Raw genomic sequence first — 71,032 nt, forward strand, 5'->3', positions numbered from 1 at the left:
CCTGGTGAGCTAGAGCCCATGGGGTCACAAGAATTGGAAACGTCTGAGCAACTAAACCACAACCCAACCACCCCTGCTGGGCTATTCTGTCCCATTCAAGGCCCACTGCAGCGCACGGATGGGACAAAGCCATGCCAAGACCTTGAGCCGGAACTGGCTTATAGGGCTGGAAAAGTGTTAACAGCACAGGCTTTGGAGTGAGGCCACCGTGTGAGACCTGGCTTTGTCACTGACCTGCCCTTCTCCTTCTGTATTCAGGTTCCTCATCTGTACAACAGGATAAAAAATTCAGTCCCCACCTTATAAACTCACGGTATGGAGTAAATACGGTACAAGCAGAGAAAGCTCCTCACGTGTTCCTGACCTGGCCTCCTGGTCACTAGTCTAGGCCAAGGCCATGGCGAAGGTCCCACCCCACCCCGTCACACACACACACACACACACACACACACACACATTCATTCACACACTGTTCATTTCTGAAGCACTCTCAACCTCTTTCCTCCCCCTGACTGACCGGCCAAAGTCCTGGTCACCCACAGAGTCCATCAACACAAGCAAGTGTTTTCTTTACACATTGGGGCTTTTACTTCAATTTGAAGCAGATGGTTGAGCACAGATGTGAACAGCTTTGGCCTTGTGAGCACAAGGAAAGAACAGGCCTTGGCTTTGAACATGCCTTCCTCCCCACGTTACTGGCCCATTCCCCTGGTCCCTTCCTCTCCTCTGCCCCCCTGCACAACCGTCACAGACCACTGGCCTCCAGGCAGGGCACTCTCTCATGTGTCCTGTCAGGAGGGCGGGCCCCTGGCAAGGAGTGGCTGGCCAGGCCAGCTGGGGGCAGGTCACCTCGAGGCAAGTCCCGGGGGTGGGGTATGGGTGCTGCTCCCCCTACATACTCACTTCTCATGATGCTGAGGGCCCAAGAAGGAGCCTGGGCCCAGGGAACATGGAAAATCAAGGTCAGAGGCCTGGGCAGCCAGTGGGAGGGAGAGAGGGGCTGGGATCTCAGATCCCACTCCCCACAGGCACCCTCAGCCTCCCTCTCACAGCCCCTAGAAGATGTATCTTGGGTCCAGCCAGCTCAGGGCCAAGTGGAGAAAGACAGTTCCGGATCATGTCTGAAGTCACCAAACATCCATCTCTTCCATGAGTTCCTAGTGGAAATGTTGACTTGTCTTTGGCCTGAGATGGGACCCGGGCAACACGAGGAGCAAAGGTCACAGAGCCACAGTGTGGCTTTTCACCATGGGGTCCTCTCACCCCCAGTTTGTTCAGTGTCCCTGTTGAATCTTTGGCAATGAATTTCTGCAGCCAGAAGGACGGTGGGCCTCAGGCCCGGGCAAGGCGAAGACTTTGCTCTCCCCACCCCACCGGGCAGACAGCAAAGTGCAAAGTCACCGTAGAGTGGCTGGGGGTGGGGGTGTGGGAGAGGGTGAGAGGGAGGCAGGCTAGCTCTTGTCCTGAGAGGAGGTGGTCTGAGCATCCGGTGGCATCTTAGAGAGGAAGACGAGGCTGGACTTGGCAAGCTCACCTTCTCCTCAAGCTTGACTTGGAAAGAGGGCCCACAGCAGCATCCTCAGGCGAGCCCATGGCTGGTCACTCCTGAAGGAATCAGCCAATGGGAGAAAAGGGATAAATTAGGAGGATAGGATTAACATATATGCACCATATATAAAACAGATAATCAACAAGGACCTACTGTATAGCACAGGGAACTCTACTCAGTACTCTGTAATAACCTATATGGAAAATGAATCTGAAAAAGAATAGGTATATGTATATGTATAATTAATCACTTTGCTGCACACCTGAAACTAACACAGGAGGCAGTCTCTTGCACTGCAGGCAGATTCTTCACCAGCTGAGCCACCAGGGAAGCCCCCAAATCAAACACACTCCAATACAAAAAAAAAAAGCTAAGAAACAAACAAAAAATAAAATAGCTAAGCTAAAAGGATATATTGTATGGTGCAGGAAATATAGCCAATATTTTTTAATAACTTTAAATGGAATATAATCTATAAAATTTTTGATTCACTATATTATACAACTGAAAATAATATAGTATTTTAAATCAACTATACCTCAACAAACAAAAAGAAACAACCAACGGGGATGTCCTGGTGGTCCAGTGGCTGAGACTCCTTGCTCCCAGTGCAAGGGGCCCAGGTTCCATCCCTGATCAGGGAACTGGATACCACATGCCACAACTAAAGGTCCCACGTGCTGCAACCGAGACCTGGCACAGCCAAATAAACAAACTTTTAAAAAAAGAAAAGAAGCAACCAATGGTCAGAAGCACCCCCCACACACACACTGGTCCTAACTCCAGAAGGCCAGCCTGCACCGGGTGCCAGCGCCCGCGGCACCTGCTCTTACTTACCCTCACGGCTGCTCCAGGAAGGACCCATATGGCTCAGGCAGGGGCTGCATCTTGAAGGGTTCAGTAAGGGATGGAGCCACCACTTGGACCCAGGACTGGCTGCCACCAGAGCCCACAGTGTCCCCTTACTCCCCACCCCACCCCCACTGCATTTTAGAAACACTGCTGATTGAGCTGGGCTTCCCAGGTGGCGCCAGTGGTAAAGAACCCACCTGCCAATGCAGGAGACACAGGAGACATAGGTTTGATCCCTGGGTCGGGAAGATCCCCTGGAGGAGGGCATGGCAACCCACTCCAGTATTCTTGCCTAGAGAATGCCATGGACAGAGGAGCTTGGTGGGCTACAGTCCATGGGGTCACAGAGCGTAAGACAAGATTGAATTGACTCAGCACACATGCTGATTTAGTAGGTTTGGGGGATGGGAGGGGGTGTAGCAGGTAGAAGGAGCTCAGGGACCCCTGGTCCTGATACCCAGGTGTGACCTACAATCCCCAGGTCACACCTCCAAGGAATGTTAGAGTCAGCCCTGCCCCTGCCCACAGGAACGGCATCCTCACCTCCTTCTCCCCACATCCTTCAGACAAGATACTACACCAGCAGCCAGGAGGCCAACTCTAGGTGCAGCCCATCCCCCCACCAGCTAGGCCTCAGTGTTCTTATCTATAAAATGACAGTGTCTTCATCTAGTGGAAATAAGTGAATTCTGACCTTGAAATTCTAATGTAGAAAACAGATGAGCATGGTTCTGGTCTATTTGAATCAGGAGAGGGTGCGGGACACAGAGAGAAGGGGACCCAGAGTCTACAGTATTGCTTCCAACGTGGAGCCTGGTGAAGACTCTGAGAACTCGGGTGCTTCGGGGCAAATTGGAAAACCCTTAACTTAGACCATCTTTCAGTCCCTTGCAATCCTGACCTTCAGAAACTTCTCTCTGGCCACTGAACTTGCTGTTGCTCATGAGAAAACTGACCAAAGGGTAGGATTTGCTATAGGAAGGGATAGGAGATGGGGAGAGGTCATAGGGGCTGCCAGGGCTTTAGCTTTGGAGGGAGATCAGAGCTGATGGGGAGGCTCTTCGGGGCTCCAAGTCCACCTAAGAACACTCAGGAGAACAACCATCCCTTAACTGGGCACGCAAACCCCTAGCAAAGCAGTGCCAAATACCTCTCTCTTGCTTCTTGCAACAACCCTGAACAAACAGCTAAGCACTTATTTTTGGAACAGAACAGCTGTCAGGCACCTCCGACGTGCCAGGGAACCTTCTCACATCCCCCATCTCAGAGGTAAGTGCTACCTACGAGTTGGCGGCACCAGCATTTGAACCCTGATCAGTGCTGTTTATCCTAACACACGAAGGCAACTCCTGCTGAAAGGGAGGCTTGGGGAGCCAGGCTGGAGCCAAACCACGAGGCTGGAGGGGCTGCTAACCACAGGCCCCGGTGAGCCTCAGGCCTGGGCGGCCGATGGGCAGGCGGCCAAGGTAGAGGCTGGGGCAAGGCTGGAAGCGGGGTCCAGGGAGGGCGAGGGACCTCCGCCAGGAGGAGGGAGTATCCTCCGGCTAATACAGGCTAAGACAGGGGTAAAAGGAAAAGTGAGAGGAGGGAGCATCTTGATGTGGTGAGTTCGGGCTCACATTCTCCGAGCCCATGGTGTGTGCTGGCCCCAGCAGGAATCTGCTTTTTGTTACTGAGTCTGAAGAGGAGGATTAAGAAGCGGAAAGGAAACCCGTGGGGATGGCACTGGGTCTGTGGTCCACGTGGTGATTTACAGCCGCGTCATCCCGGCGCTGGCTGCCTGGGCGGGCCGGCCGAGGACTGGCCCCAAGTTCCTCCCTTGCTCAGTCCGCCTGCGGTCAGAAAAGGCGCGCGAGGCTGGGGCAGCTGGAGCCGGCCCACTGGCTGCTCTGTCAAGGCACGGCTGCCCAGCCGGGCTCTGCCCCAAGCCATCAGTAGGGCTCTCAGACTCCACGGAAGCCATGGCTACCACCAGCCCAAGGCCTGACCTTCAGTTCTCAACCCCACCCTTTCCCTCGCGTCTATACTGAACCTGCCTTCCACCACCCACCTTGGACCAGGAATCCCACACATCATAACATCATCCATCCAAGGAAGCCTTATGTCAACTGGGGCGTGGCGGGAGAAACAATGGGAAGTCTTAGGTGCCAAGACCTTTTCTGCAAATAACCAGCTGTGTGACCTTGGGAAGCTGACGCTCCCTGTCTAAGATTTAATTCCTTCACCTGTATGGCAAGTACAAGTCCATGCATGTGGATAAGCACTCCCCAAAGGGTTGTTCTGCAGAGAATGAGCCAGGTGAGGCATATCCCATGAGTCTTGGAAACATCACAGACCTTGGCCCCATCTTGGAAGTCACTGTATGGGCTTCCCTGGTGTCTCAGCTGATAAAGAGTCTGCCTGCAATGCAGGAGACCCAGGTTCGATCCCTGGGTCAGGAAGATCCCCTGGAGAAAGTCACAGTATATATGGACATATTAAAAGCTCTGAAAAATCCTGCAGTCAAGAAATGTGTATGGTTTTATTTACCCAGCATTTTCTTTTGATTGTGTGATTGTGACTGCATTGAGAGGAGAAGAAACTCATTCCAATCTTTCCATTATTCAAGGCTACCCAAGGGGCTTCCCTGTGGTTCAGTGGTAAAGAATCTGCCCACCAATGCAGGAGACATGAGTTTGATACTTGGGTTGGGAAGATCCCCTGGAGGAGGAAATGGCAACCCACTCTAGTATTCTTGCCTGGGAAATCCCATGGAAGAATCCCATGGAGAAGTCTGATGGGCTAAAGTCCATTGGGTCCCAAAGAGTCTGACATGACTTAGCGGCTAAACAACAATGAAAGGGCATTTCAGGGAGGCTGGAGGAAAGTCTCAGGAAAGCTTGCAAACCTCAAGGGGCAATCTATGCCCCTTCCCTCCAGGTGCCCTGCCAACCACATCATTCGGCCACATCCAGGCCCTGCTTCTTTACTGCCTGTCTCACCATCGACCCAGTCTCTCAACATCCCCACCCCAAATGCCCAGTGAAGGCAGGCAATTGGTCCAGCCTCAGTCAGATTTCTTACCATGGACCCATCAGCTGTGGCTGAAAGATAGAAGACAAATCTACCTATGCCATCCCTTCAGAAGAGGCAAGGTGTGTGTATAGGTGTGTGTACACATGTACACATGCAAGCATAATTGCAAATACATAGGAGAGGGTTGGGCTTACTCTCCACTGTGACAACCACACCACAGACTCCTTCTTACGTAACCCCTGGCCACATCCTGCTCCAGGTGAGAAATACAGCTTGCATCCCATCCAGCTCTGGACTTTTTGTGAGTGGTTGTTTCCACTGCAGCCAAGGCTCTGGGTGTGGCTGGGTAAGGGTTTCGTGGTCCTGAGGAGCCCCCTACATGGTCCCTCAACAAGGAAGATGCCCTTTAAATACAGGTTCTGCCTCTCACTAACATTGTTGTTCAGTTGCTCAGTCATGTTTGACTCTTTGCAACTCTGGTCTGCAGCACGCCAGGCCTCCCTGTCTTTCACTGTCTCCTGGAGTTTGTTCAAACTCATGTCCATTGAGTCGATGGTACCATCCAACTATCTCATCCTCTGTCACTCCTTCTCTTGCCCTCAATCTTGCCCAGCATCAAGGTCTTTTCCAATGAGTTGGCTCTTCACATCAGGTGGCCAAAGTATTGGAGCTTCAGCATCAGTCCTTTCAATGAATATTCAGGGTTTATGTCCTTTAGGATTGACTGGTTTGACCTCCTGGCTATCCAAGGGACTCTGAAGAGTCTTCTCCAACACTACAGTTCAAAAGCATCAAAAAGTCTTACTATCGTAAACTTTAAAAATGACTAGACAAGATCCCTCCCAGGTCCCTTTCAGCAGGTCTGATGTGTGGAGTCCGATTGAGGTGATTTGGTCAGTGTGACAAAGTGGCTGTGTTTATCACATTCAGGAATCACCTTTTTTTTTTTTTTTTTTTGGCCACACCACACAGCTTGTAGGATCTTAGTTCTCCAAGCAAGGATAGAACCTGCAACCTCAGAGGTGAAAGTGCAGAGTCCTAACCACTGGACTGCCAGGGAAGTTCCAGAAGTCATCTTTTGATTGTTCACTCATTTGTGGTCGGAACATCAGCTCCACAGGGCCAGGGATGTGGTCTGTTTTGTTGGCGGTTGTAGCCTCAGGGCCTAAAACAGTCTGGACACACAGTAGCATCTCAATAAATATTTGCTATTTGTTGACCACGTGAGTAACTATTTCCAATCACTGCCTTTTTATTTAATGTAGCGATTATGTGCCACAGGTAGGTTTCCTATTTCAAATGTGTCACTGGACATTTTGGCTAACTGTGCCTATAACCGTTGTGAATTCAGGAACTGTATTGCATCTTTCTGCTTTTGTTCACTTCCAATTTTTAAATTTCTAATTATACTCCTCTGCTTACTAAGTTTGTCTCTGGCTTTAAGTGGATTGGTTTCCTCAGAGTAATTTTATCACTGTAGGCCATTTAAAAAAATTATTATTTCTGCCTGTAAGTTGCTTTACCTTTCAAGTTCATTTTCAGTCACTTTACTTACTTAACCATGTTTCACTGTTTTCAAATTACACAATTTTTCTATAGATAAGCAATTTGGATACAGCCTTTTATAAGCAGAAAAAGGCATCAAATGGTAATGAAATCCTGAGGTTTTTTTTTTTTTTTTATGGTTTGTCCTTAAAGGAGCAGTCAGATTGCAAGTGTTATTTTAACACTAAAATATGAAAGACAGGGACTTCCCTGACAGTCCATGCTTCTAACGCAGGGGGAGTGGGTTCAATCCCTGGTTGGGGGACTAAGATCCCACAGGCTGCATGGTGCAGCCAAAACATGAAAAAAAAAAAAGAAGAATGAGGCTTCCCTGGTGACTCAGTGGTAAAGAATCCACCTCCCAATGTCCCAATGTAGGAGACATGGGTTCCATCACTGCTCTGGGAAGATTGCATATGCTGTGGAGCAACTAAGCCCATGAAGCACAACTCTCAAGCCTGTGCTCTAGAGCCACGCTCTGCAACAGCGGAAGGCACTGCAGTGAGAAGCCTGGGCACGGAGACTAGAGAGTGGCCCCCACTTGCCACAACTAGAAAAAGCCCAAACACAGCCACAAAGACCCAGGGCAAGCAAAAACTTTTCAAATTTATTAACTAATTTTTAAAAAATACTAAAAAATATTGAGACAAACGAGGGGCATCAGAGATGTATTTTGCAAGACCCACACTATCAGGCATTATTTTACTTTCATCTTTTTTTGGTGGGGGTGGGGGGTGCCAGGGAAAGCTGAGCTACACAGCTTGTGGGATCTTAGTTCTCTGACCAGGGATTGAACCCAGCCCTTGGCAGTGAAAGTGCCAAGTCCTAACCACTGGACTGCCAGGAAATTCCCTATCTTTCACTTTTATGTAAACCAATATGTAGGCTAAAAGCGGATTTTGTGTTTGGTTCTAAATGCTGAATGCTAGGTTTCGTCTTGGCCTTAAAGTCAGTGGGGCTCTGGGGCCATGGGCAGGCTGGTTGATCTCTCAAAGTCTCAGTTTACCCATCTTTAAAATGGGCACAGTAATAGTACCCACCTTTAGGTCAGTTGCAAAGAATCAATGGGACAAGGGAGCCACATGTGCCCAACAGGGTCTGACCCACAACTGAAGCACCAGTTCCCTACAAAGAGCTGGGTCCTTGGGGTGACTCACTGGTGTTTGAAAACATAAAACGGTATCATAGGCTGAAAAGTCTCAAAACAAGTAACCAGAAATAGTCACAAGGAACCAACTGCCATCTTGGCCAGAAACATCCAGAACAGGAAGCAATAAATCCATGCGTGCATGCTTAGACGCTTCAGTCAAGTCCAACTCTGCAACCCTATGGACTACAGCCTGCCAGGCTCCTCTGTCCATGGGATTCTCCAGGCAAGAATTCTGGAGTGGGTTGCCATTCCATTCTCCACAGTATCTTCCTGATTCAGGGATCAAACCCACGTCTCTTATGTCTCCTGCATTGGTAGGTGGGTTCTTTACTTACTAGCACCACCCAGGAATCCCAAGATGGTGTGTGTGCTAAGTTGCTTCAATAAGCACAATTTTTAAATTACCGAGATCACATTCACAATGAATAAACAAGTGAAATGTGGTATATTCATACAAAAGAATATTACTCAGCCATAAAAAGGCAGGAAGTACTGACACGTGACAGAACGTGGGTAAACCTTGAAAACAGTACACTAGGTGAAAGGATCCAGACACAGATGTTCAAGTATTATATGATTCCATGCACACGAAATGTCCATAACAGGGAAATCTATAGATCTGTGGTTGCCCAGAACTGGGAAGGAGACAGGGACCGCCAAAGCTTATGGGGTCTCTTCTGGAGCTGATAAAAATGGTCTAAATTGGGGGTTTCCATGCAGATGTGAGAGTTGGACTGTGAAGAAGGCTGAGTGCCAAAGAATTGATGCTTTTGAACTGTGGTGTTGGAGAAGACTCTTGAGAGTCCCTTGGACTGCAAGAAGATCCAACCAGTCCATTCTGAAGGAGATCAGCCCTGGGAGTTCTTTGGAAGGAATGATGCTAAAGCTGAAACTCCAGTACTTTGGCCACCTCATGCGAAGAGTTGACTCATTGGAAAAGACTCTGCTGCTGGGAGGGATTGGGGGCAGGAGGAGAAGGGGACGACAGAGGATGAGATGGCTGGATGGCATCACTGACTCGATGGACGTGAGTCTGAGTGAACTCTGGGAGTTGGTGATGGACAGGGAGGCCTGGCGTGCTGCGATTCATGGGGTCACAAAGAGTCGGACACGACTGAGCGACTGATCTGATCTGATCTGATCTGATGGTGGTCCAGTGGTTAAGACTCCACACTGCCAACGCAGGGGGCCCTGGGAGTTCTACTCCTGGTCAGGGAACTAGATCCCACATGCCACAACTAAAGATGCTGAAAGTGAAAAAGTGAAGTTGCTCAGTCGTGTCCGACTCTTTGAGACCCCGTGGACTGTAACCCACCAGGCTCCTCCGTCCATGGGAAAAGATGCTGAGGCCGCACTAAAAAGAAAAAAGATCCCACATGCTGCAAAGCACATGGTAATAAATATCCAGCGGGCTGCAACGAAGAGCCAGTGCAACCAAATATTAAAAGAAAAAAGGGGGCAAGAAAGAAAATGCTCTGAATCGGTTGTGTTGATGGCCACATTTTAGTGAATATCCTAGAATCTATTGGATTGTAAGCTTTAAATGGGTAAAGTATAATCTCAATAAAACCATTAAAACTTCCGTACATGCATAGATAGTACAGGTTAATTGTAGAAAACTTAAAAAACACAGGCAACTAAACAGAAGAAAACCACTGAAGTCACCTCCCCCTCTCCACCCAGAGAAACCATGCTAGCTATAGGTGATTGCTCTTTCACACGCTTTTCCTTTTCTTTTCCTGGCTTTTTTTTTTTCTTACTATTTCCATTTAAATTTTATTTATTTCTTTTATTTTTGTCTACCCTGGATCTTCGTTGCTGCATGGGCTACTCTCTGGTTGTGCTGCATGGGCTTCCCTTTATGGTCGCTTCTCTTGTTGTGGGGCACAAGCTTTAGGGTTGTGACACCCAGGCTTAGCCACCCTGAGGCAGGTGGAATCTTCCCAGACCAGGAATAGAATCTATATCCCCTGCATCGCAAGGTGGATTCTGAACCACGGGACAACCAGGGAAGTCTTAAGGTGGCTCAGTGGTAAAGAATCCGCCTGCCAAGCAGGAGACACAAGTTCGATTCATGGATCAGGAAATCCCCTGGAGGAGGAAATGGCAACCCACTCCAGTATTCCCGCCTGGGAAATCCTATGGACAGAGGCGCCTGGCAGGCTACAGTCCGTGGGGTTGCAAAGAGTTGGTCACGACTTAGTGACTAAACCACCACCACCACAGTTGATTTACAATGTTGTATTAATTTCAGGTATACAGCAAAGTGATTCATATATATATATATATATATATATATATATACACATATATATTCTTTTTCAGATTCTTTTCCATTGTAGATTATTACAAGATATTGAATATAGTTCTCTGTGCTATATGTCCTTACTATTTATTGCATACAGCAGTGTGTATATGTTAATTCCAAACTCCCAATTTATCCCTTCCCATTGTTTTCCCTGTTAGTGGCCATAAGCTTGCTTTCTATGTCTGTGAGTCTGTTTCTGTTTTGTAAATAACTTCGCTTGTATCACTTTTGGATTCCACCTATAAGTGATATTATATGATATTTGTCTTTCCCTGTCTAACTTACTTCACTCAGTATGATACTCTCTAGGTCCACACATCCACACACTTTTCCTGTGCTTAGGCAGACCTGTATCAGATTTCTTGGGAGTGAAATCAGCTTGCACAAGCTGTACCGCAAGCGGGTGTTTGTGTTTTCTCGAACATTCCAGCCCATTCATCTTTGCATTTGGCAGACCTGCTTCCACATCTCCAAGGGGCCTGGCTCTGCTGAGGTTATTCTGGGCACATGCAGAGGCCTGGGCTTCTGGCCTCCAAATTTCCCAGGGAACTGGAAGCAGGTATGGCTCAGCCCACCCCTAGCGCCTCCTGCCTCGCCTGGCCTGGGCGCCACGGGTGACAGGCAGGAAATTTATGAGCAGTTGGAGCTGGCTGCTGTTTGCTGAGGGCGGGAACATGGTGTGAATCAAGGATCACACTGTGTCCTGGCTGGGAGGACTCTCAAGGTCTTAGAGCTGCAAAGTGATGGCCAGAGCCCCTTGTGAGCCGGAGGACTCCACCTAGGGACCGTGAACTGGGGGAGGAAATCCACTTACTCAACAAAGATTTATTGAGTTCCTTCTGAGTGTCAGCTCTGTGACAGGCACTGGAGTTAGAGGCCCTGCCCTGGGGCAGCTTATAATCTAACCCCAGGGCAAAGCTGAAACCACCTCTGGTTTAGTCGCTAAGTCATGTTCGACTCTTGGAGACCCCGTAAACTGTAGCCTGCCAGGCTTCTCTGTCTGTGGGATTTTCCAGGCAAGAATACTGGAATGGGTTGCCATGTCCTTCTCCAGGGGAATCTTCCCCACCCAGGGATCAAACCTAGGTCTCCGGCGTTGCAGGTGGATTCTTTACCAACTGAGCTATCAGGGAAGCCCACTTGAAACCACTGTTGCTGGTAAATGCTGTCTAGGCACCTTTCCCCTGTCCCACCAAGCTGCTCACCAGAGGAGTGAACTCAATTGTCAGGGGCCCTGGGCTGTAGGATGCTGTGACTGCCTGTGATACAAGGAGGCCAGGTCCGGAGCATGGCTCGGTCCAGAAGTCCAAACTCCTTGCTGCTGGGACTTTTCCTGGTGGTCCAGTGGCTAAGACACAGTGCTCCCATGCAGAGGCCCTGGGTTCAATCCCCGGTCAGGGAATTGGATTCCATATGTCGCAACTGAAAGTTCACATGTCACAACTAAAGGTCCTGCCTGCTGCGATGAAGATAAAAGATCCTGGTGCCTCAACTAAGACCCAGCACAGCCAAATAAATAGATACATATTTAAAAAAATAAATAAGCCTCTTCGGATTGAGGCTAATGGATGTGTTCAGACCTCAGGGTCAGTCAAGCACATACGGAAGAACTTTCCTAGTGGTAAGAAACAACAAGGGTTACTGTGCTAAGTACAGAGGATCCCTCCTGGGCTAAGATGCTAGAGGTGGAACTGGGACGCAGGTACCAGGACCAGCTCTGAGACATCCCCATGCAGTCCCCCGGTCCCCTGTTCTGGTTACAGCCTAGCTTCCAGTTATTCCTGCCCACAGAAACAGAGACTCCAGGAAGGTGGGGTTCTGCTGGTCGCTGTGTCCCCAGTTCAGACAATGCGGGCTCCAGATCCACCTCACTGCAGGCTGGGGACATGTGTTTCCCTTTGAAGCCTCCAAGAGCTTCATGCCGACTTCTTCTCTCTCCTCTGTGCTCAACTTATGGTTGGCGCAACTGCCATCGCCTGCCCACTCACCCCACACAGTGCCACCATGAGCTCCTGAAAGAGGGGGCCAGGTCGTCCTCGGCTCCCTGTCCCCTCAGAGCTAGGGACAGAAGTCAGTGAATCCATTGACAGAGGCCTCGTCTGGAGCCCACTACACTCCTTTGCTGTTGTACGGCCCTTGGGAGGTGGCTGTTGTTGTTCCCATTTTGCAGATAGGAAAATGGAGGCCCTAGGTCACACGCTAGGATGCAGCAGAGCAAAGCAGAGCCCTAAGCCCCTACAAGGTTCAGCTTCTTCACCAGCAAAAAGGACTAGAAAGTCCCCAAGCCATCCACCCAGCTGCTACCTCCCTGGTTCTAAGGAAATCTCAGCCTTCATTTACTGGGGCCTAAGTGAAGGTGGCTGACCGTGGGAGGCCTGGCACTCCCAGAGTCAGGCCAGTGCTAGGAGGGAGCCCATGGTCCTTCAGGGAACCGGCAGGGAGACCAGGCCCCACCATGCCAATCCCTTCTTGTGCTGCAGACCACTCTCTCTGGTGACCAGGCTCTGCCTCTGTCTCCATACTCGGCCTGTGTGTCTCTGTGCCAACTCTCTCTTGACCGCCCCTCTGTCTCTCTCTCCAAGTCCCTCAGCCTGTCTGTCTTTCTTGGCCCCCATCCCACCCCACCCCACAGTACAGGGCGAGGGTCAAGCTGGCCTGGGTGAGGCCTGAGCCCCAGCTGCTGCAGCCTCCCATCTGCTTCCCATCCTGGGAGAGTGTCCAGCCAACTCCACTTGGCTGCACACTGCTCTTCCAGACCCCAGAAGCACAAGGAGCCCCTGACCTTGCCCCACAGACAGGCTGGAGGGGAGCAGACAGCTGGGCAGACAGGTGGCCCAGCCAGGTGAGGAAGGTCCTGCTCCCTGGAAGCTTCCCATGGGCCCTGACTCATGACTCCCACACAATCCACCATCAACACTACACTCACACACACACACACACACACACACACACACACATATACACACACACACACATACATCCCCAACCACAGTGTCAGGGATCCCCAGGGCTTAAGATCGCTCCCCACCACCCTTCTGCACATCTCCGGTCTCCCCTCCCCAATCCTTATAGCAAATTGACAGCAGGAGTGATAGGGCACCAGCCAGACAAGCCAATGCATGCCAAAGTGCCAGCCTGCAAACCTTTGCAAAGCCCACAGCCTGCAAGCCTTTGCAAAGCCCACAGCATGTCTTCAGGAGACCCTCGGTAAGAGTCTAGCTGTTTCAGGATGCGTGAAGGCAATAATGGGGTGGCTGGGAGAAGCCATGAGGCCCCGGACAACCCAAATAACCAAATGATTTCTGTAAAAACAGTGTCCAAACCCATCCTCTGGCCTTTCCCATTGTCCCTAAGCCCCTTATATCTAGACTCTGAAGCTACCATGGGATCCAGGGAGTGTTGGGGCAGCTCTGATCAGGGCCCTTTACTCACCACCACCTTGACTATCAGTGACACCACAGAGGTTCCAGGAAGAAAAATGAATGTTTCACCCACACATGTACACACACACACTTAAATGCACACAGCGACACTCCCGAACGCACACCCACCCCCATTGAGAGGCAAGGCAGCACGGCGGTTAAATGTTCCGGCTATGGCATCAGACGGACCCTGTGTGAAGCCTTACTTCCCCATTCTACCAGCTGTGTGAATCTGAGCAGTTACTTAACCTCTCTGTGCCTCTGTTTCTCCACCTATAAAAGGGTAATAATAGTAGTCTACAGTCTGAGGTTGAAGAGAGGATTAAAGAACACAATGGCTGGACTTCCTTGGTGATCCAGCAGTTAAGAATCTGCCTCCCAGTGCAGGGCACACAGGTTCAATCCCTGGTCCAGGAAGATCCCATGTGCCTTGGGGCAACTAAGCCCATGCGGCACAATTACTGAAGCCCGTGTGCCTAGAGCCTGTGCTCCGAAACAAGAGAAGCCACTGCAGTGAGAAGCCCGTGGACCACGGCAAAGAGTAGCCCCGCTTGCTGCAGCTAGAGAAAGCCAGTGTGCAGCAATGAAGACTCACCCAGCACAGCCAAAAATTAATTACTTTTAAAAAAAGAACACAATGGCTGGGAAGCCAAGCCCTTAGCGCCAGGCAGCCACGTGTCAGTGCGCACATGTGTGTATGCATGTGTCTCCCCCATTTGCACGCCAGTTGACCACAACAGGAACTGTGTCTCCCCATCAGGTGACCAGGGCTCCACTGGGGGCACCAAGGAGATGCCCATGGGACATCGTGGAGGACTGCTGGAAACAGCTCACTTGCTTGGACTTCCACACTTCTATTCATTTGGGGAACACTTATTGAGTGTTCAGACCATGCCAGGCTCCATTCAGAGCACGTGAGTGTCCCGCAGTGAGCAAAACAGACAAGGACCACCCCCCTCACCCACCCAGGAGAAGCAGCCCCCGAGCTGAAGTGAGTTTCCCTAGAGAAAGGAAGCGCGTGTTTTCTGTGCCCGAATGGCTTGGACAGGTCCCAGTTCTTGATAATTGATGCACTTCCCTGCATTCTCCGTCCGATGCTACTGGATGTACTTTGGCTTCCTCTTGACAACTCAAGGTCAAGCCCGGGGAACATCAGCCTACAGAAGACCCTCCAGGTCCCGGAGGCTTCTGGGCTCTTTACCCTGACACTGAATGGCTCCATGCCTCCTGGCTCTTCTGAGCCTCTGGTGTTGCTCTTTTTGTTCTTCTGTTTCTTCCCACGCCATCAGACCACTGGCTGTGGTTCTGGGGGCTCTCACTGCACCTGCTCCAGAGCTGGCCTCCCAGCCGTTTCTGCCCAGCTGCTCTGACCTGGGACACCAGGGAGTCATGCTTATAAGAGCTGTGCGCAGACAGCACAGTGGGCTTAGAAGCAGGGCTCCCCTGTGAACTTTCCTGTCTGGCCTCTGTGTCACTTACCCCGAGCTCCAAAGGGTGGGGTCTTTGTCAGTTTTGTCCCCCAAAGTAACCCAGTACCTAGGACAATTCCTAGCACATAGTAGGAATTCATTTGTTCTTGAAGGAGAAAGAGGGATGATTTGAAAGAATAGCATTGAAACATATAAGTACCATATGCAAAATAGATGACCAGTGTGAGTTTGATGTATGAAGCAGGGCACCCAAAGCCAGTGCTCTGGGACAACCTAGAGGGATGGGGTGGGGAGGGAGGCGGGAGGGGTGTTCAGGATTGGGGGGACACATGCATATCTGTAGTCAATTCAAGTTAATGTATGGCAAAAACCATCACAATATCGTGAAGTAATTATCTTCCAATTTAAATAAATAAAATTTTAAAAACTATTTATTTTTAAATGAATGTAAAGGGTCCTTCAAGCTTGCTTCATCTTTTTGTCCCCATATACAGATACAATAAATGACGAACCACAAATGGACACCACAAATGTATGTGTATAGCTGAGTCCCTTCTCTGTTGACCACAAACTCTCACAATGCTGTTAATGGGCTATACCCCAATACAAAATAAAAAGGTTAAAGTTTGAAGAAAAATAAAAGAACTACTGCATGTAGTGGGTTGGCCAAAAAGTTTGCTCAGGTTTTTCTCCACGATCTTACAGGAAAACTGCTGAACTTTTTGGTCAACCCAATGATTGCAGAGGAGGAGGGTTCTGCCCCTGGGTGCACAGGGCTAAACCTTTGCAAATAAGCACACTGGCTGCCACCCACAGCCTCTGTGTGTGTGGTGTGGTGTGGTGCTGGTGGGGAAGGATGTCAGGAATGCCTCGCTGTCCTGAGGGCGGAAGCAGAGTAGTTCTCAGTAACACCTTGTCAGTGCTCCCCGGGCTGTGGGTGGGGTCACTGGGCTGCCCCTGTGCGCCCAGCTGCCTGGCTCTACCCTGCCTGCTACAATGGAACCCCCTCTAAGGCTCCTGATCCCTCGGGAAAAGGGGGAGATTTGAAACCTATAAGTTCCAGGCATCTCCCCAGTGCCGGAACTCAGCCTACCACGTGTGAGGCCCTCCATCTGATTCTGGCAGATAGTGACTACTTATGCCCAGCAAACCTGTGCATGTGTGCACACACAGCAGAGGGGCAGACCTGGTGTCCACTGCCTAGCAACCCAGGGTAAGTCACCGGATGGGGAGGGGACATGTGGGCTCCCTCTGCCCACCTCTGTAATGGACAGCAGTGACCTCTAGGAACACCAGTGACTAACAAGCTCATCCAGCTGAGAGGCCCTCTCATGGCCATCATTACCTTGAACCCTCCTCACCCGTGGACATCTCTAGCCATGTCTTACAAAGAAAGCGAAGCTTGGAGAGCCCGAGGCGACAGAGCTCCCAAGTGGCTGGGCTGAGACTCAGACCCCAGCCCCCCAGCATGGGGCCCTGCACTGCCAGACCTCTCACCTTGGGAGAATAGGGGCCACTGATGGTCTAGACTCAGGAGTGCCTGTTTCACAGAAGTGGATGAGCCTTCCTAAGTCTTGCCCGGCCACCCAGCTGGATAGCCCTTGGTGACTTCACCCCCCTAAGTCCCAGCCTCCTCATCTAGCTCCGTTAGAAATGTGGGTTTCAGGAGGTCACCGCAGGACTAAAGAGGAAAAGGAGTGTGAGAGGCTCTGCACAATGAAAAGCACTTGCAGACTGATGAGGCCACCAGTGGCCTGGCCCAGCCACCTGGGCTCTCTGGGCCTCAGTGCTGCGCAGTGGAAATGGGGCTGCTTCCATGCTCAGTCGCTTCAGTCATGCCCAGCTCTTTGCGACCCCATGCAGTGTAGCCAGCCAGGCTCCTCTGTCCACAGTATTCTCCAGACAAGAATACTGGAATGGGTTGCCATTTCCTTCTCCAGGGGATCTTCCCGGTCCAGGGATTGAACCTGCATCTCCTGCATTGGCAGGCAGGTTCTTTACCACTAGCACCACCTGGGCTACCGACCCTCAATTTGGGGAGCTGCAGTGAGGAATGGTAAATTCATAGAGATGAGGTTCTGGTACTGTGGTTAAGGTTATGACACTGTTTAGCCTCACTGGGAAGAAAATCACTCTGTCAGAACTCCAGGATCAACTTTTGAGAAATTAGCCACTGGCTGTTGACCTGGCTGCCCTCCCAACTGAGAGGACCTGATGTCCTCCTCTGTTTCAGGGAGAGCACTCCCTGTTTCAGCCTGGGTAAGGGATGTCCGGGAAGGATTGACTGAACTGGTGAGGAGGCAAAAGCTCTTACTGGCAAGGTCCTGCCCTGCCTTGGATGTAGTGTGTGGATGAAGTACTCAGTGCTGTGGCAGCCATTGTGTAGCCATGAGGTACAGACCAAAAATGAAGCCTGAAGTCTTAGCATCACTGGATCCTGGGATCCAGGGAATAGTTACATCCCTTCACCTTTCCTAAGTGTGAGAAATAGGAACCCTGTTAGTTTAAACTGCTGCTTGAGGAGTTTTTGTGATCTAAAATACAAAGCTTTTCTTACTGATTCAAGCCAACAAGAGCCAGAATTCTCCAAACAGGAGCCTGGGAGGAGCCCAGGGGCACTTCTGTGTCTGTGTCTTGAAACCCCTAGTTCATTCTTCCTAGAGTCTTAGCCTTCAGCCCAGGAACATTCAGGCCCAGATGTGTGGATTTTCATGGAAGGAATGCTGTGCATTATTTAGTGGCTTCCTATGGGGCTTCCCTGGTGGCTCAGATGTTAAAGAACCTGCCTTTAATATGGGAAATCTGGGTTTGATTCCTGGGTTGGGAAGATCTCCTGGAGAAGGGAATGGCAACCCACCCCATATTCTTGCATGGAGAATTCCATGGACAGAGGAGCTTAGCAGGCTACAGTCCATGGGGTTGCAAAAAATCAGACATGACTGAGCGACTAACACACACACACATATGTGCCAGGAGCTGGGACACAAAGATGAAAGGGCTCACAGTCTAGCTAGAGAGGTACATTAAACATACACTGTGTAATGTAATGTAGTACAGAGTTTTTGTTTTTTTTTTTTTAATTGGGGTAAAATCGCTTTACAATGTTGTGTCAGTTTCTGCTATACAATGAAGTGAGCCAGCTATATGTATACATATATCCTCTCCCTCTTGAACTTCCCTTCCACACCACCCCTATCCCACCCCTCTAGGTCGTCACGGAGTACCGAGCTGAGCTCCCTGTTATATAGCAGCTTCCCATTAGCTGTCTACTTTACACATGGTAGTGTCTATATGTCAATCCACAGTATAGAGCTTTAATATCACATAATTTATCAGGTAACAAATTATGTAAAATACAATATAATGACAAAAAATGAGCTCTAAAATATTACATAATAGAGGATCACATAATATAATATGTTCTATCATAACTTCATAGTGTATCACAGGATGCTTGCCTGAATTAGACTCTACTCACCCCTATGTAAGGGCATGGAAGTGGCCGTGCTGCTTTGGGGCCCTGAGGAGGCTGCGGTGGGGGTCAGAGAGGGCTTCCAGGAGGAGCTGAGCCTTCCAGCACGAGCAGGAGGTAGCCAGACAGACAGCAGAGAAGGGCATTCCAGGCAGAAGGGACAGTATGAGCACAGAGGCCAAAAATAGCCCCTCTGGGTGAGGAGTTCCATGTGGCTAGAGTGTAAATTGGGATACCCAGAGTGACCGGCTGGAGCCAGGTCACTTGGGGGGAGGGGCAGGTGCCTGTGGGAAGCCCCCGAAGGGTCTCAAGTGGAACAGGGAGGCTCTCTCCCAAGCGGAACACACCTGGCTCTCAGCAGAGCTGCAGGGAGGGGCTCAGGTGGGAATGAATCGAGCCAGGGAGGAGCTGGGCAGTGGGGCCCCAGGTAGCCGTGAAGTCTGGGCAGAGAATGAACACCTTGAAGGTGTGAGAGGCTCCCTACTTCACCCTCTAGAAACATTTACACCAGGAGGTCAAGGAAGGCAGCGATCTATACTTTGCCCTAGAACAGGTCTGCCTCCGGTCTGTGGGGGCAGGAAGAAAAAGAATGACCAGCTTGAGGACAGGTGGGGAACCAGGGCCTGCTGGCACTCCCTGTGCCTGGCTGTCCATCATATCAGGGGCAGGGGCTCAAGGCTGGGCAGTGGGCAGGACAGGCCTGGTCACTCCAGTGGGAGGGCAGTCTTGCCCCCCTGCCCCCTGCCTGTCCCTGGTCCTCTCGAAGCCCCTGGGCTAGAAAGCAGGCTCTGGTCACTGGACAGACCCCACATCATCACCAGAGGCCTGGGGCCAATGGCCACCAGTCCTTCCCTCGTCCCTCCTCAACTTCGGCCCCACAAAGACCAGGAGACACAGGAGGAAAGGCAGAGTTCACAAAATAATTTCACATCCTTTGTGCCACTGATCCCTGGAAAGATAGGGAGGCAGGCTGGCATCTCCCGGATAAGACAATGGAGCTAAGCCACCAGTCGCACAGCCCCCAGCGCAAAGCTGAGACCAGCCTCAGCGTCCAGACCACACACCTCAGGCCTCAGCAGAGATGGGGGAAATCAGCCCACACCTAGCCCTTCGGATCAGGAGATCAACTGCCCTGACATTGTGATAAATCTCAGTATTTTGTTCTGCAGAGCTGCCATCTCTCCAAGTGAAAATGGGCAGAGAGGAGAAAGGTGTGAAGTACCGACCTGAGGAAAGTGCAGATGAGAGAAAAGTGAAAGTGTGGTCACTCGGTCGGGTCCGACTCTTTGCTACCCCATAGACTGTAGCCTGCCAGGCTTTGCTGTCCATGGGATTCTCCACCAAGAATCCTGGAGTGAGGAACCATTCCCTTCTCCAGATCTTCCTGAGCCAGAGATTGAACCTGTGTCTCCTGCATTGGCAGGCGGGTTCTTTTACTGTCTTAGCCCAAGTGCAGATGAAATGCCCTCCAGAGCCAGAGCCTCAGCTGTTGTAGGAAGAGCCGACAACCCATAACAGTATGGAAGACAGGTTTTTTCCACTGCTGGGGTGAGGGGTGGCTGAGTTTCTGGGTCTCGCGGAATAGGGTGGGGGGCAGGCAAGGAATAAAGGTTGGTAGGACTTGAGAGAGGAAAGAGGAAGCCCCCAGTTCCCTGCCCCTGACCTGTGACACCCCCATGCCATCACCAGCATCTGACACCTGGGGAGGGGTCCCTGTCCCCACCTCCACCTGGAACCCTGGGCCTGACTCTCAGCTACTCCTCAAGGGTCCAGAGGGGTCTGAGGGAGGCAGACAGGCCTTGCCCTCTCCTCTCCTCCCCAGTGCTGGCCTCCCAGTGGCCAGTACTCCCCCAGCACCCCAAGGGCCCCTGATGACCCTCCCAGGAGGTGCCCAAATTCCAGGCAGACATCTCCCAGAAGTTTCTGGCAGCGGCAGCAGTTCTTAAAAAAGGCTTCATGTCATACTGCAATCAGCCAAGGAGCCCAGCACTGGGCGTTTCATTAACGCCACGCTTCTCCCTAAGCGTCTCCTTCTGATGAGCTGGTGGGGGTCTCTGCACCCTCTCTGCCCTCCACCCTTCCTCCAGTTTACGATTTTCTCCTGCACCATGCCCTCCAGGGCACCTTCTTCCTGCCCTGTCTCCTCCAGCCAAGGTTTTACAAAAACAGTCACTTCTAACCATCCCTAATTTTAACAGCTTAGAGAACAGGGAAAAAAAAAAACAAAACAGTCGGGCATCGTCCAGGAGACTTAATGAGGTGGCCTTCAGGCACCTCCGAGGAGCAAGAAAAGTCACAACTGGTGCAAGAAGAGGAAGAAACAACATTAAAAGCAAACAAGGGGAAACGAAATAAAAAGCAGAGATAAAGAGTCGGGAGAAAACAGCGGCGCCTGAGAAACAGGGATTCCAGCCGCCAACTTTTACGGCGTCCAGCCCTGTTATTCATAAGCGAGTTTCCTCTCTCACAAAGGACCTTTTGCACGGTTTTCCCTGCTGCCTCCAAACCAGCTGCTCGCGCTGTTGTATCGTGAGTGATGATGAGGCTCTGAAAGGGTTTTTTGGGAACAGATGGCCAGGGGAGAGCTGGGGAATGTGCCAGCAGAGGGCTGGGCGGGCTGCCAAGCCCTGCGGTGACTGAGTGCTTGGGCTTCCAGCTCGCGTGCTTTCCCTGCCCTCTGCCCTCCGTGGCGCCAGCAGGCCTTCCCAGCGAGCGCTCGGAACATCTGGAGTCTGGGGCTGCCAGGAGGGGGGGCCGCGGCGGCCGGGCGGGGGACCCTGTGTTCCAGCGGAGCTCCCAGGGCTTCGCCACCAGGCCTGCCTCGCGGAACAGCTAATCAAAACCACAGCGCTCGAATGGGAACCAGGCGCGCTCCCAGCTGCAGCCAGAGGCCGCCGGGCGACTTAACCCGGTGTCAGGCCTCGCTGGCGGCGGCGGCGCTGGGGGGCGCGGGGAGGGTGGGGGTGGATCGGGGCTGCTGACACCCCCACCCCCAGACCAACCCACCCCCCTTCACCCCCAGCGGCGGAGGGCTATTGGCTCCCTGAGGCTAAATGGAGTTTACACGCGCTGCAGTTGCAGCCGGGCTGCTTACATAAGAGCTGTTGCTCCCCTCACCCACACCACAAGGTCCTGTACCCCCATTTGCTGGGGGTCTCCCGGGGCATGGGCCACCCTGCTGGGCAGTACGTGGACTTTAGGGCCCTGCTGTCCGCAGGAGCTGAATGAAACCCTAGGAGATTGGAATCAAAGAAACAAAGCGGCTCCACTGCTTCTAGCGCAAGACCTTGGGCAAGTTACCGCACTTCTAGGGGCCTCAGTTTCCCCTCCGTGCAACGGGGGAAGTGGTGCCAAAGTGCAAGGTTAGCAAAAGGGGTAGAGATAAAGTATGGGAGGTACTTGGCACCCAATGGGAACTCTCCACGAAGTCAGTGTGGTCTTTGGTATTGATGGTGGTGTTGTTCAGTCACTCAGTCATGTCCAACTCTTTTGTGACCCCCATATTCTGTAGCCCACCAGGCCCCTCTGTCCGTGGAAATTCCCAGACAAGAATACTGGAGTGGGTTGCCATTTCCTTCTCCAGGGGATCTTCCCGACTCAGGGATCGAACCTACATCTCCTGCTTGGCAGGCGGGTACTTTTACTGCTGAGCCACCAGAGTGAGTCTGTTTAATAGCATTGCTGCTGCTAAGTTGCTTCAGTCATGTCCGACTCTGTGAGACTCCATAGACAGCAGCCCACCAGGCTCCTCTGTCCATGGGATTCTCCAGGCAAGAACACTGGAGTGGGTTGCCATTTCCTCCTCCAATGCATGAAAGTGAAAAGTGAAAGTGAAGTCGCTCAGTCGTGTCCAACTCTTAGCGACCCCATGGACTGCAGCCTACCAGGCTCCTCCATCCATGGGATTTTCCAGGCAAGAGTACTGGAGTGGGGTGCCATTGCCTTCTCCATTATTGCTTGTTCTTTGGTATGAACCCATGAACTTTGAAAGCCCATGAGTTTCTGGGCTGGTGAGATGCTCACCCCTTTTAAGGACGCAGGGCCAGAGCTCTGCCCTGAGCGCTGGACAAACAGGAATCCCCCATTTAAAACGATTTGCCCTCGGCTACCTTGGGCTGGTCATTCATCCATTCTCGGCACTGCCTGTTCCTGAGATGATCCTTCCTGGGGTTCCATATGAAGCTGTTACCTTGGAGCTGTAAATTCATGAGATTTCCTTCCTGGCACTGAGAAAAGGCCAGCCCTTTCTCCTATGGGATGTTGTTGAAGCCTTCCAGCAAGGCGGCAAGGAAGGTATGGAAGCTCTCTCTTTACACATGTGAGAACGGGGGCTCAGAGAAGTTAGGTAACACACCCAAGGTCACACAGGCAGAAAGTACCAGCGCCAGGACTCGAACCCAGGTCTGCAGAGCCAAAGCCTACTCTTCGCCTACTTCGTGGTCTTGCCAAGGATCTCCCTGTTGTATGTGCCTTAAGGTTAATGACAGCAGCACAGAAACTTAAAAGAACTGTAGGGTTCTCTCAACTGAACCCCCACCTATAGCATCCTGAACGGGGGACCACCAAGTCTTTCAAGGGGTTTCCAGGGTGTACCCTGGATCAAAGCGGTGCTCCAGGGGCTTCTCTGAGAGGTAGTGGCTTAAGCATCAGAGGGGACTTTCCGCGGTCTCTGTGATTTTCTGAGTGGGAGACTTTGCTTCTTTCTCACCGTCAGAGACCCTGAGTTTTCATTCGCACACAGTGTAGTGGGGAGGAGGGTGGGGGTCTGTGAGTGAGGGGAGAGGAGGGGAGGAAGTGAAGGGAGTGTGAAAGGAGAGGGGAAAGCAGCGCCCCAGCCTCTCCCCTACCTCGGGACCACCCAGGGAACATCAGACGGCCACGTCCTGCGTTCCAGGGCAGCCAGCTCCAGCCTAACCTGGGAGGCTCCCTGCCCAAACGAGCCCTCCAGCCCAGTGCCTGCCAGCCCTGTAGACTCACGGTGTCAAATGTGAGAGGGGAAACAGCAGCTGAGAGAATGCTCCACGTTAGAACAAACAGCTGGCGACAAACGTCTATGTAATTGGAATGCCAGAAAAAATAAATTGCATCCATTTTTATGACAAGAAGGGAATTTGATGGTGGTTTCCCACCCACCCCCCTTCTTTCTCAGCAGAGAGGGGCTCCATGGACTTTCAAAGCACATGGTATTTAACTCAGTAACATGGCCCAGAGGATGTAGAAATAGAACCTCCTCTCACCACCCCATTTCCATGCAGGGGGCAGGACAGGGAAGGGGCAGGGGGCCCCCCCGGGCACCTCTTACTGGCCAGTTCCTTAGGCCTCTGAGCCTCGGATTCATTGTTCCTGGGACAACACCAGGCTTCCCAGATAGCACTAATGGTAAAGAACCTGACTGCCGATGCAGGAGACATAAGAGATGTGGGTTCGATCCCTGGGCTGGGAAGATGCCTTGGAGGAGGGCATGGCAACCCATTCCAATATTCTTGCCTGGAGAATCCCATAGACAGAGGAGCCTGGTGGGCTACAGTCCACAGGGTTGCAAAGAGTTGGACATGACTGAAGCGACAGCATTCACGCGCAGGGGACAACACCAGTCTCCACCTTGAAGGGATGGGGGGAGGGAGGAGTCAATGGGGTGATCCGTCGGAAGTACTAAACACCCAGCACTACGCTTAGCGTGTGAAACAGGCTCTAAGAACGTCAGGTATTGTCAGTATTCTTGTGGTGCACTGGGGTCCCAACAGTCTCTGTGAGTGATTTTCAAATCTGTGTGAAATGCCTGTGATGGGCAGAGGGGATGGGAGCAAAACACATTTAGTCATTTAGATAGTCAAGGGGCTGAAGCGACCTCAGCTCGGCAAGTCTGACCAGAAAGGACCATAGCAATCACTTCCGGGGTCAACTCACCTTGGAGAAGTAGAAGCCAAAGCCCCAGTGAGGGTGACCGTATATGCGATGGGGGGACAGAGCTCGGACAACACCGCTCAGTGGGCACTCTGGGGACACAGGAGGCACAGAAATTGTGGAGTTGCTGTCTCCCACACTTCAAGGCTCAGGAACAGTCCACAGAAACAGCAGGTCCCTCCAGGTCTGAGGCCTGGGCTCAGACACCAGACAGAGAACACTCTCGGCTCCCACTGACCTTCTAACCCCAAAACCAATGTGCCAACTCAGCTTGCCCCCAGCACCAAAACACAGAAGTCTGCGCTTGAGATGTCCTTCCAAAGAGGAGTGCAACTACCCTCCAACCTGCCATCACCACCAAAAGCACCCCCTGCCCAGAAAGCAGCAGCAGAAGGGGGACAACGAGGATCTGATGGAGCCACACCAGCCTTTGGCGCCTCCTCTGGCTGAAGACCGCCCACAGGTGAGGAGCAGCCTCTAGAATTGCAGAGCCCACCTTTCCGGTCCGGCTGGCACTGAGGGCTACAGTCTCAGCCTGGGGTCACCAATCATTGCCCCGAGCTCAGCACACCATGACTGACTTTTCTCTCTGTGTGTGTCCATGGGGATTCTCCAGGCAAGAATACTGGAGTGGGTTGCCATTTCCTTCTCTGGGTGATTCTCCCAATTCAGGGGTCAAACCTAAGTCTCCTGCATTAGTAGGCAGATTCTTTACCACTGAGTCACTGGGGAACAGCCCCGAGGCCTGTGAGCAACTTGGTGGGGGATAAGAACTTACTGGCCATTTATCACCAGGGCTTAAACTATACCATCAACGTTAGTAGCTGCTGCTGCTGCTATTGCTTTTGTTGTTGCTATTATTGTTGTTGTTATTGTTGCTATTATTTTATTCAATAGCTTCAGATCACTGGAAGGCAGTGCCCTAGATCGTGGGAAACTGGTCCTCTCCTATTCTGAGGTCCAGCAATGCCGATCCAGCCCAGGTGTGGAACAGCTCTGCTGCTCTTTCTTCCCCTCCTCCAAAGAAGCTCCCAGGAGTCGCTGCTTTTAAAACAGGAGCTGCGGAAACATGGCCCAGAGCCAGGTGCTTAAGGCGCGTTATCTCTGGCTGCGGCCAGAGTCGGAGCTGAGCTCTGCGGAGCCCTTCCACTCCTCGCACCTGTCTCTCAGCTGGGCAGCCTCCGATGGGCCTCTCTGCATGACTGGGGCTTCCAGATGGACCCTGGATCCTCAGAGTCACATCCTGTGAGGCCCAGAGATGGAGGACTCACCAGTCAAGGGATATAGGTGCCCACCCCCAGCAAGGCAAGGCTGGGATGGGCAAAAGGATGAGCTTGGGGCCCAGAGGGTAAGTCAAGTTCACTTTAAATCCCGTTCTTAACACAGGCCTGGAGGCAGCTTATCAGTGGACACAGAGCATAATCTCTCAAGGAGGAGTCCTGGAAAAGGGTCACCCAGCCCCTGGGGCACATGAACTGTGAGGGAGCCACCCTTGAGTGGGACAGCTCAGGGTGCCATCGACAGGATTGTTGGTGATTATTTATGGAGGACTTCCTTTCAGTTGGTCACTTACATCAGAATGTTTTTTAGTTTCTTCCTTTCTTTATCCTTCATTAGAATGTAAGCCTGACTCACTTGCATCCCCAAACCCTCAGGTCACCCTGAGTGGCTGCAGGGGATGGGTAACAGGGGTTTCATCTGAAACCCCCACCCTCTGACGCCCCGCTGCATCCACATACTCTGTCCACAGAGATTGTGTGTGTGTGTGTGTGTGTGTGTGTGTGTGTGTGTGTGTGTATGCTAAGTCACTTCAGTCGTGTCTGACTCTTTGCGACCCTATGGACTGTAACTCTTCTGTCCATGGGGATTCTCCAGGCAAGAACACTGGAGTAAGTCACCCTGCCCTCCTCCAGGGGATCTTCTCAACCCAGGGATAGAACCAGCGTCTCCTGCATTTTCTGCATTGCAAGCAGATTCTTTACTGCTGGGCCATGGGGGAAGCCCATCTACAGAGACTTGGGAGGCTCAAATCTCTTTGCTAACACCCATCATGGCACCCATGTGCTCAGGTTGGGATTTCCCAACAAACAACTCACTGCCAGTGCTTGATAAACATTGAATGAATCAATAAATGGATGAACAAATAAAGGGATGTATTTCCAGGGGTTCTGATTAACAAAACAGTAGCCAATTCAAGCCACTCAGGGTCACTTGGCGGTCACTGAAGACCATCCTGAGGACACCTTGAAACTTACCTACCTGCCTGGTGACAGAGATGCAGGAAGGCACACACAGCAGGAATGGGGTGATGCTGTGATCAGCCAATCTACCAGCACAGCAGTGGGGCCTGAAGATGTCCCAACAGCTCCAGGACCCTGTCCCATGCCTCCCTCTAAGTCCTCTTGGTAATGGTGGTTGTCCAGGCATGGTCCTCTGGAGATGGCAGCCTCAGGACACCCCACTGGCAGGAGGGGCTACAGGATGCCAGGGTCCCCTTACCCTTCAGAGGTGAGGCAGGATCTCTACTTGGAAATCAGACTGCAAACAGCCTTGGAAATCACCGATGCTTCCACATCCCCATTGACTGAGGAGAAAACTGAGGCAAGAAGCAGTTAAAAAATGGGTCCAAAATGACACAGCTAGTAGGTGGTGAACCAGGCCTTGAACTCAGGGCTGTTTTATGCTCTTAAAAGTGAAGTGTTAGTCACTCAGTCATGTCTGACTCTTTGCAACCCCATGGACAGTAACCTGCCAGGCTTCTCTGTCCATAGGATTCTCTAGGCAAGAATACTGGAGTGGGTTGCCATTTCCTTCTCTGGGGGATCTTCCCAACCCAGGGATTGAATCCAGGTCTCCTGCATTGCAGGCAGATTCTTTTACTGTCTAAGCCACTAGAGAAGCCTGTTCGATGCTCTAACCCACCATCTAACACCTGTTTCCCAATCTGGACAATGCGGAGGCTGGACCAGATGGGCTCTAAGGTGTCTTAGATTTGGGCTGATTTCAGGGGAAGCCAAAAACTCATCTCTGCTGGCCATCGTCACCCCACTCCCCTTTCTTCTCCTCTCACCTTCCAAGCGTCTCTCCTCTTCCCCAGCCCAGGACACTCTGCTCCACAGAACAGGGAAGGAGGGGCAGCACTCTGGCCTTTGGTGGGTGAGGGGAGGACTTGGGGTGGGGGTGGGGACGAGAGGCATAAATGGGGGAAATGGGGCCTGCCCACCCTGCCCATCCACACCTCCGACCGCCCAAATGCCAGGGGAAGTTCACCCAGAGTTTACAACCCTCCTTTGTCACAGAGCACTGCATGGAGCCATCAATCACGCCCTTAATTTATCCGTGTCACTTTCCAGAGGAAAGCTGCCCTGCGAGCAGCCAGTGGTACTTCCTTTCTCACCCACTAGATGAAGATTTCACCTAATTGGTCCACGTTAAATCACTCCCAGGATTGCAATGTGCCATCAACACAGCAGTGGCTGGTGGTGCGGATGTGCTGGGCTCCTCCCTGCTGTGGTCAGGAGAGTCCACAAGGGTCTCTCTGCCTGGAAGCCTCTTGAAGGGGCCTTTGGAAGGCCTGGAGAACCCAGAGAAGGGCCTCCTTGTAAGGGGGGTTGGGGCTCAGGGATGGGGAGAGGGCGGGCCAGGAAGGAAGGAGGAGGTGGAAGGAAGGAACAGATGGAGGGTGATAGAGTCACCTGCCCCCAACCCCGCCGCTCTCCCCATCCCTGCATGCCCAGGGGAGTCAGGCATCTCTAACCACCTCCACCCTTCTTATGGGTACGGACTGGGTCCCAGCCTGTCTCTCTTCCTGTAGCTTCGTGTGTACAGACATCCAGAGGGCTGCATCACAAGCCCTGCTCTTCATTCCTGGCAATGACCCTCAACTGGAAATGCTGGAAGCCAAGCCACCTGGGAAGCAAAGCTGTGACCAACGCCTTTCCTCCTGCCCATATTTCTCCAAACACATTAGGCTTTGTACACACTGTTCCCTCTGTTTCCAATGCTGTTCCTGCTTCATCTGCTCAGTGACCTCCTGGTTGTCCTGCTGGTCCCAGCTCAAACACCACTTACACAAAGGTGATCTTTCTAACTCCTTTGGGCAGGAAAGGCACCCTGTCCCTCCTCTGCCTGCCTGGCCTTCCCATACCCCAGCAAAGGCCTCTGGGACCTCCTGTCTATATTCTCCTGCCCTTATCCAGATGCAAGAGGGTCTCTGAGCATCCTGTGAGCTGTGGAGGTGCTAGGACCACATGTTTATCATTTTTATACTCCTGCCCAGCAGGTTCAGCAAACGGCTGGGGCTCTATGAATCTCTTCAGAATGAATGAATGAATGAACATGATTTGCCTTAATGCATGGCCTCAGGTAACCCACAGGCCAAGTCATAGTCCCAAAACATACCAAAGGGCTCTCTTGGGCAGTTACCAGCCCATGAGATCTCCCCCTAATATGATGTTAATCAGGGGCTGAGTGGGGAACTCAGCACCAGAATGTGTAAGACCAGAAAGAGCTTCAGAGATAAGCTGTCCTCATTTAAGTGATGAGCAAACACAGGCCCAAGGGGACTGTCCCCGGTACCCAGGAGCCCTGTTACCAGTGTGCTGTGTGCTAAGTTTCTCAGTTGTGCCTGACTCTTTCCCACCCCATGGACTGTAGCCCACCAGCCTCTTCTGTTCTTGGGATTCTCCAGGCAGGAATACTGGAGTGGGTTGTCATGCCCTCCTCTAGGGATCTTCCCAACCCAGGGATCGAACCCATGTCTCTCACATCTCCTGCATTGGTAGGCGGGTTCTTTACCACCAGCACCACCTGGGAAGCCCCAGGAATAGAGTCACACACAATCCCAGGGGCCTGAGGAGCCCTGAAACTGAAGTGAATCCCAGCAAGCCTCCAAGAGGCTGGTCTCGCTGGTCCCTTTGGAAGCCTCTGGATGCGAGTAAGAGGCGCCCTGGATTCCGATCATTACCTCCCCATCCTCCCCAGAGGCTGCTGCCCGCATAGCTGGCGCGTACCTTGCGCTTCTTGGCGCGGCCCTCGGCCTGCAGGGTGCGGGTGCAACGCTGCACGCACTCGGAGAAGCTGAGGTTGCTGTGGTCGGCGCTGTAGTCGAGGTCGGCCAGCCGCGCCAGGGACAGGATGTAGTTGCAGGCGATCCTCAGGATGGCCAGCTTGGACAGCTTCTGCCCGTATGAGTAACACGGCACCTGGTGGGGGAGAAGGCGTCAGCAGGGGCTGCCCGGTCTCTGCTGAGAACCGGCCCAGGGGGCACCTTGGCCAGGAAGGTGTGCGGCCATTCATGCCGCTGCTGGGGAGGGAATGGTCGGGCAGCAGAGGTGGTTTGTCTGATCTCTCCACCTGGATTTTATTCCCTGTTCTAATCACCTGCTGTTTACACCCACACACAACCCCTGGGGGGCATCCACGTTCCCAGGCTGTACAGGAGGAAAGCCAGGCTTGGCTCTTGCCCGAATGTCAGTAATCATGGAGCACAGTGCGCTTCCCCCTGGGACAGAGCTCCATCCCCTGTGTTCCTGAGAAGGAATCTTGGACAGATGTTTTTTGCTCTGAGAGTCTGTTCTCTCATTCGTGACACCTGTCTTGCTGGACACTTGGGGTCTGACAACAGACAATAACTGGATTCTACCGTCAGAGGACTTACACTCAAGACTGAGGTTATGGACCTCGGGGGTGGTGCAGTGGCTAAGAATCCACCTGCCAAAGCAGGGAATGTGGGTTTCATCTTTGGTCAGGGAAGATCCCACATGCCATGGAGCAAATAAGCCCGTGTACCGCAACTACCGAGCCTCAGCTCTAGGGCCGGTGAGCCACAACCACTGAAGCCTGAGTGCCGAGAGTCTGTGCTCTGCAACAAGAGAAGCCACCGCAATGAGAAGCCCATGTACTGCAACTAGAGAGTAGCCCCTGCTCGCTGCAACTAGAGAAAGCCAGCTCACAGCAACAAAGACCTAGACAGCCAAAAATTAACTAACTAATTAATTTTTTAAAAGAGTGATGCTTTAACATCAAAGCAGAGCTAAGCACCCAGACTCTCAGAACAGATCAGAGGAAAGTGACAATGCTCAGCTGGGAGGCCCACACATGATTGGATTATGCTTTTCTCTTTTTCTTTCTGACCTCAGGACCTGGGAAGCTGCTGGGCATACAACAGGTGCCTAATAAGTACAGCTCCAACCAGACTTGACATCCTTGACATTCATCACTGACTTGTTGTTCAGTCACTCAGTTCAGTCGTGTCTGACTCTTTCGACCTCATGGACTGCAGCGTGCCAGGCTTCCCTGTCCTTCACTATCTCTGGGAGTTTGCTCGAACTCATGTCCTTTGAGTTGGTGATGCCACCCAACCATCTCATCCTCTGTCTCCCCCTTCTCCTCCTGCCCTCAATGTTTCCCAGCATGAAGGTCTTTTCCAGTGAGTCAGCTCTTCACATCAGGTGGTGAGTGGACAGTCACAAATGGCACAGCGATTTGTATCAGGTAAAGAGATGGAGTCTCTAACATCATCCACCCTTGTCTCCACTGCTTGAGCAAAAAGCTACATGGACTGCAGCACAGATCTGTGTCCAAACATGGAGCATGCATGCTACATTGTTTCAGTCATGTCAAACTCTTTTCCACCGCATGTACTGTAGCCCACCAGGCTCCTCCATCCATACGATTCTCCAGGCAAGAATACTGGAGTGGGTTGCCATGCCCTCCTCCAGGGGATCTTCCCAACCCAGGGATCGAAACTGAGTCTCTTTCATCTCCTGCATTGGCAGGCAGGTTCTTTACCACTAGTGGCATGTGGGAAGCCCCCGTAAAGTGGGGACATCACTGCAAAGTCCACCTGTCAGTTAGACACGGGCTAACCGATAGAGCTGCTCTGATGCGTTGTTCACCTAAATGGCTAATTGTGCATACCCAGCAACCAAGGCTGGGCGTCCTCCTCCCTATGGCTCTCCAGGAGCTATATGCAACATCCATCCCCAACACGATACCTGGTACTGACTAACCCTTATCGCACAGTGAGTGGGGCCCCCATGGCAGGATCACTCAACACACACGAGGCACTGTTCTGGACCAGTGGTTCTCGATAATATCATCCCTCAGCAGCAGTTGGCAATGTCTGCAGATGTTTTTTAGTTTTATTTATCTATTTTTGGCTGTGCTGGGTCTTCATTGCTGCCTGGGCTTTTTCTCTAGATGCAGTGAGCAGGGGCTACTCTAGTTGCTGTGCACGGGCTTCTCATTGCAGTGGCTTCTCTTGCAGAGGAGCATGGGCTCTAGGGCACACGGGGTTCATTAGTTGCAGCATGTGGGCTCAGTAATTACAGCTCCCGGGCTCTAGAGCACAGGCTCCGTAGTTGTGGCACTTGGGCTTAGTGGCTCCAATGGCATGTGGAATCATCTTGGACCAGGGATCAAACCTGTGTATCCTGCATCAGCAGGTGGATTCTTTACTACTGAGCCACCAGGGAAGCCCTGCAGACACTCTTGATCATCACTAGTGGGTAGAGACCAGGCATGCTGCTGAATGTCCTACAGTGCTCAGAATCCTACAATGCGGCCACAACAAAGAATGACCTGGGCCCAATGTCGACAGTGCTGTGATCAAGACAGCATAAACAAGAGAGCTGCTTCAGGGACTTCCCTGGTGATCCAGTGGTTAAGAATTCACCTTGTGATGCGGGGGACATGGGTTCGATCCCTGGTTGGGGAATGAAGATCCCTCTTGCCTTGGAGCGAGTGAGCCCTCATGCTGCAGCTAGAGAGTCCATGCACCACAACAAAAGATCCTGCAGGACGAAACTAAGACCCGACACAACCTAATTAATTAATTTTTTAAAAGACAGAGTTGCTTCAGGTGAGAACTTTAAATGCATCCACAAATGGAGCCCATGTTAAAGCTTACTGTGTCCAGGAGCTTTCCATGACCTGGCCCCCAGCCCTACACCAGAGGCTATGGGTGCCTGCCCTTGATGGTGCTCTAATCACCCCATCTGTTCTTAACGCCTAATGACTGTGACTCATTTAATGGTCAGTCTCCTTGTGAGCTGTTGGGGGAAAGTCTGTATGCAGAGCCTAACACAGATCCTGCCCATCACTGGCCTCCAAAGGATCTGTCGAATGAGGGAGTCAATGAACAAATGAATGCTCTCATCTGTTTTTTGTGAGGCGGGCAAATTTGTGGCTTAAGGGAATTTAGTTCCCCACCCAGAGATCAAACCCATGCTCTTGGCAGTACAAGCTCAGAGTCCTAACCACTGGACCACCAGGGAATTCTCCAAAACTGTTCTCTGAGGACGACAATTTAGGTGTTTGGTGTGGAGTGAAGCTTGTACATCCTTTGGTCACCTGGGCTAACTCCTGGTCTAGCCACAAACCCCAGGCAAGAGACATGATCATTCTGGGCCTGGCCGCACAGGGTGGGAAGGACTAAAGGAGATGGCGCATGCGCTACACTGCCCGTCAGGGGCATTATGTCCATGGGTGTGGCACAGTGTCTCCTAAGAAGGGCTCCAGAGAGGATGAGAAGCAGGAGATCTGGAGCCAGGAAGTAGCATCTGCTCATCCCTTACCTGCACCCCCCCCACCCCCGCCCCGGGGTCCTGAGACCACAGCCCAGGGCCCAGACAAGGTTTGCAGTCACCTTTCAACATCCTCCAGCAACCAAGGACTCACCCCTCACCAGGCTAGGAAACCCAGGGAGGGGCAGGGAGGAAACAGAGGGACTGCCAACTCCCCCAACTCCCGTACATTGCCCCCCACCCACAAGCTCTGACCACACCACCAAATCCAAATCCATCTGAAAAAAAAGCCTGTAGAACAATGCACTTTGCCTGTTCTCAACCAGAGCCCAGAGAATCCTGCTTATCAGCCTGAACAAATAAACAAGGTCCGTGGAACAAAAAGTGTCCTGGGGGTCCTAGGACAGCGGCAGGGGTCTCAGGAGCAGCCCAGCGCCCCCCTCCTCTGCACCCGGGAAGGGAGGGCCTGTCTGTGGAGGCTCTGGACAGCAGGCACAGCTATGTGACACAAGGCTCTAGGGCGCTGTCACCCAGGGGCCACTCCAGGAGTTGCCTGGCAGGCTCCAGTCCATAGGGTTGCAAGGAGTTGGACATGACTGAAGCAACTTAGCATGTACGCACATCTGCCAGTCGGGAGCAGGGCTCTCAGAAGGGATCTGCTCCTGGGGATCCGGGGTCATTGTGGGACCACAGAGCAACAGATGAGGTCAAGGCCAACCTAGGAGCTCCTGTGCCAAGTTCTGAGCCAGTTTCGTCCCAGATTTGTCACTCTGCCCCACTGCTTCTCTCAAAGTCCAGGTCTAACAAGAAAACCATTTATTGAGCTCTGATTGTTTACCTGGCCCTGTGGTCACTATTCATAGGTAGTTTTAGCCCATTGAAACATTCCCCCAAATAAAGACCATTACCCCATCTGCACACAAGGAAACAGAGAGGAGACATATTGGGCCCCAGGTCACTCATCTAAGACCTGATTGCAGCTACAAGCTTGTGTGTCTGTCACTCAAGGAAAGCACATGGCCACCAGGCTCTCTGAGCTCCTGCTGCCCGAGGTGGCCGTATATGGCACACCAAGAATCCCTTTTGGCAGCTCACTCTGACTCCTCCTGCTCTCCAGGGCGGGTGTTCCTCAGCTCACCTGGTTAATTCCAGGTCCTTCTCATACCCATGCCCCAGGATGCAGCAACCAGGCCACCGCAAAAACCCAGCTCAGAGCACCCTGGCCTAATGCAGATCTGATTCTAGGAGGTCAAGGTAAGGCAGAAAGAGTTGATCTGAATCCCAAACAGTAGGATGTGACTTTGAACAGGTACCTTCACTACTCCGAGCCTCAGTTTTCTTATCTGGAAGGTGGGAATAACATCTGTGTACCCTCCATGGCTGTTGGAACCAGGTCACCCCCTGCTGTTTCTTGCAATCTACTAAGGCCAGGCAAAGGATGGCTGTTGTGAGAGGTATTTAATGGCCCGGGAGTTTAAGCACTTCCAGTATCTCTCAGCTGATGAAAGACGAGCTGGGTTTTGAACTCACACCTTAGCTGAGCTCTTTCCAATTAGCCAGAAGCAACTGCTTGGGGATGTGGATGTATCTGCATGTGTGCATGCTAAGTCGCTTTAGTCACGTGCGACTCTCTGTGACACTATGGGCTGTAGCCTGCCAGGCTCCTCTGTCCATAGGATTCTCAAGGCAAGAATACTGCAGTGGGTTCCCATGCCCTTCTCCAGTGGATGTATCTTGTTGTTGTTCAGTCACTAAGTCATGTCTGACTCTGGAACCCCATGGATGGCAGCACGCCAGGCTTCCCTGTCCTTCACTATTTTCCAGTTTGCTCAAACTTATGTCCACTGTGTCAGTGATGTCATCCAACCATCTCATCCTCTTTCGCCCCCTTCTCCTCTTGCCTTCAATCTTTCCCAGCATCAAGGTCTATTCCAATGAGTTAGCTCTGCACCATTACGTGGCCAAAATATTGGAGCTTCAGCATCAGTCTTTCCAATGAATATTCGGGGTTGATTTCCTTTAGGATTGACTGGTTTGATCTTGCTGTCCAAGGGACTCTTAAAAGGCTTCTCCAGCACCACAGTTGGAAAGCATCAATTCTTTGGCGCTCAGCCTTCTTTATGGTCCAACTCTCACATCCATACATGACTACTGGAAAAACCACAGCTTTGACAAGATGGACCTTTGTTGGCAAAGTGGTGTCTGTGCTTTTTTAAAGTGGATGTATCTATATGGTGTGGAGGTGGGCAGCCCACCCTTCTGAGTAAGGGCTGGAGAGTTCTGGACTTCGTGGGACCCCGGCCTTAGTGAATACCTCTCTGAGCATCCACATAAGGCCCAGAGCCCAGCCACCACACCACCTGCAGGAAAGCCCACAGTGGTCATCCGTTCAGCTTGCTCAGAGGACAGAGGCCAAAGGAGGCAGCAGGGTCAGTTGGCTCCAACTCCTGAGGCAGCAAAACTTCCAAGAAAGTAAAAGTACCTGCCTGATGCTCAACGCACAAGAACTGTTAAGCTTCAGGACTTCCCTGGTGGTCCAGTGATTAAGAATCCACCCGCCAACGCAGGGGACAAGGGTTCGATCCCTGGTCCGGGAAGATCCCACATGCCTCAGGGCAACTAAGCCCACGGGCCGCGATTATTGAGCCTGTGTTTTAGAGCCTGTGCTCCACAACAAGAGAAGCCACCGCAATGAGAAGCCAGAGCACCACAACTAGACAGTAGCCCTGACTCACCGCAACCAGAGAAAGTCCATGCACAGCAACGAAGACCCCGCACAGCGAAAAATGAAAAATAAAAAGATTGTTAAGCTTCAGAGCAGCACGTGTGGGGATTTTCTCAAGGTCCCATATGCCTCTAAGAGATTCCATCCTACTTACTTACCAGACCCTCTTCTGGCTCCAACAAGGGGGAGAAAGCAGGAAGGATCCTGGCCTGAGATGCTGAGGACCTAACTCTACTCCGGGCCATCCACATGACCTTAGGCAGGGCCACAAGCTTAGGGGACTCAGTTTCCTCACCGATAAATGGACGTGAGAACACCTGCTGCCTCAGAATGGAATCACCATGGACACATGTAGGGAGGGGCTGCGGCTGTAAGTGAGTGTTAGTCTCTTAATCATGCCCGACTCTTTGAGACCCCATGGACTGCAGCCCACCAGGCTCCTCTGACCATGGGATTTCCCAGGCAATCATACTGGAGTGGGCTGCCATTTCCTTCGGAGGGGCAACAGAGAAGCACAGCCAGGAACCAACCAGCCAATGCAGGGGAGGCCTGGAAGCCCTCTTGCCTCTGTGCCAGCTCCTACCCACTCCTCAGACCCATCCTCAGATGCCCACCAGGGCTTCTAGATCCACAGAGCTCCAGCATCACTGTGTCCTCGACAGTCGAGCACCTGATTCATTTGAAATTATTCCCTGATCGTCTCACATCAGGGAGTGCTGACTTCCTGGGGTGAAGTCTCTCCATACAGAGTCATTCGAGGTCCTTGTCAAGTTCTGTCTAAACAAAATCCCAACCTGACTCCCAGCAATGAGGCTGAACCCTGAAAACCTGGGCTTAAGTCTTTATGAGCCCTGGCCCAGAGCCAGACGGGACAAAGCCTGGTCACTAGTTCCACCTCTGTAAGTGTCCTCACCTGTGAAGTGGGAAGGTGGGCTACATATGCGTGACCACAGGGCCAGGTAAGGTACTTCACCCCCTGCAAAGAAGTTCAAAAGGCAGCCGTGCTGGTGACTGGATGAGAGGGGCCGGAGAGAGGCTTCTGTCATTCCTGTCCCCTCTGGACCCAAGCAGGCCTGTCCCTCATTCCCTGAGGAGTGGGGCACAGGCTGCCACGGCCCCCTGGCATCCTATGGGGTCTGAGGTTGAGGAAGGTGCGGGCCTGGGGGCGCCATTCTCATGCCCCATTCTGGGCCACCCTGAGTTTACTTGTGGAGGATTCCCCGGGAGACCATGGCACCTTCCCTGGTGGCTCAGACAGTAAAGACTCTACCTGCAATGTAGGAGACCTGGGTTCGATCCCTGGGTCAGGAAGGTTCCCCTGGAAAGGGGAATGGCAGCCCACTCCAGGACTCTTGCCTGGAGAATCCCATGGACAGAGGAACCTGGCAGGTTACAGTCCATGGGGTCGAAGAGAGTCGGACACGACTGAGGGACTAACACTTTCACTTATGAAGATGTACTTCAGCAGGTCCTGCGGGCTTTGCCCTGCTGATCCAGGTGTCTGCCTAGCCAGACTGCCATTCTTCCAGTGCTGAGGGGCTTAACACTCCTCTGGGAGAGAGGAAATCTTGCAAGCACACCAGATGCCCTGTGGGCAAGCACAGCCTGTGAGCCAGAAGGTTCTGTCAGGGAAGGCCGTGGCCCATGGGCTCAGGCCCCTCCCTTCCCCCCACCCAGCAACACCAGGCTTTCCTTGAACCCCCTCCCACCTGGCCCGGAGCAGCCCCGCACATGGGCCGGCCCCAGCTGTACACACATGGCCTTCACATGAGGCGGCGGGGAAGGCCCCACGCAGCTGGGCTGGTGGCATGTGGCCTGACCATCTGCCCTGCATACCCACCCCCCACCCTCCTGCCAGGGGGCCTCTCTCTCCCCCACCTGCACTTCTATGGCCAGGCAGCCTCCTACCCCATTCCTTGCCTGGTTGAGAATATGGTGGGTTGGACAAAACAGGAGACTGTCGAGCTTCCCTGTGCTGGGGGTGGACAGCTCCTGGGTGATCACCAGGCTGTTAGGAATCTGAGCCTTGGAGCGACTCACTGACTGATTTGAATCCAGATTCTGCAATGAGAGTGGCACGTGCACCCTGGAGCCTAGTGAATGGCAAGTCAGGGAGATGAGCAGTGCAAAACCCATGAGGCCTGGTGCGGCAGCCAAAGGCTGGGAGACTGCCACCAATTTACAGAAGCTCTCTGAACCTCAGTCTCACCATCTGTTAAATGGGGGTGGAACAGGAGTGGGTTGGGACAACACCTATTTCATTAAATAAACTAATATACATAACACACTTAGCCCAGGACCCAGTACAAAGGATAGCAAGGAGATCAAACCAGTCAATCTTAAAGGAAATCAACCTTAAGTATTCATTGGAAAGACTGATGCTGAAGCTGAAGCTCTAATATTTTACTCCCAGAGATAGTAAAGGACAGGGAAGCCTGGCATGCTACAGTTCATGGGGTCACAAAGAGTCGGACATGACTGAGTGACTGAACCCAGTTGCTTTGATTGCTGCCACAGATTGATGGCAGTTTCTATGATTGTTAAGAAAAATGATTATAGAGTTCGTATTTCTACATTTGTCACGGCCTTTGCCCAGCATTGAGGATATTGTGGATGTTCAAGAAAGGTTCATTCCTCCTACGCCCTCCCTTCCTTTCTTCACTCGATGTTTGCAAAGAAGCTGTGTATGAGGTAAGCTTTATCACCATTTTCCAGTTTCATTAACTGAGGCTCAGAGAGAAAATGACTTGTCCAAGGTCACACAAGAGGCATACAGCAGAGACGGGCCTCAAATGCTGGCCTCCAGGCTCCCTGCTCATATTCTTTTCACTGTACCAGGAAGTTGCCCGGGGAAACAGAACTCCAGACCAGAGTTACAGTCCCACCACAAACCTCAGCGCCGCAATGGCCAAGGTCTCATTTCAGGCAGAACCAGACTCTTACCTTTTGCATCTTTTGCAGGAGCCCATTTCAGATAGTCAAGCCTGAGCCTAGATCCAAGGGCTTCCCTGGTAGCTCAGTTGGTAAAGAATCTGCCTGCACTGCAGGAGACCTGGGTTTGATCCCTGGGTTGGGAAGATTCCCTGGAGAAGGAAATGGCAAGCCACTCCAATATTCTTGCCTGGAGAATCCCATGGACAGAGGAGCCTGGAGGGGTACTGCCAATGGGGTCGCAACAGTCGGGCACGACTTAGTGACTAAACCACCACCATCAAGTCTAAATCCAGAGGCACAGCCTGTCTGGACAGGGGTACGCACGTGGGGGGGGTGGTGTGTGTATACACATGCACACCTTCTACAGGAGGGAAACTGAGGTCCAGAGGAGGGAGTGCCTCCAGGACACAGGACTTTCTCCATCGGACAGGGGCTGTGGATGTGGTGAGTGTGGCCTGGGCCCTGGGCTCTGGGGACCAGAAGTGCCCTAGCAATTTCTTTTGCTCCCAGATAACAGACAGGTGCCCACCAGCAGCCTTTCTGGGGAAAGGACAAATGCTTTGGGCCAGGAGGGCAACAAACAGGAGCAGATGTTTCTGTCCAAGCACTTGGCGTGCGCTTAAGAGCACAGGTACTGATTGTGTGTATACACACAGCTGTGTGTACTTGTGTGTGTGCATGCACTCTCTCCCTGAATTTGTCCCTTTTATACAGAACTTTCCCGCAAGAAGGACAGAAGTGAAATGAAACCAGGATTAACAATCCTGTCTCAGAGAGTCAGGCTTGTGTCTGCCCACCTTCCAAATATAAATGACACTGTAAGTCCGGGTGGGGGGCCCATGACACGGATACAGCTAACACTGTGAGAAGCATTTGGCCAGGCGGGCATTCTAGAAACTTCTATCATCTTTCTTAACCCACTAGGTGATTTGGGAAGAGTACCCTTCCTTCTTTCTCTGGGCCCCAGTTTTACATTCCATTAAGTCGCTTACTCCTTGGAAGGAAAGTTATGTCCAACCTAGATAACATATTCAAAAGCAGAGACATTACTTTTCCAACAAAGGTCTGTCTAGTCAAGGCTATGGTTTTTCCTGTGGTCATGTATGGATGTGAGAGTTGGACTGTGAAGAAGGCTGAGCGCCGAAGAATTGATGCTTTTGAACTGTGGTGTTGGAGAAGACTCTTGAGAGTCCCTTGGACTGCAAGGAGATCCAACCAGTCCATTCTAAAAGAGATCAGCCCTGGGATTTCTTTGGAAGGAATGATGCTAAAGCTGAAACTCCAGTACTTTGGCCACCTTATGCAAAGAGTTGACTCACTGGAAAAGACTCTGATGCTGGGAGGGACTGGGGGGCAGGAGGAGAAGGGGACGACAGAGGATGAGATGGCTGGATGGCATCACTGACTCGATGGACGTGAGTCTGAGTGTACTCCAGGAGTTGGTGATGGACAGGGAGGCCTGGCGTGCTGGGATTCATGGGGTCGCAAAGAGTCAGACACGGCTGAGCGACTGAACTGAACTGAACTGAAGTGGAAAGCTAATTCAACTGACAGGGATGTTAAGATCAGGTAAGATGGAATTTATTACTAAAAGAAGTTAAAGCCACTGGACAAATAAGATGCAGTTGAGCACACAGAGACTATGAATATTTTCTCAGCATCGAAAGAGGCAGCTGGAGGAGTAAAAAGAACCTGGAACTGACAGTCAGAGGACCTGGGTGCCAGCCCTGGCCTGCTGCTCACCAGCTGTGATGCTCTGGGCATGTGACCTCCCCAATCTGAGGGGGTTTTCCTAGCTTCCAGGTGAGCAGGTGGACAGGCATCTCTTTGTCATCTCAGCCTTCCATCCTGAGGGGCAGGTAGCAGGCTGCTACCTGAAAGTGAGACTGAATTCTCCACTTGGCCCACTGCCCAGGGTCCCAACTGTCTGTGACTGCTATCTGACCCGTCCACGCCACTCTACTTCACTGACCAATCAGCTCACCCATTCCCAAGTGAGACACTTTGGCTCAAAAGTCATAGAGCCTCTTTTCCCCAGGAGTTCAATTTCTCTCCCAGGGATGAACACAGGCAATGCCCGACCCACTCACGGGAGGAGGCAGAGAGAGTGTGATAAAAAAATATCATATTTTCTGAAATCCTTTGTTACTGGCTAAAGCCTAGAGAGGGTGAATAACTTTCCTGAAGTCACACAGGAAGTCAGCTGCAGAGCAGGCAGAAATCCTGACCATTCAAAACAGTCACATCCACCCATCCCCTCAACCTTCCCCATGCCCTGTGTGGAGTGGAGGCAGATGGCACTTACCACACACTTCTTAGATCTCTGTTTGCTCTATGAAAATGAACAGCCTAGAACTCCTGAGCAGTCTCAATCTTGTCTAAGTGGAATTGTAAAACTGCCACTCCCCACTACAGGGAATTCTTGGACAACTATTCCTCCCCATCCTCCCAAGAAGACAGTGTCTGGTGAGGACAGCTGCCACCTGCCCTAAACTAAGAAGCTCCTAACCCATTCCAGAACTAGTTTCTGAAGATCCCCTATCAACCAGTTCCTGCTCAGCAGACCTGCCTCTTCCATGTGCGCTGAAGGTCAGCAGTAAGGGGAATCTCCAGGAAAGACTCTCTCCAGCCAATTCCTGGGGAAGGGTTATAGCCAGGGTCCTTAAGGGCACCGAGTGGGGGAGGGAGGGTGCAGAGTGTGTAAGCAACCTGAGGGCAGGGACAACCCTGCTGGGAGGCGGGGGCTGAGAAGGGGTCGACAGGCTCCCCCGGAAGACGGAACACTTATATTCTGGCAAAACCAGGACCACCCCTCAGCAGCATTCCGGGTCTGCCAGAAGGGTAAGGGTCTTCGCCCTTACCCACCGGAGACAGATTCCCACATTTCCCCTCTCCACTCCTCACTGCGCCCAAGGGACTCCGGGAGACAAATATTCGCTGCCATAAAAGTGAACTATGAGGGCTGAAGTCAGACTCGCAGACAGGGTCACCCCAAAGGGGATGGAAGTGGCAGTAAAGAGGGCCAGAGATCTCTAACCTTCATCCTCACTTTGCAAACTAAGACCCATACCAAAGTGTGGCAAAGGTCGCTGCCCCAGGCGGTCCCATACCTGTCTCGGCGCTGGGACCGACCAGGCGGGGATTACTTGCCCTTTTATCCACACCCTCATCCTCCTTAAAGTCACCCCACCCCGCCCGCCCTACCACTTGCCCACCCAGCCTCTGGCCCACCCACTCCCGCAGCCATCCCCAAGCGCAGTGAGGGTGTGTGGCTGGGAGCCGGTACCTGCTTCCTGAGCGCCTCGAAGGCTGCGCTGATGGTGTGCACTCGCGTCCGCTCCCTGGCGTTCGCCAGGAGCCTCCGGGTCTGCTGCAGGGCTTTGATCTCCGAGGAGGCGGCGGTGGCTTCGCCCGGCCGTTTCCTAGGCGACGCGGAGGAATCCGGGTGGTTATTGTAAATTACGTGTGAAATTGACGAGTAAGAACTTTCCCCAGGGCGCGTGGGGGGCGCGGGGCGCACCGAGGGCTCTGGGGGCGCCGGGGGCGCCGACGGCGTGGGGCGTGCTGGCGGTGCGCACAGCAAGATGCGGGGACGCAGGCCCGGCTCCCGGAAAGGCTGTGTCTCGGGACCCCCAGGTACCTGGCCCTGGGGCGCAGGAGGCGGCGGCGGCGGAGGCGGCGTGGGGAGTCCCGGCCCCACTGCGCCCAGGGCGAAGCCGCGTTTCCGCGGGTCCAAGACCTCCGGCGCCCGGGCGCCCCCGCGCTCCCCGGCCGTGTCCGCGCCCCCACCTGAGGGAACGGCCGGCGCCACCCGGGCTGGCACCGGGGTCGGGACTGGCTGCAGCCGCTGGGTTCTGTCCCGCAGCCCGTTGGTGGCGGTGGCGCCGTGCTCGGGCGCTTCCAAGTCCAATCGGAAAGTTTTATAGCCGTTCGCGCGCCGCGCCGGCTCCTTGCCTTTCCTCTTGAGCTTCTTGAGGCCGTTCAGCTCCTTCACGCACACGGTCTTCCAGGGCCCATCCTGGAGAACCGGGATGTGCTTCATGGCGCGGGTAGCGCGCGAGGCAGGGGCGTGGGGCTGCCCGGGAAGCGCGCCCACCGCGCTCGCTCTGCCCGGGCGGCCGCCGCGCTCAGCGCCTCGGAGTCGCCAGCTCTCCCCCTGCTCGCTCGCTCGCTCCCTCCCTCCCTCCCTTTCTCCCCCTCGCCCCGGGGCAGCTGCGCCGCCGGGCTGTCCGTTCCCGGAGCGCTCAGAGTGTCATCTGAAGTCGCTGCCGCCGTGCCAGCGTTTCTGGAGAACGCCCGCTGCGCTCCATCTGTGTTTGTTTAGCCTCAGTTTACACAGAAGCCCGGTTCCCCAGATCAGTCAGCGCCGCCGCCTCCCCAGCCCCGGCCGCCCGAGCCGCGAGCGCCTTTAAAGAAACAGGAAGCATTTTTCAAAACAGCTGGGCTGCCGGCCGCCTCCTTTGTCCGCGTCCTCTCTGCCTCCCCCCACCCCCAGCCCTTCTGCCCAGAACCTGCCTCCTCCGATTCTCCCTCCCCGCCCCCTCCTCGAGTCCCGGGCGCTTCTCTTTTCCCGCAGGACAGTCTGCTCCCGAGCACATGGCTTCTGGGCCCTTGGGCCCTTCCCCAAATCGGAGCTAGGCCTTCTCTCGGTGACCTTCCGCACCCAGCACCTCCACGTCCAGCCCTCCCCCCAACCCTACCCCAGCTTGCCAGGCGAGAAAGAAACTGTACGGCGACTTCTCCTGGAAGAGGGTGAGGTCATTGGGGGCTGAGGGGAGGAGGAAGGCTCTGGGGTTGCCCAGGACCCTCAGGACCCCTGCACCGCAGTCCCATTCGCTGGGTCACTCGCTGGAGCAAAGGGGAACTAGGAGCAGAAAGCCTAAGCGACAGGGAAACTGAGGCTCCAAAAAGGAATGGGCTTTTCCCACGGTCACGCAGCGAGTTTAAAGAGGCCCATCATGGTGGAAGCTTCGGATTTCGACGCAGCATCTGTGAGAGTCTGAAGTCACCTCACCCCAGGCTGCCCGTTAAGCCCGGATTTACTCATCTATGAAATGAGAAATTCGGAGAACATCAACGCCTAAATCACAGCGTGGCTGTGAGAAATTAAGCCCCAGGCACATGGGAGGGACCAGTCCAATGGAAGCTTTGGTTATTATTACTATTAATAACAGAGGCAGAATAGCTCCTAGAGGCAGATTTCCTGGCCGGCTCTGCCACTTACAGACTGAGTAACACTGGGCAAGTCACTGAACCTCCCTGTGCTTCCCTTTCCTCGTCTGTAAAATGGAAGTAACAGTTGTATCTCCAGGACTGTTGCGAGGGTTAACTGACCCTGTATGTACAAAGCGTTCAGAGCAACCTGGTGCAAAGTGAGAGCTTTGCAGGTGCCTGCCGTTACTGGCAGGGGGCAGAGAGTGACTTCCCAGACCCTTGATCCTCAGTGCCATCCTACTGGAGATTCTGGGGAGGGGAGTGGGAAGGTCAAGCTAGTTGGCCCTCACTAAGCCCTCCCCAGCCCCCCCACTCCCCCACCCCAGAGGCTGCCCCAAGGACCTGCACTTACTCCTCAAAGGCCTTTCTCTGTAGCAGTTTCTCCTTAAGGTGGTGATGGGTGCTTTAAGTAGTTTGGGAAAAGATCGACCTTGGCCTGGGGCTCTGACCTCTGCAACCACTGGAATCCTTATCTTTCTGGTTTCAGTCCTTCACTCCCACCCCCTACACCCACCAAACCCAGTGGGGGTTTTCTTCAGGGTTCATCTGGAGTGCCTTCTTTCTCTCTCTCTGTCTCCTCTTGTCTAGGGGAGAATGACCTAAGGGTTTGAGGAGGTAGATAACTCAGTAGCCTGTGCCTTGCAGTGTCCTGGAAGGTAGGAGAGGGGTCCAGGCAGAAAGTTCAGGGGCAGGAGCATAGATTGTGCTTGGCTTTTCAATTCTCAAGGCCTGTGACCCTGGACAAGACAGTTCATCCCACTGGAGTTCTGAATCTGTCCTTGAGGGTGACATTTCTGTGCAGCCAACCTCTCAAGGTGGTTAGGGAAATAAAAAGAGATCACAGATTTAAGAGGACTTTGACATCAAACATACCCTCATATGTCTGCATACACATAGGAACACACACACGAAAGCATGCAATTTTCTGACTATGTGCTTAGTCGTGTCCGACTCTTTGCCACCCCATGGACTGTAGACTGCCAGGCTCCTCTGTCCATGGGATTCTCCAGGCAGGAATACCAGAGTGGGTTGCCATTTCCTCCTCAAGGATGTCTTCCGAACCCCAGGGATCGAACCCCTTGTCTCTTCTGTCTCCTGCATTGGCAGGTGGGTTCTTTACCACTAGCGCCACCTGGCAATAGTAAATGCAAAACCTCATTTTTTTCCCACGGGGGGAATCGGTCCCAGCATGATACAGTGATTGCTTCCTGAGGCACCCACTTCCCTGGACACCCAGCATCTTCCCATACCTTACCTCTCTCCTGAAGACCAAGGGTAAACCCCAGACAGGAGCCCCTATTCTCCTGCTTTTTCCCCACCAGCCCCAGGCCCTTTGAAGAGAACATTCTTCTCGCTCTTGGATGATTGGCTTCAGTCTCCTCTCTCTGTAAGCCTTGGCTGGTCATCACAGCGCCCTGTCACTCTTGCTGGCCTCTGCTCACTCCCAAGAATTGCTTCAGCTTGTCCTTCACTGAGGTCCTGTCTGAACCCCTAGGTTTGTGAGGTCCTGAAACACTGCTGTTTCTGGGACTTCTCTGATGGTCCAGTGGTTAGGACCCTGTGCTTTCACTGCAGGGGGGCCTGAGTTCCATCCCTGATCAGGGAACTAAGATCCACAAGCTGCTCTTTCCTTCCTCCCTGTCTCCCAGGAAACCTTTGCTGAAGCCCTCACTTCAGTATTCTTGTCTGGAGAATCTCATGGACAGAGGAGCCTGGAGGGTTACAGTCCATGGGGTCGCAAAGAGTTGGACCTGATTGAATGACTAACACTATCTTTCACTTTCATGCCCTTTATATTTGCCAGCTCCCAAACAGAGTCTGAGACCCCAGCTAGCCCACTCCTCACACATCTAGCCAGTCAGTAGCAGAGATGGGGGGAAAGCCAAGTCCTCCTCCCCAGAACTGCTGAGTTCCTCTCTGAACCTCAGTTTCCTCCTCTGTAAAATGGGGATCATAGTATCGTCTCCCAGAACTGGCATGAGGTTGGGGTGAGACTGCATGTACAACACTAAGCTGGAGTGACAGTGGCCTCAGGCCTCTGGGTTGGCACAGCTGCCCAGACTCCTTGCATCGCAGCATCTGCCTCCGGTCTCGGAGTGCGCTTGCAGGCTGGAGGTGTCCACAGCTAGTTGGAGCATGTGGAAGTCTTGTAGCAGGACTGAAAACTGTCCCTAAAGAGGCCAGCATGGGCTCCAGGAAAATCACCTGTCTTTGTTGAGTATCGAGAGCTCCACTCATACTGATCCTGAGCCTGTCACCAACTCTCTCAAAACAGTGGAGAAGATCACTGAGATCCCATGGGAACAGGGGAGGAGAAGGGAGTGGATAGGAGTGGTCAGCTGCGCTGGGCGGAGGTGGAATGGGACTCAGACCCAGCAGGTCTTCCAGGACACGCTCCTCCCCCCGCCATGCTGCCTCACCTGTGGGCCCAGGGGTTGGCATCAGGCTAGCCTAGGAGGTATCTGCTTTGCCACTTACCAGCTGTGTGGCCTTGAGCAGCCCCTTTACCTCTCTGAGCTGTAGTTTGTTATCTGGGCATTACTTCCTTAGTCATAAGATGGAGTGCCATGCACCAGAACTGGAGAGGCCAAGTGATGTGAAGGGTCCCTGTTATTGTGATTCTCAGCCCTCCAAGTGGCAGACCTTCAAAGTCCAGGCTAACTGCCCAAGGTCCCCCAGCTTAAGGGCAAACCTGCCACCCAGGGCTCACTTCCCTTAGTCTCCTGGAAAAGTGGAGGCAGACCAGCCTGCTGGCGCCCTCTGGTGGTATGATACAGTATGAACTACACACAGCATAGCTGACTCCTCACAAGAATTTAGAGCGCAGGACTAGAGTGAAGTCGCTCAGTATATCCAACTCTTTGCGACCCCATGGTTCCTCTGTCCATGGGATTTTCCAGGCAAGAATACTGGAGTGGGTTGCCATTTCCTTCTCCAGGAGATCTTCCCGACCCAGGGATTGAACCCGGATCTCCTGCATTGTAGGCAGACGCTTTACCGTCTGAGCCACCAGGACTGCTGCTGCTGCTGCTGCTAAGTCGCTTCAGTCCTGTCTGACTCTGTGCGACCCCATAGAGGGCAGCCCACCAGGCTCCCCCATCCCTGGGATTCTCCAGGCAAGAACACTGGAGTGGGTCGCCATTTCCTTCTCCAATGCATGAAAGTGAAAAGTGAAAGTGAAGTCGCTCAGTCGTGTCCGACTCTTCGCGACCCCATGGACTGCAGCCCACCAGGCTTCTCCATCCATGGGATTTTCCAGGTAAGAGTACTGGAGTCGGGTGCCATCGCCTTCTCCGGAGCTACCAGGACTGGTAGCCCTGAAATGAGAGTAACATGGATTTTGTGAATTCATAGAAATGCCAGAGTAAAAAGGCTTTCAGGGCTCCAAGTGGTCTCACACCCTGCTTGGAATGGGACAAGACACACACCCCTAGAAAACCTATGTGCGCGCATGCTCAATCTCTCAGTTGTGTCTGACTCTTTGCGAACCCATTAGGCTGTAGCCTGCCAAGCTCCTCTGTCGATGGAATTTTCCAGGCAAGAATACCGGAGCGGGTTGTCATTTCCTCCTCCAGGGGGTCTTCCCGACCGAGGGATCAAACCCACGTCTCTTGCATCTCCTGCCTTAGCACTCGGAGTGTTTCCCTCTGAGCCACCTGGGAAGTCCTACATTAAAAACAGCCACTGGGCGGTTCCACATCCTCTGTGTGGCTGATCCAGGAATAGGAATGAAGCTAGAAAGAGAAGTGAAGGCAAGAGCTTAGGGCTTGGGTCACTGGGAACAAATGCTCAAAAGCCAGGCAGTAATACCACCACAGTGGCAGTGAATATAGGCTCTATTTCTACATAGGCTCAATTTCCTTGTAACAACCCAGGGAAGTAAACCCATTGTACAGATAAGGAAACTGAGGTTCCTAGACCAAAAAGAAAAAAAAAGAAAAAACTTGCCAATGGAAAAGTTAACAGAAGTGGGATTTGAACCCTGGCCAACTGACCCCAAAACTCAAGCTTTGAACCACTGTGTTTTGTGGCCTCCTGAGACCTCAGTGACCAGCATCTGACCAGGCGAGTCACTGGGCCACGTACAGGGCTGGCCTCTCTGGCTGGCCATGCTGGCCTCCCTGCATGTGCCACCAGGCTGGGTGAGCTTCTTGCTGTCCTCTTCTCAAGGGAAGCCTCTGGCCTCCCTTGGACCAGCTCAGTGATCCTCCAGGTCAGGGTCAGATGTCAGGGGTACTTCCTCTGGACATTTGATGATCTCAGGCATATGGATCCCAGATCTTATCCAGGCACTGGTACCTCCTGGCATTGCTGGGTGGAACCTACCCAGCAGTTCCTTAGTGCATACACACCACCCATGGGGGAGGACAGGAGAACTCTGCCAGGTGGCACCCCATGATTGCCATCTCCTTGGCAAATGAGATGGATCCTTGGATCCTTGCTACTTGGAATGCTGCATTCCTGAGTCTAGAGTTCCCATTTCCGACTGTCCAGATTGTTCCAAAGAGGGTGTGTCTTCAATTCGAGCAAGGAAGAATGGAATTAGACTGCCAGAAGGCTACAGAACGCATATGATCACTGCCTTCTGGAGTTGTGCTCATATCCACACTGGATAGGACCACCCAAGGGAGTGAGCAGAGAGTAGGATACAGCCAGCCTGGTGGCCCCCAAGTCCCCTCCCTACCTTTCAGTCAGAATGCCTGAACTGCCGCCATTAACCAGCAAGACACTGGATCCAGAGGACAGAAAGGAGATATCCAGGCAGAAAGCTCTCAAACTCCCTCTCCAGCTTTCCTTCTAGCTCCCTCTATCTAAGTGACCATCTAAATTGTGGAAAATTGAGAGACTTTGGGGCTGGGACAGGGCCTGGATAAGGACATGACAGGAGGGAAGCGGGGAGGCCTTTAGTACACCCTCTCTAGGACTCCCTCTCTGGGGTTCTGTCTCTGGCATAAGCTTGGGTATCCCTTCTCAGGCCCAAGCACATGCTCTGTGGCTAATGCAGCAGACTCCCCTGCACAAGGCAAAGTCCATAGGGCACACTTGGTCCTGACTCCTGTGGTCAGGAAGGAAATGGGAGGGTCGGGTCCGGAGAGAAGGGGTTCAACAAGCATGAGGGGGAGCCTGGTACAACAGGCAGGTGGGTGCCAGGTTCTCACACAGTTGACCAGAAGTCCTTTGAAACCTGGGACACAGCCTGTCATTCCTTTGGGTGACTTCCTTTTTTCCTCACATGTGTTAGGGGCTGCCAGCAATCCTCTCCACCTGCAAGCATGCAGGCATGGGTATGTTCCTCCATCCCAGGAACCTGGACTGCCTTGGCTAATGGAGGCCTGCTGGAGTAGAAGTGATGCTGCGCTTTTAAGGGCACTGGCTGTTTCAGCTTCCTGCCAGTGGGAGCCCTGAGTCACCATGTGAGGGGTCCAGGCTACTGTGTTGCAGGGCGAGGCCTCATGGGAAGCCCCATGGTGCCTGCCAGATCTGTGATGGAGGAAGGGACCCAAACACCTGCCTTCAGATGCTTCTAGCCTCAGCCTCTCTCTCTCTGTAACCACATGGAGAACCTGAGTGAGAACTGCCCAGTTGAGCCCAGTAAACCTCCAGAACCATGGAAACGTATCCTGAATTGTCGTGTTAAGCCACTGCATTTTGGGGTGATTTGTTATGCAAGCAATAGAGAACTGAAACATTCCAGTAGGAACCAAGGTTGGCATCTAGTCCCCCGTTTCTCCCATTTCCTCTCTGATCTCATCCCTCAGTTCTCCCCATAACCCACCCCATCCTTCTGCTCTCACCACACTGGGCTTCTTCTATACTTTGAACTTAGCCAGAAGGCTCCCTTCTGCCTCAGGGCCTTTGCACTGGCTATTCCCTCATTCTGGAATATTCTCTCTCAGGTAGCCTGTGACTCACTCCCTCATCCTCCTCTGGTGCCTCTATGTCACCTTCTCAATGAGACTGTCCCTGGGCATCCCGTAGAATTTGTATCCCCACCCCTTCAGAATCTTCTGCCTCTTTCCTGCTTTAATTTTTCAAGCACTTGCCATCATCTGACATATATGCATGTATATTGCTGGGGTTTTTGTTTCTTTGTATCCTGGACTAGAATGTCAGCTCCATGTGGGCAGGGATTTTTACCTGCCTTGTTCACTGCTATATCCCAGCATCTAGAACAATCCTGGTACACGTGTGTGCACGCATGCATGTGTACTTAAGTCACTTCAGTCGTGCCTGACTCTTTGCGACCCTGTGGACTGTAGCCTACCAGGCTCCTCTGTCCATGGGTTTCTCCAGGCAAGAATACTGGAGTGAGTTGCCTTTTCCTCTTCCAGGGGATCTTCCTGACCCAGGGATCAAATCTGGGTCTCCTGCCTTCGGGGCATATTCTTTACCATCTGAGCCACCAGGGAGGTTCACTGCTCAGTTTGGACCAGGTCTTACTCAACTATTCAATCAGCTGCTTTGATAGAAGAAGCCAGTGGATCCAGAGTTGATCGTGTCTTAGAAACAATTGCTGTGACCACCGAGAACTGGTGGTTTGTCGAATTCACTTTCTTTCTCTCTGGCTTCGTGTCTCCTGGCCTGATAAACAACATGGGGGACAATGGGTGCAAATCAACCATCATCCAGTCACTTGACAAACCTGGCACCTGGCCAGGCCCCGTGATGGGACTGGGACAGAGACATGAGGTGTCTGTCGTCAGGAGCTCGAGTAAGTCCCACCTTTGACTTGGTCCACCTGTGGTGATTCAGTGCGCATTTGTAGACACCTGCTGAGGCTAGGGAAACAGCAGTGAACAAAGCAAAAACCCCTGCTTCGGGGAGCTGACGTTTGGCGAGAGGGCATGAGGTGACCACCCCAAGGAGCTCCGGGTCCAGTAGAAAGATGATACAAATCCAAGAGCTGTTAGACACAGTTTGAAGTGACACACACTGCAGGGAAAACTCTGGGAATTCCAAGTGTGGCAGAACCATTCTGGGAGACTTCCTGGAAGAAGAGGCATTTGGGGTTTTGTTTGTTTGAATATTCATTTGGGAAGATCCCTGGCAGCTCAGACGGTAAAGAATCTGCTTTTAATGCAGGAGATCTGGGTTTGATCCCTGGGTTAGGAGGATCCCCTGGAGAAGGGAATGGCAACCTACTCCAGTCTTGTTGCCTGGAGAATTCCACGGACAAAGGAGAGCCTGGCAGGCTACAGTGCATGGGGTCGCAAAGAGTCAGACACGACTAAGTGACTAACACTTTCACTATATTTATTTGTTTTATTTTTTGGTTGGGTTGGGACTTTGTTGCTGCACGTGGGCTTCCTCTGGTTGCAGCGAGTGGTGGCTCCTCCCTTGTCACGTGTGGTTTCTCACTGCGGTGGCTTCTCATTGCGGAGCACAGGCTCTAGGAGCTCAGCCTTCAGTAGTTGCAGCGCAGGGGATTAGATGCTCCATGGCCTGTGGGATCCTCCCAGATCAGGAATTGAACTGGTGTCCCTTACATTGCAAGGTGGATACTTAAACCACTGGACCACCAGGGACGCCTGAAGAAGAGGCATTTGAACCAGGCTGGAAGGACAATGGGATTTTTGGCCAGGCAGACCTCCTCCCTGACAAATATCCATAGCTTACTCCCTAGCCTTGTCTCAGCCTCCTGTTATGTCACCTTTCGCTAAGGCCTCCCTTCACCACCCACTTACAACTGGAACCGTACCCCTTTTCTCCTTCACACACACTCTATGATCCACTTACACATCTATGGGATCCATTTGGCCTGCGTTCCCACCTGAAGTAGACAGGAAGCAGCAGGGAGCAGTGGCACCCACTCCCTCATGGAGCCTAGTGAAGGTTCCTCCCTGTGGTGGGTAAGATGGCAGAGCAGAGAGGGGATGGTAACGGGGCCCCGCCTTGACATCGGGGATTTGCTAAGAAGTGAGGGGACAGCCAAGCCTCAAGGAGACTTGGGAGAGCACACCGCCAAGAGGACATGAGGGCTCAGGCTCTGTGCTTTCCTTGACCAGCATCTGACTTGGCCCTGCCCTATCTGGTCCTCTTCCCTCCCCCAACATCACACTGTCCCCCAGATTCCTTCATTCCAGTGAGCTCTGATGGGAAAGTCCAGGGTCTTCAGTGGCTTCTCCTATGCTCCTCCTCTGCCCTCTATGTGCTCTGATTCAGTAAAACAGTGTTATCCATCTTTACCCCATGTTGTCCATTTGAATTGTATCACCCTTGTGCGTATGTGCTGAGTTGCTTCAGTTGTGTCCAACTCTGTGCAACCCCATGGACAGAGGAGCATGGGATTCTCCAGGCAAGAATACTGGAGTGGGTTTCCATACCCTCCTCCAGGGGATCTTTCCAACCCAGGGATTAAACTTGGTGAACTGTGACTCCTGCATTGCAGGTGGATTCTTTACCACTGAGCCACTGGGGAAGCACATCACCTTTGTAGTTTTGTTTACTAATTTATTTCTTTTTATAGTTATATAAAAATTAAAAGTATAAAGCCTAAGAGCATAGCGATGTCCTAGGGCTCTGTGACAAGGTGTCACCTTTCAAGACAGGAGCATACATTACTCAGGGTTTGAGAAATTCCAGGCTGGATGTTATCAGAGTTGTCCTAAGTTCTGACTTGCTGATCTGGGCATCGAAAAATGCATTCTCATCCCAGGACCAGCTATGTACTCTTCCCTTGGGTATCTGCTTCCTCTGTCCCCCTGCCCTTGCAAACCTCAGTTTCTTCATCTGTAAAATGGAAAGAGTAAGAAGGTGATGGCTCCTACCTACCTGGAGATACTCCCACCTTTAACATTTCAGCGTCTGTCTTAAGCGTCTTCCAAATCCAGAGCACAATGGGGAGAAGTGAAAAGTTCACTGGCTGTAAAGAAAACTCTCTTGCAGGCCTAACCCCTATCGCAGGCAAGAAAAGCTCTGTCATGGAGCCATCAAGCCCACTGGAACCCAAAGCCTGATCAGTCAGGGGGCGGGCAGAGAGCGAGCCAGGGGCCCATTAGTGCTTCCCTCATCAGGACCTAGTTGTCAACAGCCTAACAAGAACTGGCTTAAGCCAGTGATCTCCCGAGAGCTGTTACCAAGACTCATAGGCATGCTCTGTGGCTAGATGAGAAACCAGTGTGTGATAACTTTTTTTTTTAGGAGAACAACTTTCAATTCCCCAAGGAGCACATTCCTTCATTGTGAAGTATTCCCTACCCATCTCCCCCATTCCCTCAGAAAAGAAAGGAAATTAAAAAAAAAAAAAAAAGGGGCTTGGCTGCTTCTTCTGTACAGGCTCCTTGAAAAACTATTTTTACAACTCTCTGAAAAAGTCCTCTCTGATGGCGGCAGCCGGAGCCCATGGGGGGCGTAGCGGAGCTGACGCAATGCACGTTTATTAGCAGTGAGGAAAATTTAAAAGGTACCGCTCTACCACAGCCGCCCCACAGACCTGGGAAGCCCTGGGGACAGCTGTCGATCTGGTGGTCTCTGGGCTGAGTCCTCAGACACACTTAATCAGTTGCAATCCTAGATCGGCACAGCCGGAGGGAGGCTTGGAGATCATCTAGGGCACCGAGGACAAACGCTTTTCATCATGCATGCCAAATCTAATTGATTGGTAGGGGCTGCCTGAAGCCCTGTGTTGAAAAGGATTCTGAGGCTGCATCCAGGTCCCATGGGAATGAACACTGTAATTGATTAGCAATGTCTGCCACGCAGAGGGCAGATTCATGCCATGTGTTGGCCACTCCTGGTCTAGTCCAGCCTTCCCATTTTATTGATGGGAGAGACTGAGTCCCAAAGCCCATTGTCTGTAGGGTCTTTCCCAGCCTTTTGGGGGGGCTGGGCTGTTGTCAGTGGTGTGCCTATGTGAGTACATACATGCTCAGTCCCTTCAGTCATATTCGACTGTGCAACCCCATGGACTGTAGCCCGCCAGGCTCCTCTGTCCGTGGAATTATCCAGGCAAGAATACTGGAGTGGGTTGCCATGCCCTCCTCGAGGGGATCTTCCCAACCAAGGGGTCAAACCCTCATCTCTTGCATTGTAGATGGATTCTTTACTCACTGAGCCACCTGGGAAGCCCTGTCAATGGGGTATGTGTGGGGGCGGGGGGGACTTAAATATTTGTGAGGTCCAAAGATGTGTCCAAAGACTGTCTCTGAAAAAGCAAAAGAATGACTGGGTTGGGTCAATTCAGTCAATGGCTTATTCCTGGAAATAATTGGTAAGATCAGTTGTCTTGTAGGATTGACAAGTGAGTTCAACCTATGTAGATGACCTGGCAGACCAAGGTGACCCCTACACAGTATTTACCTAACATTAATGGTTAGACAGTCAAAGAGTCCACGAGGCTTCCCTGGTGGCTCAGTGGTAAGGAGTACGCCTGCCAATGCAGGAGACACGGGTTTGATCCCTGATGCAGGAAGATCTCACGTGCCTCGGAGCAACTAAGCCTGTGTGCCACAACTATTTCACCTGTGCTCTAGAGCCTGGGAGCCTCAACTACTGAGCCCATGTGCTGCAACTACGGAAGGCTGCATGCCCTAGAGCCCGTGCTCCACAACAAGAGAAGCCCCCACAATGAGAAGCCAGCTCACCACAACTAGAGAAAAGCCTGTGCAGTAACAAAGACCTAATGCAACCCAAAATAAATAAATAATGAAAATAAAATTTTTAAAAATCTACGAGTGAGGCTAACCATTTGGCCTCAGGACAATAAAATCCTCAAATGACCAATGGAATCATTCTAATCAAATGGACAGCTATCCTTCTGGTCTCTACCTGACAAGCTTGGATCTAACCATCCTGTCCATACTCCCTTCCCTCACCCCCATCTTTTCCTCCCTGCCAAGCCTGGCTTGTTTCCTTCTCCTCTACTGAGCCTGAGAGAGACCCTGAAATAGACCTTGCTTTCTCTAACCAAGAATCCTTCTGTGGTGGGTCAGACAGTCCCCCCACAACCAATACCTGCATATCAGCTCTTCCATTTTAGATTCCCTCCTTCCATCTGTATGACAGCTCAGGGACCATCCAGACCATTCCTTGGGGTACAGACTCACTTGACATCACTGGGAAATACTGGCCCCGCTGGGTCCCCCGACTACCTCTCAGGTCATGCCGGGTGCCCTGGATACATCCATTCTGTCTGGTCCAGCTGGGTATTCATGAACCTCTCACAGTGGCAGATTACTACTGAGGACCCCTGAAGGGGGCAGTCCCACAGTGAACATTTGGGATGGGAAAGAACTTGGCATGTAATGCGGTGTGCTGAGGAGTACAGAAAGGGACCCAGGTCATTGATAAGGTGAGCCTGGCTGTCAGAGAGGCCTGGCTTGGTAGGAACTCTGGCAGGACTGCCCAGGGGCCCAGCCACCACTTCCTGGGGATGATGAGATGGGGCAAATTTTGTTCGGATCTCTCAGCACTTGTCACACTGCCCTCTGGGAGGTCTACCTTGGCATCTTTCATCCCCAACTTAAACTTAACTGCTCTTTTTCTGGGGGGAAAAAAAGACAGGCCCTTACCCAGAGAACTTGGCTAAGTGGGAAAAGACCCTCAGTGGTCAGGAGAAGTCAAGCTTTATTATGGGACAACTCTGAGCTGAACTAGGCTGGCCACGTACCAGCTAGGAGCTTGGCCAAGTTCCCTAAAAGCTCTGGTCCTCAGTTTCCTCATTTGCAATGTAGGATAGAAAGACCACTGACCCTCAAGGGTTGCTGGGACGATAAATGGTCATCAATGAAAGGGCTCAGCACAGTCTCAGCCTGGGGTAGCTAACAATCTCCTGAACACCTCTTTTCTTTTCTATGCAACACATATGATCCCTGACTTTCAATGGTTTGACTGAAGATTTTTTTTATTTTTATGGTGGTGTGAAAGTGATACACATTCAGTAGAAACTGTGCCTGAAATTTTGTTCTTTTCCTGCACACGCGGTGCATCCCTGGTGGTTCAGTGGGTAAGGATTCCACCTGCAATGCAGGAGACCTGGGTTGGGAAGATCCCCTGGAGGAAGAAATGGCAACCCACTCCAGTATTCTTGCCTGGGAAATCCCATGGACCAAGCTCTGAGCTACAGTCCATGGGGTCCCAAGGGTCAGACATGACTGAGCGAATAAACCACCCCCACTCGAAGCGATACTCTCTTGAGATGCTCTGCAGGGGCAGCCGCCACTCGCAGACAACCATGTGATCACACCAACCCACAAACATTCTGTCCCCAGACAACTTCTGTTTTTCACTTTCCGTCCAGTGTGCCATAAATTACATAAGAAAGTCCATGCCATGTGTGCGCTCTGTGCCGCGTGTCCGACTCTTTACGACCCCATGGACTGTTGCCCGCCAGGCTCCTCTGTCCATGGGATTTTCCAGGCAAGAATACTAGAGTGGATTGCCATTCCCTTCTCCAGGGTATCTTTCTGACCCAAAGATCGAACCTGCGTCTTTTGCATCTCCTGCATTGGCACGTAGATTCTTTACCACTCTGCCACCTGGGAAGCCCAAGAAAGTCTGTTACAAGATAGATTTTGTATTTGTTAAAATGGGCTTGTGTAGGTTAATGGAGTGTCCCAAGCACGTTTAAGGTAGGGTAGGTTAAGTTGTTATCTTTAGTAGATTGGCTGTATTACATACATTTTTTGACTTAAAAGTACTTTCAACTACTGATGGGTGTATTAGGATATAATCCCATCATAAGCAGAGAAAGACTTGTACTTCATACTCAGGGATGGGACCCTACCACACCTCCTCTGGGAAGCCTTCCCTGAAAAACCTCAGCCATTCATGCAGTCTGCAGGACAGCTCAGGGAGCATCAGGGACTCACTTGACCTCACTGGCACCACTGGTCTCCTGATTCCAGCCAGGGAACTTCCAAGCTAGCCTGACTGTTCTGTGCTGAGACCCTTGTTTCTCTAAGAGCCTATGAGTCACTGGGGGCTGGGGCAGGGGACTGCATCTCTCCTTGCTCCAGAGCACCCCCACCCTGAGCTTTAAGCAGAGGATACAAGGGGTGCTGGATAAAGTGGCCACACAGATCCTGGCACCATCTTCCCACCCCCATCCACCTAATCTCTCTGGTTCCTCTGATTTTTCCAAACCCCTGTCTAGCTTCTTCCTAATGCTTCTGTCTCCATGTCTCCAGGGCTCTGTTTGCATGAGGGAAAAAGTCTACACACACACACACACACACACACACAAAGCTCAGAAAGCATTCAGTTGCTCCCGGGCGGGCTGCCAGCGATTGAGTGACCTGCAGCTTCCCCCCTAAATCGCATTCCACTGGCACGGATCTTGCCCCGCCTGACGCCAGCCTCCGAACTCGCCCCCAGAGCAAACATTTCCAGTTGGCAGCCCGGTCTTGTTTTTCTGAGGCCCCAATTCAGGCTCCCTTGTAGAAAACAGAAAACAAAATGCATGGGACCAAAAAGGAATTCAAATCAAATGTGAAAGGAGTCAGGGGAAGGGGGGTGAGGTGGAGAGGCGTTGGCTCCAAGGCCCAGGGGAAAATAGGAGCCTCGGGATGTGCAAAGAGTTTCTAAAAAGCAAACACACATGCTCACAAGCCCTCCTTCCCTGCTGGCTGGGAAGCTGGGATCATTTCATTCAGGCCACTGCCTCCTGCTAAAGGACTTACTCTGTTCTCATTCACAGCTGCGCCGCCGGGAGGACCAGGGATGGCGGGGGAGGTGGTGGGGAGGCTGTGGATCTGAAAGGAGAGGGTGGTCGGTGTTACAGGACTGGTGTTTGTTCTAAAGGGGAAATTAAAGGAAGAAAAATAAACATGGCCAGCCGGGTTTTCACGCCAGCGCATGCGGCGTCAGCACGAGGAGGGGGGCGTGTTTTGCCTTCTCAAAATAAGAGCCGCTCAGTGGAAAGATGTCACAACCCAGGCTCAGGCGCTGGGGGACAGGCCAGTCAGGAAGGGCTCAGGCTGGCGCCCAAGCCTCCCCATGGGGTCAGGCAAAGGCCGGGTGTCAGGGCAGGGGTGCTCAGCCAGGACCCATTTGTCAGGGTCGAGCCTGTGGGGACCAGACTCAGAAGGTCAGCCCCCGATGGGGCGGTTGGTCCCTGGGGGAAAGATGGGCTGAGGAGTGTTACTAGGGGAGGATGGACTCTGACCTGAAAGATGGGTGCTCATCTCAACAGGGAGGGAGAGATGGGAGAAGCCCACAGAATGGGAAGGGGCTAGGTGGGGTTATGGGGTGGGAAAGGGGATAAAAAGGATGCTTTGCAGACTCTAAAGTGAAGGTAGCTGGCCACAAACCTGGCTCAACCACAGAACTGGTCAGCAGGTCTACAAAGAACCTCCTGCCCAGGGACAAGGGCCCCATGAGGGCACTGGCGGGGATAGAGGGATCCTGGCTGCTCAGATGGTAAAGAATCTGCCTGCAATGCAGGAGACCCAGATTCGGTCCCTGGATCAGGAAGATCTCCTGAAGAAGGGAATGGCAAGCCACTCCAGTATCCTTGCCTGGAGTATTCCATGAACAGAGGAGCCTGGCAGGCGATAGTCCATGGAGTGGCAAAGAGTCAGACACAGGCCCAAGGGCATGTCAAGGCCTGGGCTGGGATGTAGAGTCCCAGCCCAGCAGAGCCAGAGAGGAGTTGTCAAGCATCAGGGGCCCCAAGGGAGTGGGCTGTCACATGAGGAGCTGGGCGGGACAGCTGGGGAGGCTGTGAGAGAGAGGATAAGGGCAGGCAGCCCAGACTCATACTGGGACCCATGTGACCGTGTCCTTCCTCTATGGTACCCACTTCCCACATAGGAAAGGGCCTGGCATCTTAAAGGGAGCTGGGAGCAGTGATGAGGTCCCAGAGTGATGGGGACTGGTGAGGTTTGCAGAAGATGTATGTGCTCAGCTGTGACAGTCCACACTGCTGGAGCAGGAAGTCACAGAGACCAGGAGGAGAGATTCAGGGGCCCCGGTCCAGTGTTCCCCGAAGATGGTAGCAGGACAACCTGAGTTTGAATCACCCAGAATGTGTAATAAATGTACATCCCTGGCATGCTTTCAACCTGCTGGATCCGACTCATCTGATTGGGTTGGAGCTGTACTATGGAAGGCCAGCCCAGGGGGTTCTCCTGACCTCCATAATGGTGCCATGATCTTTCCCCTCCAGCCCTTCTTCTCTGGCTGTACCCCTACCTGTCCAGACCCCAGGAACCACAGGACTCCCACTTTCCCTCTATCACAATCTGTGTGGGACGTAATTAACAAATCTCTCCCAAGTGTTCAGTTCAGTTCAGTTCAGTCGCTCAGTTGTGTCTGACTCTTTGCGACCCTATGAATCACAGCACTCCAGGCCTCCCTGTCCATCACCAACTCCTGGAGTTCATTCAAACTCATGCCCATCGAATCAGTGATGCCATCCAGCCATCTCATCCTCTGTCGTCCCCTTCTCCTCCTGCCCCCAATCCCTCCCAGCAGTAGAGTCTTTTCCAATGAGTCAACTCTGCATGAGGTGGCCGAAGTACTGGAGTTTCAGCTTCAGCATCATTCCTTCCAATGAACACCCAGGACTGATCTCCTTTAGAATGGACTGGTTGGATCTCCTTGCAGTCCAAGGGACTCTCAAGAGTCTTCTCCAACACCACAGTTCAAAGGCATCAATTCTTTGACACTCAGCTTTCTTCACAGTCCAACTTTCCCATCCATACCTGACCACTGGAAAAACCATAGCCTTGACTAGACTTACCTTGACTCAAATTAAGGACACCTCTAACCTGAAAGAAATGAGTCTCTAATGGTGGAAATTCAGACCTGGAAAGAGCGAGAGGGAGAGTTTGGGGAGTACGTGAGAAACCTTCCAACTAACCCTCAACTTTACTGTGTCATTGAGAGGCCCCACAGGTAGCTTTTAAAAAACTTCTTTTCCCTTTATTTATCAGTTCTTAGAATAGTGAGTTATTTTTCTCTAAGCATTCTCCAAATGTCTTTTATTATTATCATTTTGAATTTATGGATTTTAAAAATATTTGATGTGTTTCAATTCATTGCAAGGTTTTTATTTGGTTGGTTTGGTATTTGATGCTCCTTCAGGTTGGCATCTGAGCCCTTTTGACATGAGCCCAGTGAGGTTTGGCAGCTTTCTTAACTTCTGATAAAAGATGCTCTGCGTTTACCTTGTATAATTGTTGCTCTGTACCTGGAAACAGCCAATTCTCCAAGAAGACTTGATTCCTTTCAGTGAGAAAAGATGCTTGCATATGTTCTCAGTCTCTTCAATCTTGTCAGACTCTTGGCGATCCTATGGACTGTAGCCACCAGGCTCCTCTGTCCATGGGAATTCTCTAGGCAAGAATACTGGAATGGGTTGCCATGCCTTCCTCCAGGGGATCTTCCTGACCCAGGGATCAGACCTGGATCTCCTGCACTGCACGCAGATTCTTTACTGCTGAGCCACCAGGAAAGCAGCCAAAAGGTGATTAGAGACCACAGTTTGGTCACTATAGGTACTCAGTCAAAGACAGCTTGTTTCAGTTTCTCAATCTTCTCCAAGTAGAGCTTGAGTTTGGGCCCAAGGGCATCTGAAAGATACCAAGCCCTACCCCATTAAGTATGTCTCTTCTTCTTGGAGGTAAGCTTTCTACCCACCTGAGGCAGCTTCACCCCACATACACTCTATCCCGCCCCACATACACATACCCACCCACACATACCCTCTATCCTCTCCTCAAAAATGAACCTCAGTCCCCCAGGCTGCCCATTAGCCTCAAAGCCCTCTTCACCATCTTTCTTCGATGCATACCATAGTATGAGGAACATAGCTAAGAAAATCCTACCTCAAGGGAGTTGCCATAGTTTTATGCCATAGTCTATTCACCTGCAAAGGGAGGTCAAAAAGTATTTTAAATGAGACAATTCAGGCAAAGTTCTTAGCACAGTGCTTGGCAAATAGTAAGCACTAGAAAACTTCATAGGTGTGGAGCACTCCTACCAGAGGATCCCACAGTCTTCGTGTGCAAATGGAGTTTCTCTGGATCCTTCCCTGACATTCCCAAAGCGGGAGGGCCTGTAGATCCTCACTATGCTACAAATCAGAGACACAAAGATGATTTGTGCTGGTTTAGGTTTGTTTTGTTTGCTTGTTTTTGGCCGCACCACATGTCTTGTGGGATTTTAGTTCCCTGACTGGAGATTGAACCTGGGCCTCAGCAGTGAGAGCATGTGGAGTCCTAACCACTGGACTATTAGTGAGTTCCTGGCTTTAGACTTTTGAGAAAGGGAGTCCCCAGAGGAAAGGAGCATTCAAAGGAAACAAGTCCCTAGCGTCCCTAGAGGGAGATTTTTTTTTTTTAATATTTATTTATTTGGCTGCCCTGGGTCTTAGTTATAGCACTCAGGATCTTTGATATTCACTGCAGCATGTGGGATCTTTAACTGTGGCCAGAGGGATCTTTAACTGTGGCCAGAGGAAACTGTAGCTGCAATATATGGGGCTTCCCTGATGGCTCAGCAGGTAAAGAATCTGCCTGCAATGCAGGAGACACAGATTCGATCACTGGGTCAGGAAAATACCCTGAAGAAGGAAATGGCAACCCACTCTAGTATTCTTGCCTGAAAAATCCCACAGACAGAGGAGCCTGGTGGGCTACAGTCCAAAGGGTCAGACACAACTGAGTGATTAAACACACATACACATGTGGGATCTAGTTCTCTGATCAGGGATGGACCCCGGGCCACTTGCATTGCAAGCGTGGAATCTTAGCCACTGGGCCACCAGGAAAGTCACCAAGGGAGATCCTAAGTTGCAAGAAATAAGCAAATGTGTGTGTGGAGATGATGGGCATTGCAAGACAGGTGTGGGATAATAAGGGTGATGGGGATCTTGTGTGAGTACAAACCACAGCATGGCAGGGCCTCAGGAAATCTGGACCTGTGGGGTCTGAGGCTGCTCTGGGGACCAGCTTCCCTCTCTGTGGAATCAATAAGGCTGGTCACAAATATTCAAATTAGGCACAGCCATGAGGTTTGCTTTAGCCAATGAATTGTAAGCAGAAGGGGCATGTGTCACCTCTGGACAGAAGTTTTAACAGCTGACATGCAACTGGCTGAATTTCCTTCCCCTACCTCTGCAATTGTGGAAGCCTGGGTCAAAAGGGAGTCTCTGTTGCTCTGAGTTCTCATGTGGCCACAGTACACAGAGTCTTTCCTGCTCACAGGTAACAGGTAAGTCATGTGGGGTCAGGAATAAATTCTTATTGGGTTAAGCCACTGAGATCGGGGATATGTTTGTTTCCACAGCAGAACCTAACCTATCCTGACTAATTGTTCTCCACCTCTTTTTCAGGGGCTCACTCCCCCTCTCTCTTCTGCATAACTTTTGCTTGCTCAACATTCTCCTGTGGCCCTGTCTCTGCCTGTAACCGCTTCCTTCTTCAGGATGTCTCAGTTCAGAGAGACAAAGGAAGACTGATTTCCCCAGCTCATCTCTTCATACCAGCCACATGTGAGTTGTTGCCCAGCTTATAGACTGGCTCTGTGGGCTAGATACCAATTCCTGGTCCACATAACTGTAGGGTAGGGAGACAAGTGGGGTAGGTGGTATCACATGATACAAATCACAACACCTGCCTGAGGATTTGGGTAGGACATGACTACCTGGAAGGGACTAGAAGTGGGAAGGCACCAGATGGGGGCAGGGGAACAGGGGTGTTTGCTTTTAAGCATTAAACCAGCTTAACCTTGGATCTACAGTCTAGTCAACATCTGGCTGAAACAACACTTCGATGGAACATCTGGATACTTACTCTGCACAGTGTGAAACAGCAGGACCTTTGGCAGCATCTGTGTGAGTAACCCATGTGGGGTCTCCTCTGTGTGTTTAACATCACATTTGGGCTTTCCTCTGCCTGTAACAGAAAACCAGGCTCAAACTGGGTTTAAAAGTTTTAAAGGGAAATTCTTAGCTCCCTGGGCTGAAAAGTCTAGAGAAGAGGCTGGCTTTAGGTAGGTGTTAATCTAGCAATGAACAATATTACCAAGGACCCAGTTTCTTTGTATCCTGCTAACGGCTTTATCCCCAGACTGACTCCCCTCAGAGGATTCCCAAAGGCTATCAGAAGTCCCCCTGGTTGCATTTACCTCGTTCAGTCACAAGCATGGAATTGTATCTGTCTCAGCATCCCTAGCAAAAGGCTTGACATCTACTCTGATTGGACAGAATGGGGTCATGTACTATAACCAGTCCCTTCACTATGACCTAAGGGTTCTGGAATGGGCTGATGTACTTAGTCACATGCTCCACCTTTGGAGCTGGAGAAGGAGCAAGCTTCTTCAGAACCCCAAGGACCTCCAAGTACAAGCTGGGAAATGTTAGGTAGGTAAAAGGAGCATGAAACTTTACATCCTGCTAGATATAATGACTCAGCTGTAACAAATCTGCCTGCCAGTGCAGGAGATGAGGGTTCAAATCCTGGGTTGGGAAGATTCTCTGGCAACCCACTCCAGTATTCTTGCCTGGGAAACCCCATGGACCGAGAAGCCTGGCAGGCTACAGTCCACGGGGTTGCCAAGAGTCAGGTACGACTTAGCAACTAAACACACACAGAGAACTGGGACTAAAGTGAGGCAAGTGAGGAAGCCAGGGCTCAGAGTTAAGGAGGCATTCGTTTTCAGGGTTGGGTTCCTCACTTGCTTTACCCTAGTCCCAGCTCTGCTGCACAACAAATTACTCCAAACCTTTGGTGGCTTCCCTTGCGGCTCAGATGCAAAGAGTCTGCCCGCAATGCAGGAGACCAGGTCTGGTCCTTGGGTTGGAAAGATCCCCTGGAGAAGGGCATGACTACTATTCTTGCCTGGAGTATTCCATGGACAGAGGAGCCTGGCGGGCTATAGTCCACGGGATGGCAAAGAGTCAGACAGGACTGAGCGACTATCACTTTCACTTGGTGGTTTCAAACAAGAAACATTTATTATCTCATGGTTTCTGTGAGCAAGTCAGCAATTTGAGAGTGGCTTAACTGGGGGTTTCTGGCTTGGAGCTTTCTCATAAGGTGGCAGTCAAGATGTTGGCTGAGACTGCATTTATCTGAAGACTTGCCTGGGGCTAGAAAATCCACTTCCAGAATGGCTTCTTCACTCAGCTGATTGTAGAAGCTTGAGTTCTTCCCCCTTGAGGATTTCTTTGTAGAGCTGCTGGAGTGCCTTCTTGGCCTGGTAGCTGGGCTCCCCGGAGAAAGTGGTCCAAGAGAGAGCAAGGAGGAACCTCCACTGTCTTCTATACCTAGTCTCACAATTCACACACCATCACTCATGTCATTTTCTGTTCATTAGAAATAAATCACTAAATCCAATCCCCTACTCAAGGGGAGGAGAATATGCTTCCACCTTTGAAGGAAAGATTGCCAAAGAATTTGTAGACATATTTAAAGATGTCATGTGAGGGCGGATGGGAGGGAGGCTCAAGACGAAGGGATATATGTATACATGTAGCTGACTCACTCTATTGTACAACAGAAACTAACACAACATTGTAAAGTAATTATACCTCAATAAAAAATTTTTAAATTTTTAAAAAGATACCATGTGAGGCAATAAGATGACTGGGTTACTAAAGACACCCTGTATAATTGTTTCTTTATGTCACATTATCTAAGGCCAAGAGGACACATGCTTTATCTCCTATGCCAACTTTGGTAATAGCAGTCAGAAAAGGAGATCTGTAACTGATTAGTAATGTTTGCCCTAAGCCTAACCAACAGCTATGGCTCCTTATAACAAGGGGGCCTATTTCTTTGATAAAAGAAATTCATCTATTCAGAATCCAGTTGCTCAGAGAAGGTGGGCCCCAGATAATGAATCAGGATTGGCCTAAACCAACCATCCCATGGGAATGGGCAATGCCATTCTCCCTTGCCAGAATTTCATTGGGGGACACAGATGTAACTCAGCCTAGCCAAATTTGAATTGTGATGCTGGAGAAGACTCTTGAGAGTCCCTTGAGTGCAAGAAGAACAAATCAGTCCATCCTAAAGGAAATCAACTCTGAATATTCATTGGAAGGTTTGATGCTGAACCTGAAACTCCAATACTTCGGCCACCTGATGCAAAGAGCCGACTCACTGGAAAAGGCCCTGATGCTGGGAAAGATCAAAGGCAAAAGGAGGAGAGGGAGGCAGAGGATGAGATGGCTGGATGGCACCCCTGACTCAATGGATGTGAATCTGAGCAAACTCCAGGAGATAGTGAAGGACAGGGAAGCCTGGCATGCTGTAGTCCAGGGGGTCGCAAAGGGTCAGACACAACTGAGCAACTGAACAATAGCAACAGTCTAGCCAAGAGAAGGGGAATTCTGATGGAGAATTTCTGGGAAAGGTTATCCTCTCAGTCAAAATGACACTGATGAGGAAAATACTTCCTTTGAAAGCAATTTGAGGTCCAGCTGCCATCTTACAACCAAACAGAAAAGCTATGAGAATGTCTGAAAAATAGAATCAGAGCACAGATATCACACAGCTATTGAGTTAACCAATCCTGGAACTGCCCTCCTCTGGACCTCTCATTTTTGAAGATAACAGATGCTCTTACTGAGCATTCTGATTGGGTTTATTGTCACGGATGGCCCAAAGCAACCTAGCTGACGTGTGAGATGGTCCTGTATCTTATGTACCTTCATGTACCTTGAGGGAAACTAGACAAGTTCCTTCCTTACATCCTGGCTCAGTATGACATCACATCCATCTTCACAACCTCCAGGTACACTCCGGAGCCTCTTCTTGACTAAGTGGGAGAGTGTTGATAAAACCCTGCACTTGATTTTCTTTCCTTTTTTTAGATGCAGGCCTTCTCCAGAGACCTCACCGAAGTATCTATGGCCCACTTCCGGTCTGGGCCCCAGAAGCAGGCTAATCAGTCTTTGAGAAGAGAGAGGACTCCTGACCCCCAAGGAACTTGCCTAAGGCAGACCCTTAGACCCAGTCATCCTGGGGCGGGGGGGGAGCCAGGTGTGCTGGGAGGTCGGGTCTGGCCATGAGTACAAGCTGCTCCAAAGGGTTTTAACCCTCCTTCCCTTCCTGTCCTGTCTGCTCCTCCTTCCAAGAGTTTCCCTTCCTCTTTATTTTCCTGTCCCAATAACCAGTCTCCTTCTTTCTCATTCTTTCTAATATGGATACAGGGATGCTCCAAACAACTACATTCCCCAGCCTCCCTTGCAGCTAGATGTAACTGCAAGATGTAGATGCAGGGAGCTGGCAGGAGAAGTCATGTGCTCAATGCCCTCTTGGGTCTGTCTTGGGCATGCCCATCCCCCACCCCTTCCTCCATGCTGCAGCTTGGAACTGCTAGGAATGGTGGAAAAAGAATGCGAACCTGGGTTCAAACTTTAGCCCTGGACCCCCTACCTATAGCTGTATGTGGGAGAAATCGCCATCTCGTTTAAGCCTCTGTTATGTTGAGGTTTATTACCTGTAGCCCTTTCTCTCACCTCTCTGCCCTCTCTCTCTCTCCTCTTCCCTCTACTGTCCTTCTCTTCCTTCTCTGTTTCCCTCCTGATCTTCAGACCCCCTCACCTTCCTTTCCTCTCTTCTCTCCAATCCAGTGTGTGTGTGTGTGTGTGTGTGCATGCACAATCAGTCGTGTCCAACTCTTTGTTACTGTAGCCTGCCAGGCTCCTCTGTCCACGGGATTCTCTAGGCAAGAATACTGGAGTGGGTTGCCATGCCCTTCTCCAGGGGATATCCCCGACCCAGGGATTGAACCTGTGTCTCTTGCATCAGCATGCAGATTCTTTACTTCTGAGCCACCTGGGAAGCCCCGCAAACCCACTGGCCCCTTGCAAAGTGGCAGATGGTGACAGCAGGAAGCCAAGAGCCCAGATGGCTCTCTTGCTGCCCAGTTCCTGTGAACACCATCCTGTCCTGAGGGTCATGACCAACTGGGGGCTTGTTCCCACTCTGAGGCGTCTCCCATCATGTCCAGCTCTGTGGTCAGACCAGTCTGCTCTGGGGAGGTGCAGAGAGCCAGCCAGGGCACCAACCCCAGGCAGGCCATCCTGTGGCTGCATGCCCAGTGTCCAACTCCTGTCTCATGATTCCGCGGTGACCGCTGTGATGCCCAGCACTGGAGGCTTGCCTGGGCTAGAGCCCATCTGGCTATGCCCTCTGGCTTCCCCAGAAGGAAATGCTCTTGATGTCGGGGAAGCCAGCCTGAGCCGGGGGTGGGGCTGACCACTTCTAACTCTTACTCTTCAGCTCCAGGTCTGAACTCTGCACAAGTGAGTGAGGGTGGCAGAAGAAGAGAGGACAGCAAGGGTGCTGTCTCCCCAAGGGCAGCAAACCACCCACAAACCACCATGACCTCCCTGCTCCCAGCCCTGCCTTCTGAGCCCTGGTGCCAGCCGCCTGTCCCTGCTCAGCCCTCACAGGCAACAGATGGTGCCTTGAAGACAAGCCCTGGGTCCTGGCCCGGGTGCGGATGTCAGCTGTGGCGGGACTCCCCTTTCACTCTACGGCCCTGCAGCCAGGGCAGCCCCCAGTCATCACCTGGCTCAGCAGGCTTGGCGGGGCTAGCAGAGCTGAGCCCAAAGAAGCCACAGGCAGAGTGTTAGTGGCCTTTTAGGGGTGGCGGTCTGGCCTGTGTGGGAGGAGAGGTGGCCGAGGCCCCAGGGCAGGTAGGAGAGCCGCGAGAGAGCAGCCAAACTGGGCCCTGCCCATGGTGCTGGATGTGGGTGCAGGGCCTCTGCTGGGCTCAGCTCATAGGAAGAAGATGGACATCCGTTGGCCTCTGGGCTGCTGCTGGTGAGGTCCTAGACCACCAGAAGGCCCCACCCTGTGTCCCCAATCACAACCCCCCAACCCAGCCAAACTCCTTGACCTGAGCCAGCCCTGGGCAAGGGGCAAAGCTGGCGACGAGTCCACCTGGCTACTCCCAGATCGGTTACTGACCGTCAGCACGATGTCCTGACAGCATGATGTCACGTCAGAATTCTCGAAACACTTTCCATCTGGAGTCAACCATCCCTGCAGCTGCTGTGAGGGCCGCGCCCCACTGCCAGCCATGGGATGGGATCGAGTGTCCTGGTGGAAGCCAAGCTTAGGACAGGCTTAGGAAGAACAAAGTCAAGGCGGGGGCTGCTGGGGGAACAGGGAAGCCCTTGTGGGGCTCAAGTGCAGAAGCTCTGAGCCTGTGGGGAGTAGGCAGAGGCCCATAGAGGTCAAGGCTGGGCCGAGAGCCCCCAGGCAGGGGCTCAGGGGGGAAGCCAGAGGCCAAAGAATGTTAGGGAAACTTACATAAAGCCTCTTTCTCAGTCTCTGTCTCCTTCCCCCTTGTCTCTCTCACACACACATGCACCTTAATCTCCCTACCACCCTTTGTTGAGACACCACTCAAAAGTCTTTGAGCTTTGTTCACATAGTTTTCCTGCCAAGAGAGCTCTCGCTTCTCCTGGTGAATTTCTGTCATCCTTCAGAGGGCAGCTCGAATGTCACCTCCTCAGTGACACAGCCCCCTACACTGACCCCACTCTGCCCCTCCTCCACGAATAGGTTCTCAAGAGTCCGTCTCTGAGCTCCTCAACCACCTGGTGGTGTTGACAGACAGTTCACTGCCCACCTGCCCACCTCCGCCGCTGACGAGGGGCACCCCAGGGGGACGCCAAGGCAGCCTGAAAGAGCTCAGGTGTGACTTGGTCCTCCATAGACAGTCCCAGGGCCTGCCCTTGGAGGGGGTTTACACACAGGCATGAGGACATGCTAGTGGGTCACTCCATTGCCCCATGCTGAGTACATGGGGATCAAACAAAGAGTTACTGATTGAATGCATTTTCAAAATTTATTTATTTTTAATTGGGGGCTTCCCTGGTGGCTCAATGGTTAAGAATCCACCTGCAGTTCAAGAGATCCAGGAGATGTGGGTTTGATCTCTGGGTCTGGAAAATACCCTGGAGAAGGGCATGGCAACCCACTCCAGTATTCTAGCCTGGAGAATCCCATGGACACAGGAGCCTGGCAGGCTACAGTCCAGTGGGTCACAAATAGTCAGATGTGACTGAAGCAACTGAGCACACACACACATTTTTAATTGGAGATAATTGCTTTACAATGTTATGTTGTTTTCTGCCATAGAGCAACAAGAATCAGCCATAGGTATACATAATTTCTCTCCCGCTTGAACCTCCCTCCCATCTCCCCCGATTCCACTCTTCCAGGTTGTCACAGAACACCAGATACAACTTCCCATTAGCTATATTATGGGTCTCCCTGGTAGCTCAGACAGTAAAGAATCTGCCTGCAATGCAGGAGACCCAGGTTCAAGCCCTGGGTCAGGAAGATCCCTTGGAGAAGGGAATGGCCAGCCACTCCAGTATTCTTGCCTGGGAAATCCATGGACAGAGGAGCCTGGAGGGCCACAGTCTACAGCTTTACACATGGTAATGTATGTATTTCAATGCTACTCCCTCTCCCACCCCCTCCTTTCCTCGCTAAGAACAGTCTTACATAGAGAACAGACTTACATAGAGAACAGACTCATGAATGCATTTAAATAGGCCTTTGTCTGAGACCCACACATGACTCACAGGTCTCTCTTTCTCTTCAATGTCTTGGAGTTACTTGGAGGTTGGCCCTCAGTGTGCGGAAAAGGTGCCATGAAAGCAGTTCAGTTTTGTTGGAAAAAACAAAGTCAAAGCTGCCCAGGTGTTTCTGACACCACAGAAGCCCCAGAAAGCAGAGAGAGGCCTGGGGGCTAAACACCAGAGAACCTGATGGAAGCCCCATTAGCCCACATGGGTAAGCCTCAGTCAGACCGTCAGTTTCTTCCTTGGTCCAGTGAAAATGTCTATGGTAATAACATTCCCAGTGTTGTTACAAGAAACAAGTGAGATAACATGCGATCAAAAAATGTGACACACTAATGCCATAAAGTGTCATTCAGCCCCACCTCCCACTTTTATATTTATTCATTTATCTTTTGGTTGCATACATGTGGGATCTTAGTTCCCTGACCCACACCCCCTGCAGTGGAAGTGCAGAGTCTTTCCACCAGACCTCCAGGGAACGTCCCTTGTCCCAATTCTTTAATTTCTAGTTCTAGAAAACTGGTGGAATAGGAATCCATTAATGTCCTAGATGCCAGAAAAGACTGAGGGCAGGAGGAGAAGGGGAGGACAGGGGATGAGATGGTTGGATGGCATCACCAACTCAAAGGACTTGAGTTTAAGCAAACTGGAAGACAGTGAAGAACAGGGCAGCCTGGTGTGCTGCAGTTTGTGGGGCTGCAAAGAGTTGGACAGTGCTGAGAGACTGAACAGCAACAGATGTCCTAGAGAAGACAATACAGGGGATTTCCTGCCTGTCTAGTGGCTGGGACTCTGTGCTTCCACTGTCGAGTGCCCGGGTTCAATCCCTAATCAAGGAGCTAAGATCCCATAAACTGTGCAGCCAAAAAAAAGACAATAAAAAGGTAGAAAGACTGATCCATATTAAGAATTCATTAAAGGTTTATTGATGAGATTATATTTTAGAATGATTCCTAACTCCAAAAGCCTAAAATTTTAAAGGTATTGAGGGTGGCCCTTATTTAACCAGAAAAGCTTGGTTACCTGAACACTAGCCTCTGGGCATCCTGGGTGGAGCCACACACGCCAAGCCCCCAGATCCTGGTGCCCTACCCGCACCACCCCCCCACCACCGCCACCTTCTGCCCTTGGCCGTGCTGAGGACCATTGCCTAAAAGCATCATCAGGGCTTAGTTGGCCCAGAAAAAAAGTTATCTGGGAATAAAGTGAACAACTGGTAAGGAGCCCCACGTGACCCAGGCATTCTCAGGGCCAAGATATAGCACACCTGTGTCCACAGTGCCGTGGAGTGGGTGCCACAGAAGCCTGCTGGACTGCAGGGGGAAGATAGACCTGTGACAGCATCTCTAGGGCCCCCATCAACCCCACTCCATTTCCGCGACCTTCTTGGGAGAGGACAGCTTCAGGGACCATGCAGGCTATCAGCCAAGAATGAGTCCAGGTTGTCAGAATTACCCAGACAAGCCCATTTCAGTCTTTTGTA

General features: G+C 51.9%; 1 protein-coding gene across 2 annotated transcripts; it reads right to left on the bottom strand.

Annotated features, from left to right (window-relative positions):
* Positions 1-562: 562 nt before the first annotated feature.
* ATOH8 (atonal bHLH transcription factor 8) lies at positions 563-44,200 on the bottom strand. Of its 2 annotated transcripts, XR_003513386.1 has the most exons (4): positions 42,121-44,200; positions 29,660-29,851; positions 27,147-27,243; positions 563-1,605 (listed from the first exon to the last, which is right to left on the bottom strand). XR_003513386.1 is itself a non-coding variant. In XM_027555529.1 (3 exons), the coding sequence occupies exons 1-3, from the start codon at positions 42,874-42,876 to the stop codon at positions 1,600-1,602; spliced, it is 954 nt and encodes a 317-aa protein (XP_027411330.1). In that variant the 5' UTR covers positions 42,877-44,196; the 3' UTR covers positions 563-1,599. The 2 variants fall into 2 exon arrangements, 1 of the variants encoding a protein (XP_027411330.1); XM_027555529.1 differs by lacking the exon at positions 27,147-27,243 and having other exon boundaries at positions 42,121-44,196.
* Positions 44,201-71,032: the final 26,832 nt, after the last annotated feature.

Source organism: Bos indicus x Bos taurus, chromosome 11 (genome assembly GCF_003369695.1).
Source record: "Bos indicus x Bos taurus breed Angus x Brahman F1 hybrid chromosome 11, Bos_hybrid_MaternalHap_v2.0, whole genome shotgun sequence".
Lineage (NCBI taxonomy): Eukaryota > Metazoa > Chordata > Mammalia > Artiodactyla > Bovidae > Bos > Bos indicus x Bos taurus.

Coding starts and splice junctions, on each gene's coding strand:
- ATOH8 (XM_027555529.1), bottom strand. CDS start 42,876: ATGAAGCACATCCCGGTTCTCCAGGATGGGCCCTGGAAGACCGTGTGC. Junction 29,852..42,120: donor TCGAGGCGCTCAGGAAGCAG/GTACCGGCTCCC, acceptor CTCCCCCACCAG/GTGCCGTGTTACTCATACGG.